The sequence below is a fragment of the Bactrocera tryoni genome, chromosome 2, assembly GCF_016617805.1.
Source record: "Bactrocera tryoni isolate S06 chromosome 2, CSIRO_BtryS06_freeze2, whole genome shotgun sequence".
In the NCBI taxonomy this organism is placed as follows: Eukaryota; Metazoa; Arthropoda; class Insecta; order Diptera; family Tephritidae; genus Bactrocera; species Bactrocera tryoni.
The window spans coordinates 38,160,401-38,232,489 of record NC_052500.1 but is presented as its reverse complement, the minus strand read 5'-3'; the positions used below and the strand labels follow the sequence as shown (position 1 = coordinate 38,232,489).

Below are 72,089 nucleotides of genomic sequence, written 5' to 3'. Positions count from 1 at the left end.
TGAACGGCGGCAACAAATTCCTCCTCTCACATATGTATATTTTTGGTATAATTTCGATCTGGCCGTTCCAGTCACGCCATCGCAAAACGTCAAAACCTACTAGATCCAGTCAATTGTCTAAGTAAGCGGTTCTCACATTTCCAGTGACAGGAGAGTTGGGCATCTCTTTATCTCTGACAGTAACTAGGACTGTGTATGCTACACTATCCGATAGCCCTTATATGTATACTAAATCGTTAACAAAACATTCTGACGTCTACGAATATCGCTATTCTCGCATCTATGCGTGTTCGTCACACAAATGTGTATGCACAAACACAGACAAGATATAAACATTTCTATCTTTCGCGAATAAAACGTCGAACACGAAATGTGGACATGAACACTACCTCCAACGACGAAAATTTCGTCGAACCGAACACGGTCAAACCAATTCGTTCCTGAATGGCCTGCTTGAGACTGATCGTCCCGATTTGATATATTTGCGGTACAAAACGCAGAGCATTGATGACTCTCTTCTAGTCTTCTAAGATGCTGATGACTTCCTTAACCGTCCTTATCTTATCAGAGTTAATTCTATCCGTTTCCCGAATATCCAGTTTCTGGTGCATCCCTTAACTTAATGTTGACTAGATATTCAATACTTGGTCTGAACGTAATGAAATTGGAACACCGAATCTCGTAACCCACCTGTTGATGAATACGTTGGCTACTGGTCATCCTCTTGATTAGGAATTGGGTATACTTATGGCATTTCGCTGAAACGTTTCTCGACTACCTGTTTCTCGATTTATTTGTGGGAGATGGACCATTTACATCTACGTCAATTCGTTCAAATGTAGCCTAATTGTACTCTTGGACTTCAAACCATTACTGGCAATACTCTCAGAATATTGGCAATTCTCTGCGCAGCTGATTGACGACATCCATTCCAACAAATTCTTTGTTCTAATTTCTTGAAGGTTTTCGAGATTCTAAAGTGCCGTCCACTTGAACTGTTATGCAATTTTATGAGAACTTCCGAATTTTGTAAATGTCGGAACAATCATTACTGCTCAGGAGCTTTACCCGTCTTCGTTATTCCATACACGATGCAAGTAACCACACACCAACTTTAAACTGTTTCGCTCTGTCCAATATGCTTTTGCGATTGGGCTTCCTGCAGTTATTTCTTTACGCGATGTAGATTTGTTTAACTCCACTTTATTCTTGCTCTTTGCAAATCCAGATCTTTTGGATCTTTATTTTATATCTATCTCATTCACTTCACCCTTAATTTTTTTCCTGTTCTTCGGACTGTGAGGAGTCCTGCCATGATATACGCGTCTCATGCTGTTCCGACTGTGAGAACACTTGTTCTTCTGACTTTGAGTTGATGTATGCGTCCCTCGCGTCACCAATTGTGTTGTCATACGCTCCCCAATCGCTTCAAATCGTGATGACAACCGCGCTTCTAACTGCGAGTAGATTTGGGATTGTAGTGCCAACAATTTTGATGAAATCAATGACATTTCCGTCGATATTGCTGCAACAATCATGTGAGCCTCTTCTATTTCCATAGTGTCTTCATCTAATTCCAATTAAAATACATATTTCTCAATATTAGCGTTTTATGCAACAATGACTGTAATTCCGATTTTGTTCCATTTGTCGCCACATCGCGTTGCTCCAGCTCCTTTTTGAGCTGTGGAATTTTCAGATCGTTAAGCTTTGGCTTTTTAAACAAATTTTCTTCTTGAGAATTTATTTGACAATTCCACTTATGACACCAATTGTAAGGTCGTCACTCTTGAGGTCGACACTTTTGAGTCAGACAGTTACACTTAACAAATATGTATTACTCGTTATTAGAGTTAACAACTTATTATTGTATTGCTCTTTACTAAGCAGCACTCTAAATAGAACTGTTCAGCTGCACAATCCGGCAGCTCTTATATAGTAGATTATTACCGAAACATCGTCACTGGAACATTCTGTCGATTCTATTTTGTTCTGACATTCGTGCTCGTCACACTGCCCTCCACCTAAGTCTGATCCTACCGATTATACATATTGCCAGTACCAAACGCTACAAGCCGTTCCAAATGAACTATTTTCGTTTTATTCTTAAGTCTTCATATGATCTAAATGCGATACACTCCATTATTGAGTCGTTTAATAACCTGGTATGCTCCTTCCCAACTAAACTATAATTTGAGATACAGCCCTTTCTTTCATTGTGGGTTATGAACAATACCTAATCTATTGATTTCCTTAGCACTCCTTTCTCCGGTGGCGTTAATTCCAAACTTCAAATCAATCTGTAACCATTATCGAAACTTCCCTTGCCCGTTATGTCATATACAGTGGGTCAATAAGCCATCAGGAACAAGGATGTGTGGGTATCCCAATCTTTTACTTTTGAAGAACTTTCCGCAAACTTTTTTACAAAGTTCGATTGAATCCATGCCGTTGGCCTGCGAATGTAGTGCAGTTGTACGGGTTTTGCGGATATCCAGTTTCTGGCACATCTCCTGAATTAAAGCTGACCAAAATTTCCTATCTTAGTGGAAATGTAATTTTATTGAAATATCTTGATACTAATTGTTAATGAATTCGTCCGCTACTCTTCCTTTCTCTTGGTTAGGAATTGTGTATACCTCTGCCCATTTGCTGAAACAGTCCATGACTACAAAAACTTATTTTCTAAATTACTGGTACAAAACAGAACTGGTGACTCCTGGAATTCGACCGTTAAGCTCACGGTAGAGGAGGAGTAGAGTAACTATCAGCTGATGTTATGTAAACCATGGTGCAAGGGAGTAGGGAAAGTGCCCATTCACCATAGTAAAAGAGCGATTTTCAGTCCTTAACCTACCCCCAAGTGTACGTTCACAATAAAAACATCATGGCCACCTCTGGTGAATAAGGATGGCGGGTGGTTAAAATGGGTTGCGTAAAGCAAAAATGCTTTAATATTAAATTATAAATTTACAGAATTATATTTATACATTTATTAATACTATTTTCAATTTTGCTTATAGAATGAAGTTTAATGCTGTTATCAAAAGATTTGATTATATCTTCTTGATATAAATAAATATGCTATATATGTATTTTTAAGCATATTAGTTAACTTATTCATGGAGAAAGTGGAAATTATTTTTGATAATGAGTGTACCAAAAGAGAATTATTGTGGAAAAATTTGGTATTACACATCATAATAATTCGTCTGAACAGTAAAACACAATTTTTTACTGTAAGATTAATCAAGAGATAATTATAATAGTCATTTTCTCTATATTTTAAGTATACATTTTTGTAATCACAAACTAAATACACGTTTTATGTCAGAATTTAGCTATACGCCGGCGATCAGGAATCCTACTCGTTCCCAAATGGAGTGTTTGACCATCCTAATAGATTTACTATATTATTTTTTAGTTCTAAGCAAAGTTTTTAAATATAGGTGGGTTTCCAGCTCTCAAGAAAAGCAAAAACTTCATATAAAAAAACGCTTAAGGAATGATCAAGAAGTTTTCTGGTGTTAAATTTTCTTGTGGCAACATCCAGCTTTCAAGAGATTCAGTAAGTAATGTATATCGCTATCACGACAAAGTGGCCCGCAAGCACAAAAATGGTAGCGCTGGTGGAGAAACGATGGAGGAGCCTTTTTTCAGACACGATTGATTGGGAGTTTGCTGAAGAAATGGTATTTTTGCCAATTACATACATATATAACACAAAAGAAATATTATTTTAAAATTTCATGAATTTTTGTTGTGCTTTCGGAGAACTTTCACAAGTAGAACATTTGAAGATTTTGATTCATCTTCCCCCATAAATAGAGCGAATGTGGAGGTGTCAAGTGTTCCGCAATATTATTATGTAAGTGTATATAATGTGCATGTAAATGGATGTATATAATGTGCATGTTTTATTTTTTGTTTGTGTATTTTGCAGAATTCAACACACACCACAAGTAGTCGGAAGTTTAGCGGAAGCCAAAATGACGAGGCATGCAATCGATTCAACAACATTTTAAAGAAGCAAGAAGATTTTGTAGCAGCAAAGAACAACTCACCATATGCACAAGTCCTTGCTAGTTTTGACTGGTTGTTGAATAAGCTTCCACGGCCAGTTGGTGATGATATGTGTATGGAATTTTACAGTATGCTGTTACAGAAAGTTAATGAACTTAAACCAAAAAATTAAAACAAATACCTTTTTATACTCACTTATCTTCTGATTAGTTATGAAATAAATAAACACGAAATTTGGAAACATTAAACTTCTTTTTATAAAACACACTAGCTGACCCCGCAGTCGTTGTCCTGCGTGAAATTATGTTTAGAAATGAAAAAGTTGAATTTATCATTTCACTTTTTTTTCAATGTATCGCAGCTTGATAAACAACATTTTTTGGTTTCTGTTCCGGTGTATAGAAAAGATGGTTTTCCAACTCGTGAGCAGGCCACGTATATCTGGCCGAGTGAAAAACATAGCATTTCCAAATGTATACCATACACTATGCGACTATCCTTGTGTCTCAAATGCAATTTTCACCGGAAACTGAAAACGTTTGAACTGAAATGGCAAATCGTTAGAACTCAGAGGAATTCGTAGAATCAAGCATTCTGCCCCTTTGTATTCGATAGCTGCGTCACAATCAGTCAAGTTCCACTACACAGTTTCGGCGCCTGAAGATTGTGGAACATAATAACGACAGATCCAACTTTGAGACGCAAATGATGCGGTGGCATACCAAGCCTATTCAAAGAATTTAGAAATTCCACGATCGATCAATTTGTATGAGCGCAAGTCTCCCGGAATTTGACTTTGAATCTTCCAGTTTAAGTCAACAGCAGCGGTATTTTTGGCAGCTAACATTGCGCGTGCACTGAAGGAATTGTAGTTACGATAATTTGTCCAATGTCCGAATATTCGTGATGAGTTCATCTTTAGTGAATTGGTAAAGGGAAGATGGAATTGATATCAAACCACCGGAAGTATCAACCGGAATTTACCCATTTCCAATTCTTAGCGAATACGATTTAAAATGTCTTCGGCAATGTCATTTTTGTTCGTATTCCATAATTGACGCTAATTTGATGGCTGATCATCGCGAAAAGTGTGCGAACTTCATTCCAGTGATTATCATGTTCCAGCAATTGTAATTGTAATTGTATGTATAATATCAAGATATTTCCGAATAGAGCAAGTTCTCGCAAACTGTTCACTGACGAAAGTTGAGAAAAAACTCGTAAATGTTAATTTTGTTGCGGGGGGTGTTTTCTATGGCTGTACTGTATTCTCTGTGTTGAAATAGACAATATGGTCATTCTCCAAATCAACTGCGAGACGCACAACAGTCGGAAAACGTTAATGAATCGCAAAAGTAAATATCATACAATGCGCTTTATTGCAGTTCACGTATCGACCGTATCGTTCAAGATCAGTAACCGCCATGTTGCTTCTTTGGTGACGTATTTACACACGTATTTTATCGATTACACCGAACTGCAATACGCAACATTGACATGACTTTTGAATGTGAATTAGACAACAGTGGCGAATATGGTACGATCCATATGTTGTCGACTTCGATGTGTTGTTGACTTCGATATTCACGCATCTAATTGAATGCTAAATGTTCTGCCATTGTCATCTGGTGAGCGACGCTGATATATTGGATATCCACCACTTCTAGTTTGTGTTTCCGAAAGAAAAGCACCTGGATAGTGTTTCGTACATTTATTGTCAGACATACAAACCGAAGTGGTATTGTGATGTCCGTAAGGTACATGAACCATATTGGTTTCGTATAACTCTGCTTCTATCTCTGGATCAGGAATTTCCGCAGAAATGATTTCATCAATTTGATTTGGTGTAACCACCATCCAAAGAAGAATATGTGCGTGCGGCAAACCTCTCTTTTGCCACTCAACAGAGTACATCCAGCATCTAACAGCACCACATATACGTTGCTTTAAGATAAAGTTTACAAAACATCGCAACTGTTGTTTGAAAAGTTGTCCTCTGACATCGTGACGATCGCTTGCAGATTGCCCGCAATCCATAATTTCATTCGTATGTCATCGCATCCTGGGAATACTCGGTCATGTGCCTTGGGCTGTCAATATACATACTTATGTTGATGCAAAAACGAACGCGACCTCTTCGTGGCATCGTAACAAATTTCAATCTGTAATTGAGCACTTTGTGTGAAACGCACATAACGTTTTCACGGAATAAATTTCAATAATTTTTTTTTGGATAACCGGAATAAAGAAAGCAAACGACAAATTTGACAATTGAAAAACAAAAGGAAAAAAGTTGAAAAAAAAAATTTTGTATGTAAAAAAGTTATTTTTTTTAGAATTGTCCAACTTTTCGACTTTTCCTCACGAAAAGCATACGGTTTTTTTATTGCTATTTTACCTCGATCCATAGCGAACAATCTCTGAAAATTTCATCAAGATTGGTTCAGCTGTTCTCGAGCATTAGCGTTACTAACAGCATTCATTCGTTTGTATGGGAAAAAGAAAAGGGCCCTTTTTAGGGGTTTTCCGGCAATTATTCGAATTTTTTTCGCCATAAAAACCAACCTTGGTTCAGGCGTTTTTGAGTTATGCGCCAGCATTTAAAATCATTTTCGTTTTTATTTCCTTTTTAAAATCGTATTTGAAAATTTATTTTCTTCATAATTTTTTTTTTTTCGGAAAATTTTCCAGAATTTTCTTAAGTATTCTCCTTGTTTGGGCGGAGACCTGCCCGAATTGGTGGTAATCACCGAAATCGGTCCAGGCGTTCTCCAGTTATAAGCGTAGTAACTAACGTCACTTTCTTTTATATGTATATATAGATATACATATGTATGTATATGTACATGGTATACATAAAATAAATAGTAATTATTGTTTTTATAAATAAACATATATATTGAAAAATTTGCTGCATTATTTTGCCATGGAATAGATCACAGATCAAATTCTTCATAATATTGGAGTCTCCTACGCTTCCGTAAGCACCAACATCCACGTACCTACATACATATGTATGTGAATTTATAATTGGCATCACATGTGGCCATCAACACAATGGGATAATATCCCTATATTGAAACCATATTAATAAAAATTATTAACTATGTATGTATACCCGAGCGTATGAGGATATTATAATCTATATGTATACGTATTCACTTACTTTGTAATTATAAAATATGCTTCCAGATTTTGGCGGGGCTTTGATGGTTACTAACCAGGGCACAATTCCGATTTCTTTCGCGCCGCTATTTGAAGGTACCGTTGGAAAGTAGAAGTCCTCCTGATTAAAAAATATAGTTATAGGTACCGCAAACGCTTAGTTTACGAGATATTAGACCTTAAAGTTCAAAAATTCCCAAAATTCGAACATTTCAACAAGCTATTTTACCACATTAAACACACTTTACTCACATTTTTCACTTCAAATTAATTAAATTAAACTATAAACTTTTAAATCAATCCATATTTTACACTTTTAACTGTTTTTTACCGAAGAAATCTTTATTTTGAAAATTACATTTTACACTCGTAGTGAACATCATGTGTGTGCTAAAAATTACGACGAAGTGGAGCGCTGTGATAATAAGGAAATTCGCTGAAATGTTCTTTATTTAATTTAATAAACAAATAAGTAATATTATATAATAATATATATGTATATATAGAAATATTATATAATAATATTATATATATTGTCACCTAATATACAAAACAACGTATTATCAAAAATAAATGGAAAGCGCTGACAGATTTAATAACCAAAATTTAACCATTTTATAACGAAAACTCAAATTTTGTTTCAATATCAGTGCAAGATAACCAAAAAATATAACCACTTTGAAACGAAACTCAATATATTTTTTTTATTTTAACGCAGAAAGGAGTACTACGCGAAATTACTTCAGTCACCCCGGGTATTCGCTCGACCAGGGTTTTTTTTTTTAAACGTAAGTAGTACTACGCGAAAGTACTTCAGTATAGTCAGGGAACGTATATTTATAGAGAAGGTTCACGATGTCGAGCTTTTAGGGATATTTCAATTTTGGGATATTTACTGTTTTGGATGAGTGCACTTCACCACAGAAAATTATTAGCGCATTTCACCGCTTAATATCAGGGGACACGAAAATAGCAGAATTGAGCATTTTCAGTGTTAAATGGGAAAATAATCATAATTCCAATGTTAAGGAATGCACGCTTACAGATTCCCTTTTTTACTATGCGCAAACGATGCTGCATATAATTTATAGATCGGTATACATATGAACACATATTTGTTATAAAAGCACATAAGTATGCACATACATAAGTATGTATGTATATATTTTAAGATTAAGCTATTTTATGATGAATTCCATAAAATCTTTGCAAATGCACATATGTATAATTCAATAAGATTTGTATTACTACCTAAATATGCATTTTATATAGGTTTGGTACGACATACATATGTATATTTATATACTTAAATAAATACCCAGTAAAAAATCGCGTTTGTAAATAAATTTAAAATAAACTTACACTGGTAAACCTTTTCGTTACAAAAAGTTTACGTTTTTCATTACAAAACAATTACAAAAGACTTGTAAAGAACCAAAACTTCATATACTTGTAAAATCGCTTATTTTTAAACTTAAAAGTAAGCATTTATTAAATTAATATTCAACCGCTTGTAAGTTTATTTTCAAATGTATTTGTAAACGTGTTGTAATGATTTTATGTAATGGTAGTAAAATAAATCGCATGATATATTTTTAAAGATATATAATTGTTTTCTTTATTAGTTTTAATTCATTTAATATTATTTATTATATATACATATATACTTATACTAAAAATTAAAATTTAAAAAACATTCTTTAAAAATGAAATGATAGAAAAATAGTTAGGTAAAATAATTAATTTGCTGCATTTTGGTGCTTCCGTTTTTGTCTATTTTTGGCAAACTGAAAAGTCGTCTTGGTGCCACTTATATGTTCAGTGTCATTGCCCTTCACTTCATGTAAGAAGACATCTGAAATTTAAATTAAAACAAGTAAGGAAGGGCTAAGTTCGGGTGTCACCGAACATTTTATACTCTCGCATGATAAAGTGATAATCGAGATTTCATTATACGTCATTTATATCGGGTGATTTTTTAAGAGCTTGATAACTTTTTTTTAAAAAAAAACGCATAAAATTTGCAAAATCTCATCGGTTCTTTATTTGAAACGTTAGATTGATTCATGACATTTACTTTTTGAAGATAATTTCATTTAAATGTTGACCGCGGCTGCGTCTTAGGTGGTCCATTCGGAAAGTCCAATGAGTTTGGGCAACTTTTTCGAGCATTTCGGCCGGAATAAGCCCGAATTTCTTCGGAAATGTTGTCTTCCAAAGCTGGAATAGTTGCTGGCTTATTTCTGTAGACTTTAGACTTGACGTAGCCCCACAAAAATAGTCTAAAGGCGTTAAATCGCATGATCTTGGTGGCCAACTTACGGGTCCATTTCTTGAGATGAATTGTTCTCCGAAGTTTTCCCTCAAAATGGCTATAGAATCGCGAGCTGTGTGGCATGTAGCGCCATCTTGTTGAAACCACATGTCAACCAAGTTCAGTTCTTCCATTTTTGGCAACAAAAAGTTTGTTAGCATCTTGGTTGACATGTGGTTTCAACAAGATGGCGCTACATGCCACACAGCTCGCGATTCTATAGCCATTTTGAGGGAAAACTTCGGAGAACAATTCATCTCAAGAAATGGACCCGTAAGTTGGCCACCAAGATCATGCGATTTAACGCCTTTAGACTATTTTTTGTGGGGCTACGTCAAGTCTAAAGTCTACAGAAATAAGCCAGCAACTATTCCAGCTTTGGAAGACAACATTTCCGAAGAAATTCGGGCTATTCCGGCCGAAATGCTCGAAAAAGTTGCCCAAAATTGGACTCTTCCGAATGGACCACCTAAGACGCAGCCGCGGTCAACATTTAAATGAAATTATCTTCAAAAAGTAAATGTCATGAACCAATCTAACGTTTCAAATAAAGAACCGATGAGATTTTGCAAATTTTATGCGATTTTTTTTTTTTAAAAAGTTATCAAGCTCTTAAAAAATCACCCGATATATTTTTCAAATACCGTATTTTTGTAAAGTTTTATTCCGCTATCATCATTGGTTCCTAATGTATATACTCGTATTATACAGAAAAGCATCAGATGGAATTCAAAATAGCGTTATATTGGAAGAAGGCGTGGTTGTGAACCGATTTCACCCATATTTCGTACATGTCATCAGGGTGTTAAGAAAATATTATATACCGAATTTCATTGAAATCGGTATAGTAGTTCCTGAGATATGGTTTTTGGTCCATAACTGGGCGAGGCCACGCCCATTTTCAATTTTTAAAAAAAGCCTGGGTGCAGCTTTCTTCTGCAATTTCTTCCGTAAAATTTAGTGTTTCTGACGTTTTTTGTTAGTCCGTTAACACACTTTTAGTGATTTTCAACATAACCTTTGTATGGGAGGTGGGCGTGGTTATTATCCGATTTCTTCCATTTTTAAACTGTATATAGAAATGCCTGAAGAAAACGACTCTGTAGAGTTTGGTTGACATAGCTATAGTAGTTTCCGAGATATGTACAAAAAACTTATTAGGGGGCGGCGCCACGCCCACTTTTCCAAAAAAACTGCGTCCAAATATGCCCCTCTCTAATGCGATCCTTTGTGCCAAATTTCACTTTAATATCTTTATTTATGGCTTAGTTATAACACTATATAAGTTTTCGGTTTCCGCCATTTTGTGGGCGTGGCAGTGGGCCGATTTTGCCCATCTTCGAACTTAACCTTCTTATGGAGCCAAGGAATACGTGTACCAAGTTTCATCATGATATCTCAATTTTTACTCAAGTTACAGCTTGCACGGACGGACGGACAGACAGACATCCGGATTTCGACTCTACTCGTCACCCTGATCACTTTGGTATATATAACCCTATATCTGACTCTTTTAGTTTTAGGACTTACAAACAACCGTTATGTGAACAAAACTATAATACTCTCCTTAGCAACATTGTTGCGAGAGTATAAATATATATAAGTATATAAGTACACATGTAAATATAAAGTTTATTAAGTTTTATTATTAAGTACCTTGGATAGCCATAGATACTTTTAAGACGCGGACAAGTTTTTTGTCTGACGTTCCACTCCAAGCAAAAACATATAAAACAACAATAAGAAATAATAAATGAAAATACCATATATTATTTACTTTTTATGTTTTGGAAGCACCTCATTTCCAGTATTCCTGCAAAAAACAAACTTAGTTAGAATGCGTGGCAAATTTTCCGCGAATAGCAGTTAAAAAAATTATAACAACGCCTTAAAATACAACATGCAACTTACCCTTTTATATTGTAAAGGAATTTTTTATTTTATTTTATTTATAACACTTCTAAATAATACTCATATGTAAGTAATTTTTCAATTAATTATTTTTAGTTATTAACTTTTCCACTGTTTTATTTAAAACGCACGTCTTTAAATCTCACAAATTCGTTAATTATGAACTGCGATCACTCAAAAAAGGAAAAACAGTCGTCAGAGAGTCGGCGAAAAAACTAACGGGAAATGGTAAACGGTTGGTATACTTTTTGTGTTTACATGTAAACTGATTTGCAATGTCGCATCATAAATTTAAATTAATGTTTGTAAGTAAACGTTTTTTCAACGCATTTATTTTAAACTTACAAATATAAGATAAGTAAACTTATAATTAAACTTATTTCTCACATTTGTAAGTAAGTTTACTCAAATGTTTGTAGATAAGTTTATTTTAGCGCAGATTTACGAAACATTTACGCAATTGTTTATTGGGTATTTGCTTTGGTCATTATATATCATTATATGTATATCATGTTAAAAGACCAAGCGGTCGCACATTTGTCCATATATCATTATGTGTGCATGTAGACAAATATAAAAGAACCATACGCATAATGTTTGTAAATTTGTCTACATGCAACAAATGTATGTAAATATGTACATTCAATGCTTCATGCGAAATTTCCGTTAACACGGACAACCATCATCGGTGCTATCGTCATAGCAGCGGTATGTGCCACTTGCAGGTCACTAAAAACCCCCCCTATAAGGAACCGTCGCCCACCCTGGGACCGCGTTTGCATTACTTCAGGGTGGCGTTCCATTTTTCTCATTGAGAGATTTACATCTGCGCACCTGCGTCCAGGTCCCGCTTTTTGCTGCGTAGCAAGAGTGCAGCGAATTTCTTGATGATCCCCCAGTTTTCTTCACTTTCCAACATAACGCTGACTAAATTGTCCGCGTTTATTGGGCCAACCAGGTCCTCTACAGCGGTGCGTTCTCCTTGCCAGCGCGCACATTCGAAGAATGTATGTTCAGCGTCGTCTTCTGTTGCGTCGTTATATAGGCATGACGATTCTTCGACTTTTCCCATTCTGTGGAGGTACTTTTTGAAGTACCCGTTTCCGGATAACGGCTGGGTTGTGTAAAAATCTACCTCTCCGAATTTTCGGCCTGTCCATGAGTTCAGATCTTTTATAAGCCTGGCCGTCCATCTGCCGCGACTTTCGGTGTCCCACCTTTAGTGCCATGTTATTAATGTTTCTTTCTTTATTTGTTCTATTGCGCTTTTGTTGTTATTAGATGACTGCTTTAGCTCCCACAGCTTTTTCCTTTCGTGTGCCAATTGGGGCATTTCCGCTTATAACTAATATTGCCTCGCCGGACACTGTTCGGTAGGCTGATGCAACTCTGAGGGCTGCTGAGCGGTGCACTCTGGCCGCTACCTTACGCCGGTTTTCCTTTTTAAGTACATCTGCCCATATCTCAGCTCCGTATAATAAAACGCTGATTGTTGTCGACATTAGGAGCTTTATTTTTTCTTGACTGGGGCCTCCTATGTTGGTCATTAGTCGGCTCAGTTGAGAGGTGATCTTCGCTGCCTTTCCTGCGGTGTGCTGGATTTGTACCCAGAAGGTTAGTCTGGGGTCCAGTCTTACGCCTAGGTATTTAACTGCTTTTTTTGTCCTAAGAATATCCGTAGTCGTGTGCATGGTTATTTCGAGAGGTATGTGCTTATTTGTTAGCAGCAGTAGCTCTGTTTTCTCCGTAGCGAGCTGGAGGCTGTGTGAGTCGAGCCATGCTTGGGTCCGTATCATGACCTGGTTCAGCTTTCTTCGCGCTTCTTCTGCTCCTCCTTGCTGTGAATACTGCTGTAATGTCGTCCGCGTAGCCTATTAAATACGATTTATCTGTCATTTTTAGTTTTAATATAGCGTCATAGCTAATGTTCCATAAGTCTGGTCCGAGGATGGATCCTTGTGCTGCTCCTGACGTGACCGCTATCTGTCGTGATCCCTCTTTATTTTCGTACAGCAGTTTCCTGTTGCCAAGGTAGCTCCGCACCACGGCCCTGAGGTAGTCGAGTACCTTAAAGCTTTTCTCGAGAGCGTCGATCATATCTACCCATCTAGCGCTGTTGAAGGCGTTTCGGACATCTAGAGTCGCCAGCAACACTATTCTTTTGTATTTATGCCTTCTATGCTGTGCGGCTTCTACGCTTTCAATGACGCATTTTATTGCTCCTATGGTTGATCTGCCTCGTCTAAAGCCATATTGTGTAGGGAAAAGTCCTCCAGCTTCGTTGATAGCCGCTTCAAGTCTGGGTTTAAGCAGGGTTTCGTATAGCTTTCCCGCTGTGTCAAGCATACATAGTGGGCGGTATGCTGATGGCGACTTGGGGTCTCCTTTTCTCTTACTGATTAGAACCAGCCATTGCTTTTTCCAGGGTTCAGGGAATATTCCGGCTTCAAGGCAGGCGTTGTACATGTTCAGTAGTACTCCTGGGCGCTTTGCATCGATTATTTTGAGAATTACTGATGGGATCCCGTCCGGTCCGGGTGATTTGTTGGCCTTGAGCTTTGCAGTGGCTAGTTGCAGCTCCTCAAGGGTAAACCGGGGGATTTGCGTCGGTCTTAGGACGTGTTCTGGGTCCCTAGTCCTTGTTTCGTGTGTGGGGAATAGTGCGTTCACAATGTTATCCAATTTGGCAGCGGTTAGATCAGGTGGCTTTGCTCGAGCGCCGAGTTTCTTCATCACTATTTTATACCCGAGTCCCCAGGGGTTTCTATTTATATCCTCGCGTAGTTCCTCCCATTTTTTCTTTTTGCTGTCGTCGATATTATATTTTCAGGTTTGTCATATTCAATTAAAAAACGTTTATTATTAAAAGAAGAAATAGTCTCTAAGACAGTAATTCTTTCTTCGATTTATATTTTCAGGTTTGTCATATTCAATTAAAAATTATTAAAAGAATAAATAGTCTCTAAGACAGTAATTCTTGCTCCACTATCGATTACTACATATCTGTTGCTTAAAATGATTCAAAGGTTTTTTTGTTTCAAGAATTTGGTACTCATCGCTACTTTCTGCGGAATGTTGGGTTTCTATTAGTGAATCACTTGAGTCACTCGACTCACATGAACTAGTTAAATTATTTAATACTTGTCTTGATAATGCGTCAGCAACTACATTTGTTGTTCCCGGTTTATAAATTATTTTTGGAGAAAACTCCTCAATAAAAGCTCGCCATCTTTTCATTTTAACATTTGGATTTTTTTCGGACATTGCAAATGCTAATGGTTGATGATCCGTATGAATTTCTAAATTTTTTACTGCATAAAGATAATGGCGTAATGTCTTTAATGCCCAAACTATGGCGAATAATTCTATTTCGTTTGTTGCGTAATTTTGTTCGGTAGAGTTTAGTGTCTTTGAAATAAATGTTATTGGTCTTCCTTCTTGGGATAAAACTGCACCTACAGCAACATTAGATGCGTCAGTAGTCAAAATAAATTTTTTATCAAAGTTTGGTTGAGCTAATTCAACTTGTTCTTGTAACGCTCTTTTTAAGGTTTCACAAACAACAATTCCTTCTTGATCAAGATTAATAATTGTTTTTTTGGACATATACTGCGATATTTTACCATTTTCTCTTTTTAAGTGTTTTGTTAGTGGTTTAGCTATTGTTGCATAATTTCCTATAAATTTCCTATAGTATCCCGTTAATCCTAAAAATACTCTAAGTTGTCGTAACGTCTTGGGATATGGGTAAATTTTTATTGTTTCTACTTTTTGGGATCAGTTTTTATAACTTTATGGGATACAACGTATCCAAAAAATTCAACCTCAGTTTCTATAAATTTTGATTTTTCTATAGATATTTTCATATGGGCTTCTTCGAGGGTTTGTACTATATATTTCAAGTGAGATATATGTATGTTCCTTTAAAGTTTTTGAATATACTATTATGTCGTCAACATATACGTGACAAAATTTTCCTATAAATTCATGTAAAATATTATTCATTGCTCTCTGAAATATACTTGAAGCATTTTTAAGTCCAAATGGCATTCTTAGGTATTCATATTTTCCGTTATTTACAGAAAATGCTGTTTTTTCTATATCGTTTTCTTCCATCAATATCTGATGAAATCCAGACTCTAAATCTATTGTGGAAAAGTATTTTGATTATCCCAAATTAAAAAGTATTACCTCGGGATTAGGCATTGGCATTATTGTTTTTTCATTAATTTTTTTAAAGTCGATGACCAGTCTTAATTTCGGACTACCATCTTCATTTATTCCTTTTTTCGAAACGACCCAAACAGGAGAATTGTACGGGCTTTTACTATGTCGTATAATCTTTTTTGCGAGTAAACTTTCCATTTCCTTATTAACAAAGTTATTTGCAGATATAGAATAAGGATATTGTTTGGACCATATAGGTTTGTCATCCTCAGTTCTAATTTCTGCGTTAATATCTGTTCTAAACGGTAAATCCATGTTCACGTTTTGATGGGCTTTATTTATTATTTTAATAACATCCTCTCTTAGCAATGGAATGTTGATATCTTTCGTTTCATTATTATTATAGTTATACGTATCAGCAACTTCGTTAGAAATTTCAACATTATTTATTTTTAAAATGTTGTGAGCATTTGCTTCATTAATTTTTCTATCCTTAGTATCATTTTTGCTAATATTATCATTGACGGGTGCCTCAGGACTTTTCTGTCCCAAGGGGTTTAGTATAATTAAATCATTGAGAAAATTTATTTTCTCTGTTTTATTATTCCCATAAATCAATTTTCTATGCGGAATATCAATTGTCGCTCCGATTTTATTTAGGAAATTAATTCCAATTAAAAGATCGCTCTCTAAATTGTTAATTTCATAAAAACGTTCCTGTATACCAAACAGATTGATACTATGAAAATGTCTTATTATGGTCGAACCATGAATGGTTCTAACCTTCTTCTTAATTACTAAAATGTTTTTTTATTATAAATTCCAGCCCGTATATATGAGCTAGTTGCCCCCGTATCTATGAGAATTCTAAAGATTTGCCCAGTTCTTGTATCGGTTTTAATAACATACGGCAAATCGGAGTTTACCCTAAAAAATGGTTCTCACCAATATTATTAATTCGTTGAATTTTTGGTTGAGGTTGTGTGCTTATTTGTGCACTTTCAATTGACCTTTTTGGTATATTTGTTGGCTGATAATTGGTTTGCCAATTATACCTGTTACTCCTAACATGTTGTTGGTTTCTTTGCACATGATTGGTTTTATTTGTTACTTGGATTGATTGATCCACTTCCATAGGTTCTGGGTGATTGGCATACATTTGGTATGAATTATTATTTGTTTGGTACCTTAAGTTATTCTGAAAGTTCGAATATCTTCGGTTAGCTTGAAGCTGGTTTCGTGAACCAATTTCATGGTTGTTTTTAGTAAATTGCAAAGCAAATTGCGATCGTATTTGATTTGAATGAAGTTCTTGTGCTGTAGCAAGTGCATTTGGCAAATCGGTAGGTGTTAATGTAAATAGTATTTGGTTTAGAGGGTAATTTAAACCAGTTATAAAAGTTCTTAACGCGGTTTCTCGATTCTTGATATTTAATTGTTTTGTAGTATCTGAATTGGTGCCGTGCGTCATTATAGTTTTATTTATTAGTAATGTCAATTTCTGATTGACTTCATTATAATAATCAATTAAGGATGTCGATCCTTGTCTTATAACGCTCATCTCTTGAACACTTGCGTGAATTGGTCGTCTGTCGGCGTAAGCAAAATCTAATCTTGCAAATATTGCTTCTAAATTCAAAACTGTGCCATGATTAGTTAACATATCATTGGCATTACCTACAATCTTATTTCGGAGGATAGTTAGTGCTCCAAAAAACCTTCTACTACCTTCAATATATAGGCTCATCGAATTCTTTGCAGCTTCTCTCCAGCTGACATAAGATTTTCCGGAGAATTCTGGTAAAGACTTTATTATGTCTAAATTTTCGTCACATGTTATGGAATCATTACTTCCTTGAGTTTCATACTCAGTTACATGTGCCGCATCTGTTAGAGTTTTAATTCTATTACTCAACTGAGCTATCTCAGTTCTTAAATTTGCGGTTTGTGTAGCTATTAATCTAGCTATGTATATCGTCTACAATAAAATTATTGACTGCCATTTTGAAAAATTGTAAAATTATCTTGTTGGCTTAAAAATTCTTTATTCCTATCGCTTCTTTTTTATAATCGTTATTTTTCGGGTTTGCCTTTTTTTTATATATTTCGGAGTTTCATGAAGTAGCATATATAGTAATACTCACAAAAATATGTATATAATAGTTAAATTTCTTTTGGCATAAATCTATTGTAATAACTTCCTTTTAAAAATATTTAAATGGCATATATTTTGTCGCCTGTCTGTATTTAAATATTTGTTTTGATCTTTTCTGGGAAAAGATACTCTTTTATTCTGGAGGGTCTGGAGTTCAGATTCGCAGAATTGAGTACGATGTTTTTGGCGAAATTTCTGATTTACAGAAATTTTTTTGATTATTTTGTTTTTATGAGGGGCTTTCAGCGTTTTTTATGTCGATGTCTTATGGTCTTTCAGTTTTTTTTCAATTCCAACTTTGAAATCACTTTATATTTGCTGTTGTAGTCTGTAGTATGGATCACACTTTCTTTTATTTTATTTTTTTTTTTAATTTTCACAAATGTTCACTTTCAGTTTTTTTTTCAATTCAAACTTTGAAATCACTTTATATTTGCTGTTGTAGTTTTTTGTTTTAAAATTTTTATGTTTTTTTTTTGTAACGCGTACGTTTCCTTATTATTTGCCCGTAATCTTAGACAAGGCGGCGTTCGATTGGCAATTGGTGACACAAACATACACTCGAAATTTTTTCAATATTTTTCTAAGTGGCGCTGAGATTTTTTTGCTTCTGTGTCTCTTTTTGGACTTAATGTTTTCTTTAACCTTTTTTACTTTGCCGTTAATTGCTTAGCGCGTTTCTAATTGCTACCGTACGCTTTGAGTAACACACTAGTAATTTTTGTATTTCTTTTCTCGCGAGTTCGCGATACTTGTTTGCGTTTTTCTTTTTTTTGGTTTTGGTCCAACAGGAATTTCACGATTCTCCTGGCAGGATCGCCAATTAAAAACTCCGTTTAGTTCTCGTGGCCAACTACGGGCAACTGCCTCGTTTTCTTTATTATCTTTTCTTAAATACAATATTTTGCTTAAGCCTAGATACAAATATTAATCTAACATTCTAGGAACTATTTCTACAATCCACTTGAGATAGGACATATGTTACAAGTGAAAAAATTCATCTTACAATCTATGAATTACATTTTGGGACCACCTAAGGCGGATAGTATAAGGAAAGTACATATAATGTTTTAATACGGACCATATGGGTCGTAAGTGTCATGTTACATATTTATGACAGATAAAGAATATGTTCATGTAATATGAACTGGTGGTATTAACTTACATGTCGACTCAGATTTTTGCAAGCCGCGTAACAATATTTTGTACATTCCTTGACAAATACAGTCAATCCCGGTTATGTGCCACAATCAAAATACAGATTTTTGTGGTTTGTTAAAAAAAATTAATATAGCACATAAGCGAGTGCGGATACTTAATCGAGTGGTACTTAACACAATAATTTCCATGTATATAAAAAAAACAACCGTGAGATGCAGCACGATATGGGCGGTTAAGAGGGCTGATTTTCATTTAAGCGGAATACTACTTAACCGGGATTCACCGTAAACATAAATCGGAGGAATATTGAATATTTTCTTTGGCACATTTCTTGACTTGAAAATCGACAAATAAATTATGTTGTCAATTTTATTCTATACTTATATTTGCGGGGTTGTCGCTTTTTCCTTCTCATACAAATATCAGAAATTGTTCAATTTATGATTTTTAGCTTTTGCCATCGTTGCGAAAAGACGCTTGTTGGCAAAGGCATGCTCGGGGAGATGTAATGGTATTTGTTTTTATGAGTGAAGCAAGTTTGACTGTTGAAAGCGCGCTTGCGTTCATGCATGAAAATATTGTTGTTGTGTGTTTTTCTACAAATTTGGGCATCGACTTGGCTGCCATATTGTCTTGTGACGCTGCTGATGCTATGTTATAAAGAATACTATTTTCAAAGAATACGAATATTTATTAATTGAGTTTTCCAAAGAATTGTTTGTCCAAGTGCATTTTCGGTAACGAAAATGCAACAGTTAATAAAATGTACCACTAATTCCACTAACGAAAATGCAACAGTCAACAACTCCGAAGAATTTTAATAATTTGTATATATTGTTCATTCAAGTGCATTTCCGCTAACGAAAATGCAACAGTTAACAAAATGTATAATAACTTTATTAACTGTATTACTTTGCAAAATGCACAAGACACATTTCCTAAGAATTTTTACGCAAGCATTTATTTTGAAGTTATTGCAAGAAAGAAAAATATTAGTATTTCAGAAAGCACAAAATAAAACGGAAGGCTGATTATCGATTAAACCTTCAACTCAGTTGTTTAATTTGTTGTTGTTCATCACTTCGGTGAAAAAAGTATGCTACTTGAAACCATTGTTGTTTTTGTTGAACAATATTCGTAGTTTCTGCGGGTGACATATCTACATGTGAACGTATGTATAAGTATGTACATATGTTGTGTATGCATTATTTGTGTGGGAATGTCATGCGCACATATTTACATGTGTACTCATTTTTGTATGTTGGTTGGCAATGTCGTACACACATGCATGTATGTACATATAGAGCAGTGCGCACACACTTTTTACTGATAAATGATATTACGATTTGAATTTAAATTGTACTTACATACATACATATATATGTGCATATGTAATTATGAGCTGATATGTAGATGCGTATGAAAATTAAATGACATATTATTGTAATATGTATATTAAGTTTTTATGATATTATGATAGTATCTCATATACATATATTTACAAACATATTCATATATGTACATAAGAAATTATAATACATACATTTATTTTCAAACATAAGAAATATTTTAATAAATAACTCTTAATTGCACATTAACTACAAATATTGTTTTGAAAATAGCATAATTTAATTAGAATGATATAAATTATGCATATATTCATAGAAATACGAAAAATGATAATCACTTCAATTAACATGATGGCATGTGAGCATATAAAAATATACGCAAAAGGCCCAACATACGTTTGTAATAGCAATGCATGTTTCTGAGCATAATTTTCATTGAATGTTCTGCTCTGTTCATGCGCCACTGTTAAAGTTTCTCCTTCTTAAGTGGTAAACACATAGAGCGCGACAGACTGCAAACTACAACTACTGGAATTCCTGAGCCAAACCAACCTCACAATAATGAACAGTGACACAAAAAATACTTACCAAAAAGGAAATAAAGGCTCTGTAATAGACCTGATGTTTGCAAATGACGCACTAAGCAGACACATTAAGTGGAAGGTGTTCACAAATAGTGACCATATGGCATTCATCGCAGAAGTCTTATTCTCTGGGGACCAGGAACCCCCACGCAGTAACACTACACATAAACGAAGCTGGAAGCAAACGGATTTTGACACTGACGTTTTTGAGACAGTCTGGAGTGCAGCAATAGCACCAGGCGAAGGCGGCGTCCACTTAGTAACCGCATTGCAAAAGGAACTGATAGCAGCATGCGACGCCACAATGTGAAGGACAAAATGTCACAATAAGCGAAGACCTGTATACTGATGGAATGAAGAAATTGCCACGCTGAGAAAGCTCTATCACTCAGCCTGACGTCGCCTACAACGCAATCAAAGTGGCAAAAACGAAAACCGTCTCAAAGAAGCTTTTAAAAACCATAAGAAGCTTCTAAAGTCAGCTATAATCCGTAGAAAGAGAAAATGTTTTGAAAAGATCTGTAAAGAAGCGAATATAGACCCCTGGGGGGCGGCTTATAAAATCTCTATGTCCAAATTCCAAAATAAGCGGCAGCAACCCAAATGCGCTCCGTTTATGAAGAAAGTCGTCGAGGCATTATTTCCGACGCACGCCCGATTACTAGCGCTGTGCGGCGAAACCATGCTGCTGAGTCATCCCCACTGGTTACGGAAGAAGAACTATTGGCCATAGCTAAAAGAATCAAAAACAACAAAGCGCCTGGTATCGATGGCATACCAAACAGAGCTCTAAAGGTAGCCATAATCTCAAAGCCCACTCTTTTCGCAAAAATGTACAACGCATGTATAAAAGAAGGGATGTTCCCCGATCCCTGGAAAATCCAGCGCCTGGTTTTAATCCCAAAACCAAAAAAACCACCAGATGAACCTTCTTCGTATCGACCTCTGTGTATGCTAGACACAATGGGCAAAGTGTACGAAAGCATAATAAGAAACCGCTTGGAGATTGCAATCCAGGAGTCCGGCGGACTATCAAAAAGACAATACAGCTTCAGAAAACAGAGGTCTACTATCGATGCACTGAAAGAAGTTGTCGACACGACGAAAAGAGCAGCAAGTGGCAAAAGATGGAAAGGTGGTACAAAAAAATATTGTGCGCTGATCACCCTGGATGTGAAGAATGCATTCAACTCTTCTAAATGGGAAAATATATTCGAAGCCTTATATGGAATACGCGCCCCTCAGTACCTCATAAATACCATTATGAGTTATTTTCAAAATAGAAGGCCTAAGAAAAGCCTAAAGACGTTAAGCTAATCGCATACGCGGACGACCTTATAGTGGTAGCAGTAGGTAAACAACTTGAAGACCTACAAAATAAATGTAATGAATGCATAAATGGTATACGCCAATGGTTTTCTTCAAAGAGTTTGGAACTGGCTGAGCACAAAACAGAGGTACTGCTCATAAGCACCAGAAAAATTGAGGAAAAAATAACTCTCACTATAGGAGAGTGTATGATTACTTCACAACCACAGTAATTATATTATAGTACATATATTGGACTCCAAACTGAAATTCAAGCAGCACTTGGCAAACATAGCAAATAAAGCAACGCGTTATCAAGAATGATGGCAAATAGAGGCTGTGTGCGCTCCAGCCGCCGACTTCTAATCGCAAAAGCTATGAGCTCAGTTATACTATATGCAGCTCCAGTATGGATACAGGCGCTAAACATAAAAGCGTATGCCAAACCAATAAATGCGGTGCACAGACTCACAGCAATAAGAGTAACAAGTGCTTTCCGAACTATTTCCAGCGAGGCATCTGAAGTACTAGCTGGTATGCCGCCCATAGACATCCAGGGTGACGAACTCGCGAGATTATTTGAGCTATCAGCGCCAATTACAGAAATCCAAAAGAGAGAAGAGAGAAAGAAGAGCATAAATATGTGGCAGCAACGGTGGCAAACCTCAACTAAAGGACGGTGGACCCACAGACTTATACTTGACATCCATACGTGGATAAGTAGAAAACATGGGGACCTGGATTTCCACCTGACCCAAATATTAAGCGGGCATGGGTGCTTCAGAGGCTATCTATATAAATTTCAAAACGACGTCAGTCCGTATTCTATGATGTGTACGGAGTCAATAGAAGACCCTCAGCACGTGTTCTTCCATTGTTCTCGGTTTCTAAACATAAGGGAAAAGTTTGAAACAGCACTAGGTGGTAGTTTAAAGGTGGAAAGTTTGACTGCACTTATGTGTCAGTCCTCTGAGAAGTGGAAAGCTGTTCGCGAAGCGGCAACTTCCATCATGACAATATTAAGACAGATACAGCAGAATAGGCGTCAGTCCGTCTGTGCTATAGAGGAGACGTAAAATGTCTTGTCACTCCCATGAAGTAATACCTTATCTGGTGGTTCCGAGGGAGAGTCTTGAGTTGGGAGTAGGTTAGGTTTAGCGGATTAAAGTCCCGCACTCCGGCTTTCGATGCTTCCTCCTACTATAAGAAAAAAATATTCTGTCAAATATTAAAATACACACGTTCTTATGGGCAGTGTTATTTTGACAGCTGCACGACCACACGACTGCAGGCCGACAGTTGTCGTTCTCCCTAACTTCGATATCCTCCTATTTTTGCCAACCACAGTAGAGTTGACAGTAGAATGGAAGATAGAAAGAGAAGGTAGAGTGGTGAAGCCACTAATATATAAAATGTAAAATTATTCACAGCTCTAACAAACTTGACGTTATTTTACAAATAAAAGCATAAAATAGCTATATTATAGCTCTATTATATCATTTGTAATAACAATTGATAATTTAAAGCAAAAATAATTATCTATTTACTTATTTTTTGCATAAAAAAATTCATTTTGAACAAAATATTAAAATTTCATTGAAGAGAAAGGAATTAGTATGGCCACAACGAAATTGTGTACATACAAAATGGACAACTGCGTTGTTTTGTGTACATGCCGGCCATTGTGTTGTTGTTGCTTCTCAAAATGTACATGTAGTAAGATGAACAACGACGTTTTCTGTTCACTGTCGTGCTGCTGCAGTCTGTCGCGCTCTGTGTGTTCACCACTTTAGCCTGCTGTGGTGAAATGCACTCATCGCATTTTGTTAGCTTTTGACAGTTTACACAGAGAACTTAAAACATAGAGAAGGTGCAGGAACATTTGAAAAATTTGCGACACGGAATCTCACGACACAAATACAGAATTCACGCTGTGAAATGTTAACATTTTTAACGTTCTCCACATATTCAACAAAGAATATGAAGAGAAATAATATATGTACGTACGGCTTATGATGCCATAGCATGTATGCGCAATCAGGGAATATTGAAGAAAAATAGGTTCTTTGATATTCCATTTTTAACAGCGAAAAATGTGTACAAATACAGCTCTCTCACATACTCAAGAATATGAAGAGACATAAATATGTATGCATGCTCCTTATGATACTCCCAACAACAGCATTGTGACATTTTCATGGTTCAATTTTTGCTTTCGCAATGTATGCAAATATGTATGTATGCTCTTGCGTTTTGCCGTCGGCATTTACATATTGGCATGTAATAAATATGATATGAGTATAATTTTGTATGAATGCATGTATAGTACTATTTACAGTCAATTTAGTATATATTACTTGTATATTTAATAACTTAATTTGATTTTTACATAATATACTATACTAATAAATATGTTTGTATTATGTTTCTTAGTAATAGAAATTGAATTTATCACAACAATGCATATATATATATAAATATATTGTCTATCATATTAATCTTATTATCTGCACATATGATTGCATGTATACGCATGTGCGCATTCAGAAATTCAAATCATGATTTTATCACTTATCAATACACATATTACATGTGCGCGGATTGATCTGCATGTTCATATACATATGTACATACATTCATTTATGCTTAAACTTACATACATATGTACATATGTATATTTGTATACACTTCCGAACAAATAATGCACAAGCATACAAACATACATATGCGTACACATATGAATATGTCACCAACAAAAATTTAAGCATTGTTCTACAAAAAAAACAATTGCCTAAATAGCATAAGCATGGCAAGTCAATATGGCAGCCGAATTGGCGAAGCTTAAATGTAGTAAATTTTACAACAAAAACGATTTCATTCATAAACGCAGGCGCAAATTCCACAAGCGACCTTGCTTCATTCATAAAAACAGACAACGTAACATCTCCCCGGGCATGCCTTCGCATACAAGCGTCTTTTCGCGACGATGGCAAAAGCTAAAAATCATAAATTGAACAACTTTCTGATGATTCTTCACAGAAAGAAGTGACAAAAGTGGCAATAAAGCCGTTGTCGATTTACAATATTCGTCTAAAATATTTTTCCGTGACTCGCAAAAATCTGCGTCGATATGTATGCACGCGCATACATCTTCATACATATTTACGCTGGTTTGTAGGCGACGCTGTTCGAGCAGCAAGGAAAGCGGTAACAATCGGCGATCGTTTGTTAGTTTCTTTCGGCACAGCTCGGATTTTCTACCAACAAAAAAATGTTGTGGCGCTTTACCGTCGCGTCAGTGTTTCGACACATAGAAGTACTGAACACAATGAGCGCGACCGACTGCAAACGAATATATTAGAATACACACGTTCTTAGAGACACAGTTATTGAGCCAGCTGCACAACTACATAACTGTGTCCATAAGAACGTGTGTATTTGACAGATGTCGCTTGCAGTCTGTCGTGCTCAATTTGTTCAGCACTTGACTCTTTGACAAAACGCAAGTTTCGGCCATTGGTTGACTGTGACAATGGAGATGCGAAAGAAGCTTGAAACTTGTTACTATGAATGTATGTACATATGTATGTACACTGGCCAAAAAAAGTATTCGACATATGCATATTTTTATGTATTTTTAAAATATTCCATAATATAAAGAAATAAAAACCCGATTAACAGTGTTTTTGAAAGCAATAATTTATTTATTTTGTAAATTGATGAGTTTTGTGATAATAAAAATTACAAAACTAAACAAAAAAGCACAAAAACTTAATTACTCCAAAAATAGAAGCAAAAAAAATATTCGACAATTCATGTAAAATCCAAGTTTGAAAACAAAAAAATACTTTTTAATACCGCGTAGCTCTTCCTTTACTTCGGACTACTTCTTTTAAACGTCTTGGTATTGATTCGACCAACTTTCTTGTTATGGATGGGTCTATATTGTACCACTCTTCCATTAGTATCTGTTCCATTTGGGTTTTGTTCGTAAAATGGCGCTGCCTCAGCCTTCTTTCTAAATGATCCCATAGATGCTCTATGGGATTTAAATCTGGACTTTGAGCAGGAGTTTTAATTACTCCAGGGCAATTGTATAAAAGCCAAAGCTTTGTATTTAGTGCGGAATGCTTTGGGTCGTTATCTTGGTAAAACTGAAAAATCGCTCCGATTCCGAGATTTTCTGCACTAGTTCGTAAGTTTCTCTTCAAAATGTCAATGTATTGCATGTGGTCCATGATTTGGCGAATTGGCTCCATATTTCCAACTCCTGCTGCCGACATACACCCCCAAATCATAACTCCTCCACCTACGTGTTTCACAGTTGCCACAGTATTTCGCTCTTCCAATTCTGTATTGGGCTTCCTGTAACTTTACCATTACATCCAAAAAGATTGAATTTGCTCTCATCTGCAAATATCACCTTATTCCAAAATTCGGCGGGCTTATTTGTGTACGTTTTTGCAAACCTTAATCTTTCTTATCTATTTTTTTTAGAGATATATGGCTTTTTGCGCGCAACTCTTCCTGTGTAGTCATTGATTTTCAAATAATTGCGAATGGTTTGGGGTGTCACATCTATATTTAGGTTTTCTTGAACAGTTTTGGAGAAAACCGTGGCATTTGTTTTTGGTTATTTCTTGACCTGGCGAACCAACCAACGTTCGTCTGCTTTAGTTAAGGCTTTTGGGCGACCACACCTTGGATGATTTTCAACCGACTTTTTATCTTTCCATTTTTTTATAATATAATGGACAGTTGTTCGCGGCCTATCAACTAGTTCGGCTATTTTAGTTTCGGTTATTCCACTTTTAAAATGTATAACGATCAGATTTTTGATTTCCTCAGACACTTCTTTTTTTTTGCGACCCATGTTTACCATTTCACTTATTTACTTTAAATACCGCTTCTAAATTGAATGCTGCATAACAATGTTAAAGAAAATATTCAAACCGATCGTAACTTTCACCGTTAATCATTGGAATTCGCTCTTCTACGTAACTGTCAAATATTTTTTTTGCTTTCATTTTCAGGATAATTTAGTTTTGGTGCGTTTCTGTTTAATTTTGTTGTTGTGATTATCACAAAACTCATCAACTTACAGACTATATAAATGTTTGCTTTAAAAAACACTGTTTTTTGGTTCTTTATGTGTTTATATTAAGAAATATTTCAAAAATAAATAAATGTATTTTTTGAATACTTTCTTTGGCCAGTGTATATGGCTCGCATTTGCTTTCGTAAACATACAGACAAATGTGCCAAAAAAATAATAATATATGAATGTACATATGCACATATGCATGTGTCATAGAAATTCTATTGGTACAAATATGGAAATGATAACGAAATAATGCGAATATGCATATTTCATGAAGGTCATTCATTTTTTTTAAGAAATGAAGTTCTTTTGACACATCTCCGCTTTGTAATAGACAAAATAAATATAACTTTTTTAAAATAATTAAAAAATTAAAAAATAAAATTAATTATTTTGTATCTAATTTTTTACGATTTTGTAAAAAACTGAAATTTTTACAATTTTTCTGATAAAAATGGTTCATATGATACAAGATCACACATATGTGTCTTAGAGAATGCTTCTTTACATTCTTTATGTGACTTTGCATATTTTTCTTCAAAGCATTTCTCTTTATTCATTCTTGCATGAATTCAGTCGTTTTACATATATTTCTGCCACTGCACGTGCTCAATTCTGCTAAATAGCAGCGAGAATGGTGAAATTCCATCATACAGAATTCAATTTGCACCTTCTCTATGTTTTAAGTTCTCTGGTTAACACGCCTGTCCGTTTTTGGACCTTCTCTATAAATATACGTTCTCTGGTATAGTTAATATAGAAAAAAGAATCACGCGAAAAAACAAACAAAGAAAAATTGTTAAAAATCCTACATATTTGCTGTTTAAGATGTGGCAAGGCTCGTTTTCCTCATAATTGTGAACAATCTAACATTTTCAACAATGAGTGTGCTAAGTGATTTTTAAATTAATAAATTAAGTAAAATATAGCAAAATAAAAGTGAAATGTGAACTTATTTCAATGTTTAGAGTGTATATTTAAATATACAGAGTGAAAAACGTGAAAAACATTAGTGAAACATAGAGAAATTCCATGTGTTATTAGTGCAAATTTATGAACTTTAATCGTGAATATTTTAAAAAATAAAAGTTATTTTTATATTATTTTTGGATATTTCTTCTCTGAAGAAGCTCCCCTACCTGCACATACCCCATTTATACGGAAATTCGGTTTTTACCCCTTCTTCCACTTTTTAACATTCACGGTGCGATATGAAATGTTAAAATTTCTTGCTAACTACTTTTTCACACAAGAGAAATAATATCAATATATATCAATATCAATTTCTTGAGCATTTACTTTAGAGCTGGAACCTAACCTTTAATAGGATCTTAAAAAAATTATTTTTTGAATTCGCAATATCTATATAGTAATGAAAAGTAATTTAATTTAGCTTACACAACACTATTTTGCCATACTCAATAGCAATACTGGATTTAGCTGCATGCATGAATATTGTCGGGACAACTTTTTGAGACAACTTTTCCATAAATTTTAAGAAAATAACACAATGCAACCATTTTCCGGTTAAAAGTCGGCCAACTTGGATTCCAATAGAAACTCAACCCCGGACTCCTCTTCACGTTTCTACAGTGTCACCTCTCAGCTGTGCCTTTGTTTACATAACATCAGCTGATAGTTACTCTACTCCTCCTCTACCGTGGTGGCCATGATGTTTTTATTGTGAACGTACACTTGGGGGTAGCTTCAGAGCTGTGAATTGCTCTTTTACTATGGTGAATGGGACGGGAAACGGTCAAATTCTAAAATCAAAATTCTGAAGTCAAAATTCCGGAATCAAGATTCTGGGTCGACAAAATTCTGGAAATCGGAATTCCGCAATTCCTTTGCTTTTTTTTGGCTGCATTTCAAAATTCTGGTTTTTCATAATTCCGGAATTTACGTTTTCCAGAATTAATTCTGGAAATTTTTTCCCCAAAATTTGAGCCAAATCGTGTATCTTATATAAATTTGCTTATACATACATAATAATATAACATAAACAAAACATAACCTCCAAAATGATTCCAAAATTCAAACATGTTTATCGGAAAGACAAAAAACAACATTATTAACAAATAAAGACCAAATAGATTCATTTCTTTTTTTTCGTATAACATGTTCACAGCCATCGAATTGTGTGACAATACGCACGGTACATTTGTTTTTAATTCGTTCAGAACAAGTCCAGTTAAATGTTTTCTTATTTTTTCGTTCCAAATACATAGAAGAAGTAGCCGTCGACGTTTAACATGTCTTTTCCTTTATTAGACTTCACCACAGTTATATTTTCCATCATTTCACAAAAATATTTAGCACGTTTTTATTAATGAAATGGCAGTAACACATTGCTTAGACAGTACATATATGTATGTATATGTAGGTACATAGTAAACTAAATCATTATGGTAGTACAAAAAAATAAATGAACAACAACAAACAAAGGAATAACAATAACAAATACAATCATGCAATTGTAAAAAACTACTTACTAGGCAATAAAACATATGATTACAGAATGGCAAAATTCTGTAATTAATGATTAAAAATGCGTGTTGATAAAAAAAAGTGCGCACTTTTTGTTATCAACACGCATTTTTAAAAAGTGCGCACTTTTTTTTATCAACACGCATTTTTAATCACTAATTACAGAATTTTGCCATTCAGAATTTTGCAATTCAGAATTTTGCAATTTAGAATTTCGTTATCCAGAATTTTGAATTCCAGAATATTGACTTCCATAACTTTGATTCCCGGTGTTCCAACTTCCGGAATTATGAATGCAGAATTTCCAAAAAAGCAGAATTTTGACCCCAACCCGAATGAGACTTTCCCTACTCCCTTGTACCATGCTGTGAAGTACTCAAATGTAGTTATCAACTTAGTTGGTCGTGAATTCGAGACAAAATTTTAAATTGAACGACGTGTTCATGGAAGGTGCACGTCGTATTGCTAGGTAAGCTTAAATTAAACTTTATTTCAAAAGATTTACCATGTATTTTTTAATTTTTTTTTATAGAATCAGCAAAGAAGCTGGTGTAGAACGTTTGATTATTTGTCTGCTTTAAACGCTAGTCCTAAACCAATGACCATTGTGCTTGAGGGTGGAAGCAACTTTTTGAAGAGCAAATACTACGGTGAGCACATTCGGATGTTGTACAAGCTATTGTTAATTGTGCTTAGGATCCCGATACAGCTGGTCAGGTTTATCAAGCTGTTGGGTGAGTTTTGAGCAAAATTCTAATATGCTAAACACTCAACACCCACCTTGCAGACCAAAGCGTTACCAGTTGAGCGAATTAATTGACTGGTTCCATCGTGTTATGCGCAAAGATGAAAAATGGTGGCGATACCGCCGTTAAGACATTCGTTACGATCCTACCTTCCTATTGAAAGCCAAGTTCACTGAGCTTATCTGTCCTGGGCAACCTATTGGTGAGCTACATATGGAACGTATCGATCGCGAATGTATTACTGATGTCGTTTGGATGTACAATTGACCTCCATGGAAGAGCAAGTACCATGAAAATTGCGACCATATCGTGTTGCGCAATATTATGATGCCGAATTGGGAGAATGGGAGGAACCAGCTCCACCAAAACCGATAGAACATTGGGAAGAACTATGTATGCTTGCATAAAACTACTATAATGGCATAAAACTACTAACAACAGCCAAGCAAATAATAAACAACACTCATCAAATGAAATTTTGGTAGCGTTGGTGGCCAAGCAGCGATTTGAAAAAGAAACATTTGCATCTACGCGAATTACAATTCGTCTTTACATCTAGTGAATTATGGTCGATTATGAATGGTGTGGAAGTTGATATTTAAACTTTAAAAAACAAATAAATGTAATTTGGCTAATAATGAACCGCTATTAAAAATTAAGCAATTTGAGTTGTATTTTTATTTGGGCCATTTAGTTTTTTAAATATTATGCAAGTATTGCTATTGAGCATGGCAAAATAGTATTGCGTAACCTGATTTAAACTACTTTTTACTACTATATAGATATTGCTAATTCAAAAAAATTATTTCTTTAGGAATCCTTTTTATTTAAAAACTTAGCTTAGAACTAAAAAATAATATGATAAATCTGTTAGGATGGTCAAAAACTCCATTTGGGAACGAGTAGGATTCCTTATCGCCGGCGTATAGCTAAATTCTGACATAAAACGTGTATGTAGTTTGTGATTACAAAAAAATGTACTTAAAATATAGAAAACATGGCTATTATAATTATCTCTTGATCAATCTTACAGTAAAAAATTGTGTTTTACTGTTCCGACGAATTATTATGATATGTAATACCAAATTTTTCCACAATAGTTCTCTTTTGGTACACTCATTATCAAAAAAATTTCCACTTTGTCCATGAATAAGTTAACTAAAATGCTTAAAAATACATATATAGCATATTTATTTATATCAAGAAGATATAATCAAATCTTTTGATAACAGCATTAAACTTCATTCTATAAGCAAAATTGAAAATAGTATTAATAAATGTATAAATATAATTCTGTAAATTTATAATTTAATATTAAAGCATTTTGCTTTACGGAACCCATTTTAACCTCTCGCCATCCTTATTCACCAGAGGTGGTCATGATGTTTTTATTGTGAACGTACACTTGGGGGGTAGGTTAAGGACTGAGAATGGCTCTTTTACTATGGTGAATGGGCACTTTTTCTACTCCCTTGCACCATGGTTTACATAACATCAGCTGATAGTTACTCTACTCCTCCTCTACCGTGAGCTTAACGGTCGAATTCCAGGAGTCACCAGTTCTGTTTTGTACCAGTAATTTAGAAAATAAGTTTTTGTAGTCATGGACTGTTTCAGCAAATGGGCAGAGGTATACACAATTCCTAACCAAGAGAAAGGAAGAGTAGCGGACGTATTTATCAACAATTAGTATCAAGATATTTCAATAAAATTACATTTCCACTAAGATAGGAAATTTTGGTCAGCTTTAATTCAGGAGATGTGCCAGAAACTGGATATCCGCAAAACCCGTACAACAGCACTACATTCGCAGGCCAACGGCATGGATTCAATCGAACTTTGTAAGAAAGTTTGCGGAAAGTTCTTCAAAAGTAAAATATTGGGATACCCACATATCCTTGTTCTTGATGGCTTATTGGCCCACTGTATATGACAAAACGGGGCAAGGGAAGTTTTGATAATGGTTACAGATTGATTTGCAGTTTGGAATTAACGCCACCGGAGAAAGGAGTGCTAAGGAAATCAATAGATTAGGTATTGTTCATAACCCACAATGAAAGAAAGTGTATCTCAAATTATAGTTTAGTTGGGAAGGAGCATACCAGGTTATTAAACGACTCAACAATGGAGTGTATCGCATTTAGATTATATGAAGACTTAAGAATAAAACGAAAATAGTTCATTTGGAACGGCTTGTAGCGTTTGGCACTGGCAATATGTATAATCGGTAGGATCAGACTTAGGTGGAGGGCAGTGTGACGAGCACGAATGTCAGAACAAAATAGAATCGACTATAAATTGCTAGAACCAACCTGACAGCGAAATTCGTAGTTGCCAGAATGTTCCAGTGACGATGTTTTGGTAATAATCTACTATATAAGAGCTGCCGGATTGTGCAGCTGAACAGTTCTATTTAGAGTGCTGCTTAGTAAAGAGCAATACAATAATAAGTTGTTAACTCTAATAACGAGTAATACATATTTGTTAAGTGGAACTGTCTGACTCAAGAGTGTCGACCTCAAGAGTGACGACCTTACAATTGGTGTCATAAGTGGAATTGTCAAATAAATTCTCAAGAAGAAAATTTGTTTAAAAAGCCAAAGCTTAACGATCTGAAAATTCCACAGCTCAAAAAGGATCTGGAGCAACGCGGTGTGGCGACAAATGGAACAAAATCCGAATTACAATCATTGATGCATAAAACGTTAATATTGAGAAATATGTATTTCAATTGGAATTAGATGAAGACACTATGGAAATAGAAGAGGCTCACATGATTGTTGCAGCAATATCGACGGAAATGTCATAGATTTCATCAAAATTGTTGGCACTACAATCCCGCGAAGCCTGCGAATTCCCTCAACTACCGGGCTGGGCCATCGCGAGCACTGGCATCACCCGGCGGTGATGCCTTTTCTGCGCGAGGCCTGCGAATTCCCCCCTCCTACTGTATAGGGCAGAGTCATCGCGAGCACTGGCATGATGCCTTTTCTGCGCGATGTCTACCCCATACTGTTTACTTCTACTTTTATATACAATGCTACCTATTTCTACTATTGTTACACTTACCCCTGCCTGTTGCTGCCGATGGCGACCGTCCTCGCCGGAGTGCTGGAAGAAAATGATCGCACTGGAAGTGAAGTGCTTGCTTATATAGCAGCACAGCGCAGCTTTCGTCAGTGTAGTGGGGCGAGTTGTGTGCGTAGCTTTGGTCAGTGCGGTGAGGTGAAGTTTAGGATAGTTCTGGTATGGTGGAAAGCTCTACGTTGAGGTCGGGTGTAGTGGTGTTGACGTAAATTATTGTAAGGTGGTGAAAGCCACGTTACAGTCCCCCCCTCACTTCGGACAACGATACTTCGCTGGTAACAGGTGGAAGGAGTGGTCTCGATCTCCCACGATGGGTTGGCTGGAGGCTGTCTTGCTGTCTTGGTTGGCATGTGCCGTGAACGGGGAGCGGGTGTGGAAACCTTTATTTAATAGTTGTTTCTTAACCTATAGTACAAAGGCGTCTTAGGTCTTATAGCTATGCGTACTTACAACTAGTGACACCCATTTAATGTAATTGTATAAATGCATAAATAACTATTGTAACTGGTAAACAACTAGTTTTAATTTCTGGCCTACGGGTTGGGTTGTACAGATCAATGTAGAGCAAATGCATACTTAAAACTAGTAACTTAATTGTAATGGCTGCTCTGAGGTATTCACTCATATAAATGAAGCACGCATCTTTCTCTGCCGTATCGCACCAGAACCCGGTCGCCTTCTAGCTTCTGTAGGGCTAGACGTCGACCCAGGAAGAATAGCGTTCGCTTGGAGCGCTTGATAAAGTGCTGTCGTGTCATTACCAGCCTTTCCAGGAACCCTGGAATTTCGGTCACCGGTGTCACTTCTTGGTGCGATGTGGCAGGCGTGACCGGTCGTGCGCTGATCTCGGCAATTGGAGGTCGGGTCGTCGTCGGGGTTGGTGTCGCTTTTGGGTGAGGCGGCGTCGTCTCGACGTTGGTCGTGGCAGTTGCTGGGGCAGACGCCCCATCGTCGTCCGAGCACGCCGGCGTTGTTGTGGCCGGTGCTTTTTGCGCCTTCTCTGCGAGTGTCTTCGCGGTACTGGCTTCCGCCGTGACGGTACTCGTTGCAATGCCTCGCTGGACGAGTCGGATCGAAGCTGCAGTCGTCAGGTCGCTTCGATTGGCGGAGAGCGTTACCTGGGCCCTTGCTTGGACTACTGGATGCGTCGAGGTTTGGGCGCCGCGCGGCTCTGTCGTAGCACAGGCTTCGCGGTCTGCTTCCCGTGGCGTTGGGGCTCGCCTGGTGGTCGGGAGCTTCCGAGCGTTCGTGCTGAGCGGCGTCTGTCGCGGCAATACTTCTATTTCGGCTGGTTTGGTGCCCGGCCGACTTCGGGTGGTGGCCGAAATGGTTGTGGCTTTTGAGGCTCATCTGGTGGTTGTGGTTGGCGCTTGGTATGGCGGCCCGATGCGTGTGGCATTCCGCTGATTACGTGTTTCATTTCGTTTATCTGGAAAGAGATGAGCAAACGGTCTAGGATCGTGCTTATCTGAGGAAGTGGGTATGCGTCTGGTATGCTTGGTGCGTTAAGTTGCCTCTCGGTTAGCATAGCAAGAAGATCGGTGGGTGCCGGTGTGCTTAGGCGTGTAGCGGTTAGAGGTTGGCCATCGATGGTGATAGTCAGGTCTCGCTTCCTTAAGAAATCCATGCCTAAGATGACATGTTCCGAAAGCGTCGGTAGAGCTGATACAAGTAGTCGCGTAGACTTGTTACCCAGCTCTATTGTAACAGGATACATTTTCGTGCTAGGTATATATGTCTGGTTAGCTAGCTGAATGCGACGGGTTTGGCGTCTGGCTTTAATTTGGTGTTTATCTAGATGATGTTGAAGTTCTTTACCGATATATGTGAGTGTGGCTCCGGTGTCCACCAGAGCTTCTATCTGCATGCCTGCGACAGTAATGGGCAAATAATAACGGCCATCTTGTTTCCCTTCTGGGTACGGAATCGTTGCGTTGAGTGCTATTGTACTGGGTTTGGACGGAGTAGCTCGCATCGTCGCATGTGTAGGACAATTGCAGTCTCGAGACATGATTCCGTCGCATCCACAGCGAGAGCAAAATATTCGCTGCTGGTTGCGACATTGGTGCCTTCGGTGTCCCGGCTGCTTACATCGCCAACAAACTTTCTCGCAGCAATACTTAGTACTTACCGCCGTCAAACAGTTATTGGTGTTTCCTGCTTGCCTGGCCTCCTCGCTTCTTAACAATTCGTAGTCTTCCGTTAATTCGAGTTCGTCTACGCTGTTGAAATCGCTCCGACGGACATATAAGCGATATTCCACCGTTAGACCGTCGTATATACGCTCGGTGTGATCTTCATCGCGAAGTTTCGGGTGTTGGCGAATAAGCGTTTGGATAGCCAGCACATAATCCTTTGCCTTCTCTCTGGGAAATTGCTTGCGCTGATGGATGGTTTCTTCGAGATGTGCGAGGTAACGTTTCGGTAAAAATAACCGTCCAGCCTCGTAACGAAAGTCGTCCCACGTGTTGATGGCGTTGCGTTTTACACGAAACCATTGCAGCGCTTTGTCCTGCAAAATTTCCGGCATAGTAGCAAGAAGCTGGTTATTTGCTATAGAGTAGCATTCGGCGAGTTCCTCGCAACGCTATAAAAAGTCGTGTAAATTTTCGCTCAACTACCGGGCAGGGCCATCGCGAGCACTGGCATCACCCGGCGGTGATGCCTTTTCTCTGCGAGGCCTGCGAATTCCCCCCTCCTACTGTATAGGGCAGAGTCATCGCGTGCATTGGCATGATGGCTTTTCTGTGCGATGTCTACCCCATACTGTTTACTTCTACTTTTACATACAATGCTACCTATTTCTACTATTGTTACACTTACCCCTGCCTGTTGCTGCCGATGGCGACCGTCCTCGCCGGAGTGCTGGAAGAAAATGATCGCACTGGAAGTGAAGTGCTTGCTTATATAGCAGCACAGCGCAGCTTTCGTCAGTGTAGTGGGGCGAGTTGTGTGCGTAGCTTTGGTCAGTGCGGTGAGGTGAAGTTTAGGATAATTCTGGTATTGTGGAAAGCTCTACGTTGAGGTCGGGTGTAGTGGTGTTGACGTAAATTATTGTAAGGTGGTGAAAGCCACGTTACAAATATTAGTAAATAGTAAATACAAAATTTATCAATTCTCATCCATAATTTCAACAACTCTTACATCTATCATTATCAGCATTTTCATCATTATTATCAGGATTTTCTTCAAATTCTAAAACTGAAACAATAGGTCTGTGGTAACTAAAGTATGAAATGAACAATTTTGATTTAAATCTATTTATATATCTCGTGAATACTGCATTAATAGTAGTTTTGTATTTTGTTGTGCTAAGATTGCGATCATTGGTAAGTTCTTTGATATTCCACTTTTAACAGCGAAAAATGCGTACAAAACACACCTCTCACACAGAGAACATAAAGACATTTTTTTTTGTGTTCTCTGTCTCACATACCCAAGAAAATGAAGACATAAATATGTATATGTATGCATGCCCATGATGATAATCCCAACCAAGAATGAGAGAATACAAGATTACGACGACCGCCATTACGAAACGTCATAGTTCCGTGTTGAGAAGAACAAGAGTGAAAAACTGTCAAATGGCTTGCAAATTGTAAACAGAAAAGTAAACACTTTTGTAAATTCGCAAAATATTATTAATTCTTTCGATTTTAATAAAAAGTTTTAGTGAAGCGATTGAATATTGTTGAGTGTAAAGATTTGAATCATTGCTAAAGAAATTTATCGGCCTATTGATAATAAAATTGTCTATTAAGTTGTGATTCAAATGGAGAAGACGTTTCTTGTGTTGTATATAAATTCAGATGTATGAAATTATGATAAAAAAATTGTGAAATTATTAATTTATTACTAAATATATCATTTCTTTTGCAAAATAGCACCCATTTTTCGGCAACTTTTAAATCGGCCGGAAAACTGAAAAAACTCGTTTTCGATCCTTTAATTGCATAATAATTATTACAACAAGCCACTGCACATTTGATTTTAAAAAATTAATAAATTTATGCTTAGAAATTTAAATAAATACAACAGTACACTTTCACTGGTTTTCTTCATTTGAACAATTCCCACACATGCTACTCTATTTATTGTGGATGTGCCTAAAACTAATTATATACATATTTTCTCGCAACAATATTCTAAATATTCCACTGAAATTTTTCCTGCAAAGACGAATGAATTAATATTATTTTGGGAATTTCAAAAAGTGTTTACTTTTCTGTTTACAATTTGTATGCATTTCTATGCTTGTTCTTCTCAACGCAAAACTGTTACGTCACGAAATTGTTGAACAATGTATTTGTTTTTGTAAGAATTGTCAAGAGCTAAACCGAAAAAAACTAACTGTAAACTAGTGTCGTAATCTTATATTCTATCATTCTTGCTCCCAACCACAGCATTGTGATATTTTCAAGCTTCAATTTTTGCTTTGAAGCAGGCAATCGCAATGTATGCAAATATGTATACTTTTGCGTTTGCCGTCGTCATTTCCATATTGGCATGTAAACATATGTAATTATGATATGAGTACAATTTTGTATGAATGCATGAATAGTAATATTTATAGCCAATTTGGACTTGCATATTTAAAAATTTTATTTAATTTTTACATAATATACTATACTAATAAATGTTTTTGTATTATGTTTCTTAGTAATAGAAATTGAATTTATCACAACAATATATGTATAAATATATCGTCTATCATATTAATCTTATTATTTGCTCATATGATTGCACGGATACGCATGTGCGCATTCAAAAATTCAAATCATGATTTTATCACTTATCAATATACTACATGTGCGCGGATTGATTTGCATGTTCATATACATTCATTTATATGTACATATATTTGTATACACTTCCGAACAAATAATGCATAAGCATACAAACATACATATGCGTACACATGTGAATATGTCACCAACAAAAAATTTTAACATTGTTCTACAATAACAGAATCAAATAACAGAAGTATCACAAGTCAATATGGCAGCCAAATTGGCGAAATGAGAAAAGTGGCAATAACGCAGTTGTCGATTTATAATATTTATCCATTCCAAAATATTTTTCCGTGACTCGCAAAAATTTGCGTCAATATGTATTCACGCTCATACGTATCTTCTTCTTCTTCTTAATTGGCGTAGACACCGCTTACGCGATTATAGCCGAGTTAACAACAGCGCGCCAGTCGTTTCTTCTTTTCGCTGCGTGGCGCCAATTGGATATTCCAAGCGAAGCCAGGTCCTTCTCCACTTGGTCCTTCCAACGGGTGGAGGTCTTCCTCTTCCTCTGCTTCCCCGGCGGGTACTGCTTCGAATACTTTCAGAGCTGGAGTGTTTTCATCCATCCGGACAACATGACCCTAGCCAGCGTAGCCGCTGTCTTTTAATTCGCTGAACTATGTCAATGTCGTCATATATCTCGTACAGCTCATCGTTCCATCGGATGCGATATTCGCCGTGGCCAATGCGCAAAGGACCATAAATCTTTCGCAGAATTTTTCTCTCGAAAACTCGTAACGTCGACTCATCGGTTGATGTCATCGCCCAAGCCTCTGCACCATATAGCAGGACGGGAATTATGAGCGACTTATAGAGTTTTGCTTTTGTTCGTCGAGAGAGGACTTTACTTTTCAATTGCCTACTTAGTCCGAAGTAGCACCTGTTGGCAAGAGCAATCCTGCGTTGGATTTCCAGGCTGACATTATTAGTGGTGTTGATGCTGGTTCCTAAATAGACGAAATTATCTACAACTTCAAAGTTATGACTGTCAACAGTGACGTGAGAGCCAAGTCGCGAGTGCGACGACTGTTTGTTTGATGACAGGAGATATTTCGTTTTGCCCTCGTTCACTACCAGACCCATTTTCTGTGCTTCCTTGTCCAGCCAGAAAGCAGAACTAACGGCGCGGGTGTTGAGGCCGATGATATCAATATCGTCGGCATACGCCAACAGCTGTACACTCTTATAGAAGATGGTACCTTCTCTGTTTAGTTCTGCAGCTCGAACTATTTTCTCCAGGAGCAGGATGAAGAAGTCGCACGATAGGGAGTCGCCTTGTCTGAAACCTCGTTTGGTATCGAACGGCTCGGAGAGGTCCTTCCCGATCCTGACGGAGCTTTTCGTGTTGTTCAACGTCAGTTTACACAGCCGTATTAGTTTTGCGGGGATACCAAATTCAGACATCGCGGCATAAAGGCAGCTCCTTTTCGTGCTGTCGAAAGCAGCCTTGAAATCGACGAAGAGGTGGTGTGTGTCGATTCTCCTTTCACGGGTCTTTTTCAAGATTTGGCGCATGGTTTGGCGCAAATTTTCCAGGCATGGTGCTATAGAGTAGCATTCGGCGAGTTCCTCGCAACGCTATAAAAAGTCGTGTAAATTTTCGCTCAACTACCGGGCAGGGCCATCGCGAGCACTGGCATCACCCGGCGGTGATGCCTTTTTCTGCGAGAATTCCCCCCTCCTACTGTATAGCTGGCTGAAGAGTCATCGCGTGCATTGGCATGATGGCTTTTCTGTGCGATGTCTACCCCATACTGTTTACTTCTACTTTTATATACAATGCTACCTATTTCTACTATTGTTACACTTACCCCTGCCTGTTGCTGCCGATGGCGACCGTCCTCGCCGGAGTGCTGGAAGAAAATGATCGCACTGGAAGTGAAGTGCTTGCTTATATAGCAGCACAGCGCAGCTTTCGTCAGTGTAGTGGGGCGAGTTGTGTGCGTAGCTTTGCTCAGTGCGGTGAGGTGAAGTTTAGGATAATTCTGGTATGGTGGAAAGCTCTACGTTGAGGTCGGGTGTAGTGGTGTTGACGTAAATTATTGTAAGGTGGTGAAAGCCACGTTACAAATATTAGTAAATAGTAAATACAAAATTTATCAATTCTCATCCATAATTTCAACAACTCTTACATCTATCATTATGAGCATTTTCATCATTATTATCAGGATTTTCTTCAAATTCTAAAACTGAAACAATAGGTCTGTGGTAACTAAAGTATGAAATGAACAATTTTGATTTAAATCTATTTATATATCTCGTGAATACTGCATTAATAGTAGTTTTGTATTTTGTTGTGCTAAGATTGCGATCATTGGTAAGTTCTTTGATATTCCACTTTTAACAGCGAAAAATGCGTACAAAACACACCTCTCACACAGAGAACATAAAGACATTTTTTTGTGTTCTCTGTCTCACATACCCAAGAAAATGAAGACATAAATATGTATATGTATGCATGCCCATGATGATAATCCCAACCAAGAATGATAGAATACAAGATTACGACGACCGCCATTACGAAACGTCATAGTTCCGTGTTGAGAAGAACAAGAGTGAAAAACTGTCAAACGGTTGTTTGTAAGTCCTAAAACTAAAAGAGTCAGATATAGGGTTATATATACCAAAGTGATCAGGGCGACGAGTAGAGTCGAAATCCGGATGTCTGTCTGTCCGTCCGTCTGTCCGTCCGTCCGTCCGTCGTCGTCCGTCCGTCGTCCGTCCGTCTGTCCGTCCGTCTGTCCGTCCGTCCGTGCAAGCTGTAACTTGAGTAAAAATAGAGATATCATGATGAAACTTGGTACACGTATTTCTTGGCTCCATAAGAAGGTTAAGTTCGAAGATGGGCCGAATCGACCCACTGCCACGCCCACAAAATGGCGGAAACCGAAAACCTATAAAGTGTCATAACTAAGCCATAAATAAAGATATTAAAAGTGAAATTTGGCACAAAGGATCGCATTAGGGAGGGGCATATTTGGACCCAATTGTTTTGGAAAAGTGGGCGTGGCCCGCCCCCTACTAAGTTTTTTGTACATATCTCGGAAACTATTATAGCTATGTCAACCAAACTCTACAGAGCCGTTTTTTAAGGCATTTCCATATACAGTTCAAAATGGAAGAAATCGGATAATAACCACGCCCACCTCCCATACAAAGGTTATGTTGAAAATCACTAAAAGTGCGTTAACCGACTCATAAAAAACGTCAGAAACACTAAATTTTACGGAAGAAGTGGCAGAAGGAAGCTGCATCCAGGCTTTTTTTAAAAATTGAAAATAGGCGTGGCGCCGCCCACTTATGGACCAAGAACCATATCTCAGGAACTACTCAACCGATTTCAATGAAACCATTGGTTTTCGGAAAGCGCTCATACGTATACTTACATATATATTTAGGCACGTTTGTTGCCAAAGCTGTTACAGCGGCAAGGGAAGCGTTGACAATCGGCGGCCATTCGTTTGTTTTGTTCGGCACAGCTTGTATTTTCTATCACACAAGTGCTGAACACAATGAGCGCGACAGACTGCAAACGACATCTGTCAAATATTGGAATACACAAGTTCTTAGGGACACAGTTATTGAGGCAGCTGCACAACTACATAACTGTGTCCCTAAGAACGTGTGTATTTTATTATTTGACAGATGTCGCTTGCAGTCTGTCGTGCTCAAAGTGTTCAGCACTTGACTCTTTGACAAAACGCCAGTTTCAGCCATTGGTTGACCGAAAACGGAGATCCGAAAGTTTCGTGCGATACTTTTTATTGTGAATGTATGTATGTACATACATATGTATGTGGCTCGCGTTTGCTTTCGTAAACGTACGGACAAATGTGCCAAAGAAATACATAATATATGTACATGGCCAAATGAGCTTCAACGTACTACACCCGCATACAACCCTACATAGAGCCGCAACATCGACACCCCGCATTCATCATTTCACCACACAAATTCCACAACATTTCCACACATAACATCCACAATGTCACCGCTACAGCAGATCTAGCAGCTGACCGGCACCCACGCCAAAAAGCTGAAAAAGGAATAACGGGCGGCGAGCCGGCCCCTTTTTTCAACGTCACGCTCAAGCAAGTAACAACGCGCGCTCGACCTCATTTGTTTCTTCGCTCAACCTCATTTTTTTCATCGTTCGACCGCAGTTTTTTCATCGCTCGACCTCATTGGTTTCATCGCTCGACCTCAGTTTGTTTCATAAAGAAATCGTATCAAAATTGTATTTATCATAAAAAACCAAAAGCCTTGAATTGAAGTTGTGATTTCTGATTTTTCTCAATAAATACTCCCGGTTTATTCCTTCGTTGGAAAACAAGAAAAAAAGGTAGTTTTACGGTTTAAGGTATTGAGCTAGTATGTGACGTGACTAGTACATATTTATATGCCATAGAAATTCTATTGGTGCTAATATGGAAATGATAACGAAATAATGCGAATATGCGTATTTCATGAAGGTCATCAATTTTCTTTGAAGAAATTATATACATATAAATATAACTTTATTGAAATAATAAAAAAATAAAATTAAATAATTTTTTTCCTAATTTTAAATTAAATTAAAATTTCTATAATTTTTCTGAAAAAAGTGGTTCATATGATACAAGATAAATCACGCATATGTGACTCAGAGAATGCTTCTTTACATTCTCATCAAGCGCTAACGCAAGACGAAGTGCTTTTGATACCCGAGATCTTCTTAAATATTATCTCTTCTTTAATAAATAAGTAAATAATTCAATAAATGTATTATAAAATAAATATGTCGGTTCTACGTAACCTGTATGGATTTGTATTCCTCAAAATTGTTTGCGCTGAAATAACAAAAACAACAACTACAAAATAAATAAATAACTTTGTACTTTTTTATATATTTGAAATGAATGTGCTTTTATTTAAAATGATAAATATTATAATGAAAAATATTTCTACGATTCACCAAAAATTGGTGGAATGTTTGAGAAATTTGGAGTTGTAACTCCGACATTTCCAGGCTATTTAAATTAGCTCCCTCCGCCTGCTTGACAAGGCTTTCAAAAAATAATTGAATTGCGGATCTCTCCGTGTCACCGACCAATATTTCCGCGGCTAGCGACGTCACTCTTTGAAAGTCTCTATTCGAGCTTTCAAGTAATTCCTCAATTTTACGTTTCCGTCCAGTCTGTGTCTGCGTCTGCGGTGATTGAGAAAAGATATTTAAATTGACACTGCTACAGGCGGATTCACCAAAGTCGCTGAGGAAAGAGTCGTCACCTTCTGTCGTTACGGTGCCATAATTGCCTTGTGTGCTGAAAATGCATATATAATAAATAATACAATTATACAAATAAAACAAGATTATACAAAACCTACTTCAAGTTGTCCATTTCAACGTCCTTTAAAAACTTTAGGCTCTCCATCCACTTCCACTTTTTGTCTGGCGAATACACGCCGCTTCCTGATGGTCTCTTTTTTAAGTCTTTGTAAAATTTATCTCGTAGGGTCCTCCAACGGGCCTTTAGCTTCTCATCTAAAAACATTCAAAACATGAATAAATATAAATTTTCTGTTAGGTTATAAAATTAAAGATTTACCTGGAATATGCAATTTCTCCGATAGCTCCTGAAATTTGGCGTCCCTCAGGTAGCTATTTTTTATAATTCCTATCACTTTTGTCATATAGGAACCGGTTTTCGCTAACAAATTCAATCAATTTTTCTTCCATTTTTTTATATCTTTTGTTTATTTTCACTGAACAGCTGAGCGCAATTTAAAATGTTGCCGGACTATGCTCAAAAATTAATTATTTGAATGTTGTCAGCACTGCCTCTGCGCAGAGAAATTCAAATTGCACATGCCGTGCAGATCTGCATTGAGGTGCAGAATTTGAACTGTCAAATCAGTACAAATTTTTTTTCTGCACGCAGAATTCTGCACATGTAATTCCGGCATTTGCGTGACTTTGTATATTTTTCTTCAAAGCATTTCTCTTTATTCATTCTCGCATAAATTCAGTGGTTTTACATATATTTCTGCCAGAGAACGTGCTCATTTCTGCTAAATTCACAATAGCCATGCACTATAGCCGTTCATATGTCACTAGATTCTGCAATGGGTGCTCTCGTGCCTTGAATATTTCGGTATAGGAATCTGCAATCTTGCAAGAGCAAGAGAATCACCCTTTTGTAACATCGTATTTTGTATAAAGGTCATCTTGTTTTAAATATTTTCTATTTAATGGATATAATGGACGTATTTTTTAATTTGGGAAGTCGATTTCCCGGAGAATTGAGATGCATTGTTTATAATTCATTCTTTTTTGTTTACATATTTCTCTCTTTTTAGTCTCTAATTTTGCTGTGATAATAATGTCAAAACCACAAACATGTAGCTATATATATAAAAATAAAATAAAAAAGATTTTATTCAGTATGGCATTTGTAATTTGCTTGATTTTATGGATGATTCAAAATAAACTTTATTTTTTACAGTGAAAATAATGGGCTAAGAGTATTTGGCAACACTTCCATCCCCACGTGTGTTATTCTGACAGTTCCAACTTGTGTGTTTATTTTCGTCATAGTATGGTACTTCAGATTTAAGACAAATTTTTTTTGAATATGAGTCGAAAATCATATAATTTTCGCCGAGGTGGAGGTAGTGGTAGTAAGAGTCAACGACGTTTTGGTGGTACAGGATCCCTAGGTAACTATAAAAGAAGCGGGAATCGAAATGATGGACATGCAGAAAACCGTAGCTGGGGTGGCGACAATTTTAATCGGTCTTACAATGGCAGTAACAACCACAGCAACAATAATAATAGTTTTGGGTCGATTAGTAATTCAAAACTTAATAATCAAGAAGTTGGCTTTCAAAAGTTTCGTGATCCAAATGCGTTAGAACAACATAATGGTAATTCCAGGTATCACCATAATTCACAAGGTCGTAATGGACGTGGCCGTGGTCAAGATATGCATGGTGGAAAGGCACATTTTGGAAATGAGACTTATAAAAATGAATTAAATTGGTATGAAGATCAGAGAAATGCTCACTTAATACAAGCCGATGAACAAAATCAAAATTATTCATCGTCACCGGCGATGCAAGTATCTTCCACAAGTAGTATGCCTCAAACCATATCATCAGTTACTCCATCTTCCATAACTTTAACAACACCAAAAAACCCTCCTCATGATGAAGAGTGTAATTTGGAAAGTAAGAAGCATATATTAAAAAACATAAAACAAGAAAAAACCGAGGTAGAAGAGGCTAATCGTATTTCAAAACAAACACATAAACCTGCAAGCTCTTCTAGTTCCTCTTCAGAATCTTCTGAAAGTGAAGATGAGGCGCTAACAAGCAAGCAGCCTCAAAATATAGCTAAAAGTAACACCATTAAAGTAAAACAAGAAGCACTGGGTAACCAAATACATAAAATAAGCACAGAACAGTCAACTTCTTCTGATTCTTCCTCTTCGTCCTCTTCTTCGGAGGAAGATAATAAAATAAGTGATAAAGTAAGTACAAAGCCCAATATTATCATGGAAAAAGGATTGAAAATTGCAAAAAAACAATCGAAGAAAAAGCAATCATCCGAAGAGGACTTAATATGTCTTGGCAAATTAGAAAGAAATTTTGTAATTGAAGATGATGTATCAGAGGATACTGAAATATCATCACATAATAAGTCCGGAACGATCAAGAACCAATGTTTGATATGTGATATGCAGGTAAAACATTGTTTTTTAATATTTTGAAAATTTTACTGTATTTTATATTTATTCTTTTTAAACATAATATATTTTCGCCTAGGGTCACACTGCATTCGAATGTCAAATGATTTGCAAAAACTGCTCTGCGCCATATCACAATATGAAAAATTGCCCCAAACCAGCAAACCTCAGCACTATGCTTCAATCTTACATGGAATTCTGCATTGGTCAAATGAGTCAGTTCAATCCCGAAAAAAAATTCATGATGCCCTCCAATATTTGTATTAGTGAAAACTCCTTGACGAAAAGCAATGAACAAAGTACTGTACAAAATAAAAAGGTCAAAAGGCTGCGGACAAAATCGGAGGATTCGCTAAAAAGAATAACAAAACGCAAACACAGATACGCTTCTAAATCTAGTGATGACGAAGAAGATGAAAAGGATGACGCAAAGAATAAAACAAGAACAGAAACATCTGAATCAGAATCAGAAAGTGATTCAAGTGAAGAATTAATATCTACAAAAGTGAAAAAGAGGCGCACAAAGATGTCTAGTCCGATGAAAACCCCTAAATTCCACAATACATTTGTACCACCATTTTCATCGTTTCCCGCTTTTGGTGCAGCTGCTGCTACTTACAATCCACTACTCTTAAGTCAACTTATGAACAGCGGTGGTTTTGGTGCCGCCGACAAACTGATTTTTCAATAAATTATAAATAATTAAGTTCTAACAATATTCTCACTTTGTAATATACATATTTGACGAACAGAATGTGCGGTGAATATTTACTAAACTTTGTAATGTATGTACATACATTTTTTTTAGAGGAATTTTTTAAATGCCAACTTTATATGTTTATGAAGTAAATCCTTCTAAATTTGAGTATAAGAACTTTTCAATATGTAATTTATATTTTGAAATAGGATATTGCACATACAAATGTGAACATAAGTTGTATCCGGCTTGAAAGATCAGAAGTAAAGAGCTACAATTATTATTATTGTGATATACAATAATCCACAAAAATAAAATAATACATTTTCAGTAAGAAAAATGCTTTTTGTTTTCAAATTCAATATCACTAATAATGTAGTTATTAATATTTCATACATCTCAAATGAACTTCAATTAGCACATTTAATCATAGTTTATGTTAAATAAACTTAAAAACTAGTTCTACATTAAAATAGAAGGAGTCTATATAATATTAAAAGTTTTAAAAAATTAAATTAGAACGGTTTCGAACCTTTCCAGAATAATAAAATTATTCTTATTTCATTGAATAATTAACATAGCATTACACTTCTTTGAAATAGGGAATATTAGCCATTGTATTTCTACAATGATATGAGCTCCTGAGAACGCTCAAACAGTAATCGTTTCAAAACCTTTTTCATTCTCCTTGTTCCTTAGAGCCTTATCACACGAGGCAACTTTTGTTGCGGCAACTCTTGGTTTATAGGCGAGGGGGCGACGAGGAGAGGGGAATCGCGCCGAGTTTCCAGTGTTGAGCAACTCGCTTTGTGTTCTTATTCGTAGCAGTTCGCTGCGACGTTTTTCGGCATTCGTGTTCTTTTTTTCGTAGTACATAGTTGCATTTGCGTATATTTTTTTGAAATTAATATTTTGAATATATTTAAAAAATTTAATTTCATCTTTTGGTAAGTAATTTGCAAATATGTATACAAATATACATAATATAATATAAATATTTTAGAAAATGGAGTATGACAAAAAAATCTAATTAATTAAAGATATTGTGAAATGTATGGAGGAAGCCATACAAATTGACTTAGACGATAGTAAAAAGGGTGATATATATTTGTTTTAATAAATAAAATGTATTTCTTAATTGACAGAGCTGATTAATATATGTGATACCTATAAGGAAAAAGAAGCGACAATGGGTTAAAGTAAAGAGTAGACAATGGGTTAAAGTAAAGTGAAAGAGAATGAGAAAAAAACTCGAGCAGAGTTGCGCAACACAAGTTGCTCGTGTGAAGGTAATGGGCGACAGTAAAAGAGAATCGCCCGAGAATTAGCAACTAAAGTTGCCCCATGTAATCGCAAACTTATTGGCGCAGGCACTGCAGAGAACGTCTATCATAGAGAAGGTTCACGGCGCGAAGAACGTAAAAATATTTTTCGCTAACTCGGTCGAGATGGAGGTGTTTCACCACAGCCAGCTCTGCAGCAGAAATTTTAACATTTTGCTTGAACAGAGCAGCGCGTGGAATAAAAATTATGCTCAAAACTATATATTGCTCTAACAGACGTACATATGTATGTACATATGTATGTTCGCTCTTTTGCTTATATTTTTATACGTTTATATGCAAACATGTGTATTCGTATGAATTCTTTTTGTGTACATACATATTTATGAATACACTAGCCGACCCCGCAGACGTAGTCCTGCGCGAAATTATTGCCCCAATTGCGGTTTTCAACCCAACTGCATTTCAGTCGAAGTTTAAAAATTCGGTATTGCCAACTTCCACTCAATCCGTCAAAAAAATGGCGGTTGAAGTATGATCTAACTTCAACTTTTTTTGGTATTGCGGTTTTCAACTCTGTACAAGTGGGGTTGACTAGTATATAAACAAACAAGCTTAATAGCAGTTGAATTTCAACATTCCTGCAGTGAAATACAAAAAAATATTAAAGAAAAATGGAGGACGGGTAAAATAACTATTTTAATTAATGTTAAATTAATTTTAATTAATATTTTTTATAAATTTTTAGAAGAAATAAAGTTGCAACAAAAAAGCCATTCGAAAAATTGGTGGAGTTAATGGAGAAGTTTCCAGAAGTAGGAAGAGGAAAGCCACAATTTGGAAACAATAAATTCAAATTGAGGTGCAGCGCCTCAAAATTGGTAAATTAAAATCTTCGCAAAGATTTTATTTTTTTTTTGGTTATTTAAGACACAAAGTAATATTTTTTAAATTTTATTTTATTTTTAATAATTCTGGAATGAAGTGATATTTTATATTTTTGTACCATAGTTTAAGTTTACCCTAAAAAATGAAGTGATATTGTTATTTAATGAATTTATTTAAATAAAATTTAAATATATGCCTGAATAAATAGCACATTAGAAATAATAAATGAATATTTGAATGAATTATTGCGAATTATTCGAGCCGTATCCTCTTCTTCTCTTTCTATGTCCAAAATATCATTGGTCATTGTAGTATGTGAAGTAGATGGTATTTCTTCCGGAGATTCCACTTGAAAGTGTTGGCAAATATTGTGCAATGCGCAACAAGCATTCACAATTTGCGTAGCCTTTTCGGGAGTGTAATGTAAACCTCGTACAGATAAAAGACATCGAAATCTACTCTTGAGTACACCAATTGTCCGCTCTACAATATTCCGGGCCTTTGAGTGTGCTGTATTGTAGCGTGCTTGGCAGGAATAAGGGGATGTTAAACTTATTCCAGTGTGAGAGCGCCTCAAAATAAGCGTTTTTTATTAATTGTAAAACACCCAATTCGCATTTTCCACACCACCTATGAGGTATGCAAAATGGCGCGTTACCGAAGTTATTTTTGGGTGCTCGGTTCCCCAGTAGGCCTATATCACCCATTAAAAATTTATTTACATAAAAAAAATGAAAAAAAACATAACGATAACACTTCATATACGAGTATAATAGTATAAAAAAAGTAACAAAAACAATATCACTTCATATCATATAATAATACTATACGAGTATAATACCTAAAACTATAAAAATAAACGTACTATATATACAAATGCCAATATTTAAGCCCCAAATTCTAATTTGTAATTAAAAACTTTCTATTCTTTATCGTTCTAACTTTAGAGGCTCTTAATGCGAATCTGCTTAAAAAGTATTATTTTAGTATAAAATATTTAGCTCATTGCAACCACTAGAAAAGGAAGATAAAAACTACAAATGAGAAACACACAAAATTTTATTCTTAAAATTGGGTAATGATAAATATTTATTTAAAAATCTAATTCTAATAAATAGAGCAATAACTACCTTTGGGTCACAGTCTTCACAACACAAGAAGGGCCTAATATCTTTTAATTTAGTAAAAAGAATTTCTCCTAATCCTATTTTATGACAATTTCTGTCAAATTCCTCAACAAATTTTATTTCTAAATTATTAATAAATGCAACAAATTCTTGAGGCGGCTTCACTAAGTTGCATTTATCAATCTGGTTTTGGTGTATGAAGATGAATTCATCAGAAGGAATTTCATCTCCTAAATAAGGTAATGGCAGGATGCATGTGTGTATTTTAAAAATTTTCAAATAAAGGTAGCCGCAAAAATAGTTAAAAGCATTTTCCTTTAAAAAGTTAATTTCTAAACTACTATCTAAAGTAATGGATCTAACAATGGAGTGTTCGGGCAGTGGTAAACCCTGGAAATCCTGCCAAGAAAGGTCACTTAAAACGGAATCATTGCACACATTAAGAAGAACATTATGGCTATGTTCTGAAATAACTGTGGCTTCGGGTTCTAAAGGCAGCTCACAGTTACCTTTTGTTACGATATTTACGTAACGTAAACCCCACGACTTCCTAAATAAACTAGAGAACATAAAAGGTGTAACTCTAGTACCTCCCCTACTTCTAATCTGACCAAAAAAATGCTCTAACCTGTCCTGACATAGTCGTTTTGTCTTTAGGTAAGGAAATCCTGAGTGTGACAGCAATCGCCACAATCGTCTTAAACTATTAATATTAATTAACCACCCCTTAATAAAATTGAAATTATTTGTTGTGTTGTTTCCTAACTCATCTACGACCCGAATTGTTTTTAAAACTTTTTCTGCCTCATCTAAAAACTGGTTTTGCTCTGGGGAACTTATAAAAACTTTTTTTGTGGGTACAATGGCCTCAGTGAAACTACTATTAAAGATATCGAATAATTTATTGAAAAAAGAAACGAAATCCGCGGTATTAATAAAGCTCATACTATTTGAGCTTAAGGCTCCCAAGCTGTAAAGAGAAAGCATAACTGAAGCGACCGTATTACTTAACACTTGAGACGCGAATTTAACTTTTATTTTTTGAAAGGTATTGGGGTAAATATGAGCAGCGGTTAATTTATGCGCACACCGATAACTCGACTTAGAGTCCTGTTTATAGAAATGGACTATATCTGACCAACATACGCGACTATTTTTATAATCAACTTTATTTTTCATATTTTGTAAACAGTTTCGACTACATTTTAATAAATGGGGGCTATCGTAAAAAAAACATATTTCCTTACCATTAACATTGAAAAAAGGCCGTGACATTGAAACACCTAACAAATTGGCTAAATTTTGAAAATTGGTACCCTGGTCAAAAACAAAATGGCAAGGAACTAGCCCTATATTTTGAAGTTGGGTAATGGCTTCAAGAATATATTTCTTGAGGACATCCCCTTTACATGAGCCTCTAATAAAGAAATAAGCTAACGGGTGGGACCAAGGTTCCCCACCTATACCTTGCACCATTATGGTCATTGCAGTTGTGGCTATTCTAGATGTGCGATTTTCATCGCCATAATCTTCCAGACCTATCACCCTATCAAATTTCCTATCATACTGCAAATGACATTTCAGTGACATTTCATCACAAGAAACTGATATGAACTTTTGTTCGAAAGAAAATCCCTTACTCCTAATTTGTAAAGACTTTATGCTGCTTTGGGTGCAACCTGGGAAACGAGGCCAATCTGCGACAAAATTATGTAACGTAATTTCCGAGGGAAAACTAAGTTGGTGCTTTAGGTAACGGTAAGCGATTGGCGACAAAAAAAATACACCCAAAGCTAAAGTTTTAAGAAAACTATCATATCGCCGACCTTGACTTTGGCGATTACTATTCACAAAACTACTCCTAATACAAGCACCTAACTGAGGAGGAACTTTGCTGCAAACTATCTCAAGAGGATCTGACTTTTCCCTAAATGAACTACTTCTTAACATTTCCCTACATCTTTCTAATTCAGTTGCCATTTGGACCAACTGAGCTTTTAAACTCATATTCTCCTGTTCTTTTTCATCTAATTTTATTTTTAAAATCCTGTTCTCTTCCCTTAATTTTTTTTTTTCTATCTGTCCCTGCTGTCAGACCCCTACCTGTTTGCGCGGCTTTTTCATTACTATTTAGTAGTTCCTCCTCAAGAAGTGGCAGAGGCTCTAAAATATTATCGCGGTCTTCCCTTTCGGAAGCAGCTGCCTCGATGCACCGTTTGCATTTGAGGCAGATCCTTCCATTTGGGGAAAAAAATCTTCAACGCCCATTTCAATAGGGTTTTCAAAAAAAGAATTTGGGGCGTTAAACATTGGCTCAATAACTAAATTTATATCCGGAACGGCTCTCGGACGCAATTTTTTTGCGTTACGCATTTCTTCAGAAAAATGCCGCTCACACACAAAAATATGTTTAGGTGTTTTTTCATTTTGATCTTCAAAAACATCTAAACGTTTGAGCCAACATTTACGCCTATTAAAAGAAAATACGAAATGTTATATATAATCATAAAATATGTATAATAATAATAATAATAGTGCAAAAAGTGCATATTTAATGAATATTTAAAAGTACGATTTGTTTTTATAAATATTCTAAATATTCAAAGATAAATCGTTACTTTAAAATAATTTATTTAGTTAATTAACGGCAATGGAAACAAATTGACAATTAAGCTCTTAATACGTAGAGCGCGACAGACTGCAGGCGACATTTGTCAAATATTAAAATACACACGTTCTTAAAGACATAGTTATTGAGGCAGCTGCACGACTACATAACTGTGTCCATAAGAACGTGTGTATTTTAATATTTGACAAATGTCGCTTGCAGTCTGTCGCGATCTACATGTTAAGCATATCACACTTAAAAATACCCGGGATTTCAAATTCATTATCCAATCTATTTTACTTGCACAATTGAAACACTTATTTCATGGAAATCAAAGTCACAAACACTTTTTGCACTATGTAGCGTTTTTTACTCACCGTTCGAGATCCGTTCCACTGTTCGGAAAACTGAATATTCTGCCTCCCTCGCTGCAGCCAGCAACACATTTCTTCCAACTGCTGGTTGTTTTCGGAATTTTGTCTGTAAAATAAAATAAACAAGTATTAAATAAATGCAAATTTATTTAATAAAAATTAAAATGTACTTACAGCTTTCAATCTGCGTGCTTTTTCGCATTCGGTATTCTTCGAAATAATGGCCGTTAGAAATGGAGACAAAAAAATGAAAAATGTCTCCATTCGAATAATAATTTTGCAGGATTTTAATATGGTCGTCCCTCTTTTCCAATTGCTAAACGTTAAAACCTACTGAACTCGATTAGCTGTCAAAGTTCAGTAGGTTTTGACGTTTAGCAATTGCTCTCTCACTTCCAGTGAGAGAGGAGTTAAAGATCTCTTTATCTCTGGTGCTTGGGGTGAAGAAGCTTCCGCCAAGCGATAAGGCGCCATTAAAAATTTGTGCAGAGGATAGCCAGCGTCGCCTAAGAAATTACATTACTCTAATTATTTATCAATAAATACGATAAAGTCTTACCCAAGATCCAAGTGTTATTCTGTATGTTGTTCTGTAAATGCACTTTCAAATCGCTAACATTGAAAACAAAAGAGTCATGATTTGCGCCTGAATGCCTAGCATCCACATACCGAATAGACATTTTATAATCCCAAAGCTAAAAATTTTAAGAAATTATACCATTTTGTTTCTAATATAATTCAGATTTTATTTATACAATCATCACATTTAAACGGTAGTAGCCCTTTCTGTTATGATAAAGATGTTGCACTTCTTTTCTTAGTGAAATAATGCGAACATGAGTTCCGTCGATGCAACCAACTACTCCCGGAAAGCACTTTTTGAATAAAATGAAACTTTTGAAGCGTTTTGCTCCTCCTCAGTCATTTGAATTTTAATACATTGGGCACAAATACGTTGTTCAATTATATTTAGAACCTCTTTAATTACTAAAGATATCGTAGGTTGCGCCAACCCAATGTTAAAATCATTTCCACTGCATTTTTGATAACCACCGTCAGCAAGGAAACGCAGAGTTGCGCATAATTTTAATATAGAAGGTATGGCCGTTCCTCGCACACGTTTGTGGAAATGTTCCTTCATCTCATTCAGTAAAAAACAAAATGCTTCTTTATTTAATCGAAAATAACTTATGAATCTGCAACAAACATTATTAAAAAGCAATTCAATTGTGAAAAAACTATGGCTTACTTTGCGTTTGGAAGCTCCAATGGATTTGAGTGATCACGTTTGCCCACAAGCGGCTTTTCGCGACGATGGTAAACGCTAAAAATCATAAATTGAACAACTTTCTGATGCTTCTTCACACAAAGAAGTGAGAAAAGCGGCAACATTGCTGTTGTCGATTTATATTTGTCTAAAATATTTTTCCGTGCTCGCAAAAATCTGTGTTGATATGTATGCACGCTCATACATCTTCATACATATTTACGCAACTTCGTGGTCATGCCACATATGTATGCAAATATGTACACTCATGTCTACATACCACATTGCAAACGCATGCTCGGGGAGATGTGAACGTTGTCGCTTTTATGAATGAAGCGAGTTTGCTTGTTGACAGTGCGCTTGCGTTCATGAATGAAATTGTTCTTGCTGTAAGATTTACTACATTTGGGGGCCATATTGACTTGGGACGCCGCTGATGCTATTTCAGACATTTGTTGTTTTTGTAGAACAATATTTGTAATTTTTGCGGATGACATATCTATGTACATGTGAAAGCATATACATAAGTATGTATGATGCCATTTCAAACGATTGTTGTTTTTGTAAAGCAATGTTTGTGGTTTTTGGGGGTGACATATTTGCATGTGTACGCATATGTATGCAAGTATGTAGGTTTGTGTATGCTTTATGTGTGTACCAATGTCATACGCACATATTTATGTATATATGTACAGATGAGCAGCGCGCACATGTTATTATTGATAAGTGATAATATGATTTGAATTCGCGAAAGCGAACATTAACACATTTGTACGTATGTATGGTCATGACACATGTGAATATAAGTTTTGAATGATAAAATATATGTACGATTAATGTTTATCACTATTGTAATATATTTCAACTTTTAAATAATATTATGATAATTCGTTATATAAATATGTATGTAAGTATGAATATGTATATCTAAGACAAAAAATAATAAAAAAGGCTTTATTTTTACATTAACTACGAATATTGCTCTGAAAAAGTTATTTAATTTAACCCTCTCATGCCCGACGCTGCCTATAGGCAACATTGTACTTATGCTCTTATAACTCCCGCTATTCGTAATATTTTTGATAACGGATTTTTTTGTGCAGTAGATTAAGGTTTTGTGCATGCATATACCAAGTATCAACGAAAACATCTTGTTATTGTTCCATTGCGAGCTTATTGTCTCTGTGTCTACACGTGATCACAAATTAAAAAAAAAATTGCCTTTGCAAAATAATAAAATAAAATGTTGAATAAAACAGTTCTTGTGTTATAAGTGATTTTTTTAACTAAATACAGGTAAGAGATTACAATGAAACAAAAATAGGAAACAAATTAATTCAAGTTTGAACTCAGTATTTTGTCAAACACGACATTGCCTATAGGCAACATTGGTCTATTATATGCTAATTCTATGTAAGTGTATTTTCTTTACCAGCAATGACGTCTAAAAGTTTGAATGTAAAAGAGATTGAAAAATTTCTCAATTTTGACTGGGATGATTCTGAAACGGACAGCGAAAATGAAGATATCGATGAGGGCGATTTTTTGGAAAATGTAATACAGCAGACACTGCATAAAATGGATGAAAATGACATTGATATTGAGTTGATTGAGAAGGTTGTTGGAGATGGGATAGAAGTAAGTAGCGAAACTATAAACGAAGAAACAGCACAGGTAGTTGAAAAAATTAACTTAGATAGTTTGAGATGGAGAAGTATTGGTATGAATGATTGCGATACTTCTTGGAAAAACGAAGTCATCTGCGGTGAAAGTAAAGATCCACTAGCATATTTTGTCGACTTTTTTGATGATGAAATTATTCAAAAGATCTGTGCTGAGACGAATATCTACGCGATGCAATCAAGTGGACTTGAACTGAAATGTGAACTTTACGAAATAAAGAGATTTATCGGTGTATTACTGTACCTAGGTGCAGTGAAAATACCTCAAATGAGAATGGCATGGGCGAAAAATTTCCGACTTACAGCGATAACAGAATCATTTGTAAGAAATCGTTTTGAAAAAAAAAGCAATATTTCCACATCAATGATAATTCTACACAACCTCAAAAAGGAGATAGTAATTACGACAAACTACATAAAGTACGTCCACTATTAGATAAACTCAAAGAAAAGTACAATCAAATACCCCAAGAGGAATATCAAAGTATTGATGAGCAAATTATTGCTTATAAGGGTAATATCAACAGTACATAAATAGATTGTGCATTTTATATTTTATCATTTTTTTTATTATTTGCAAGGTCACAATAGTATGAAGCAGTATTTGCCAAAAAAGCCGCACAAGTGGGGCTTCAAAATGTTTACTCGCGCTGGAGCTTCGGGAATTATGTATGATTTTGCGCTCTATGTTGGCGAGGGAACTTGCCCCTCATATGGATTAGGGATATCATCGGACATAGTACTTTTTTGTCTTCAAAAATTCCTAATAATGAAAATTTCAAATTGTTTTTCGACAATTGGTTCACCTCGGTTAGTTTGATGATTACTTTGAAAGAGGAATTTTAGCAGTTGGAACATTGAGAGCAAACCGGATAAAAAATTGCGAACTGAAATCCGAAAAAGATTTGAAGAAAAGCGGACGAGGATCAAGTGACTTCAAATTTGAGATTCCTCACAATTTAATTATTTGTCGGTGGTACGATAACAAGATTGTACAACTTCTTTCGAACTACATAGGTGAGAGTCCGATTAGTGAATGTAAACGATGGTGCCGAAAAGAAAAAAAAATATGTGACTATCCCTCGTCCAGGTATTGATTGCTATAATAGACATATGGGAGGAGTTGACCTTGCTGACATGTTACTAGAACTATATAAAATCAACCACCGTTCAAAAAAGTGGTATATGCGAATTGTCTACTGGTGCATAAACTCTGCGGTAGTCAACAGCTGGCTTTTGTACCGAAGAGACATAGCAAATAATACAGGTGAAAAGAAATTCATGTCACTGCTCGATTTTCAGCTTGATATCGCAAATGAGCTAATGCACACAACAACAAATATAACGTTTATATCACGCAAAAAGGTCGCCCATCGTTACTTTCCTTGAGTTCGCCAGCTCCAACTTCACCAGCTAGATCATCATCAGCTATATCCTCATCTAGATCATCATCAGCTGCCTCTACAAGCTCCGGTAAAAGAGCATATGTTCCAAACCCGGTAAAAAGTATAACCAACCGGACATTGGGTCGAATGGGGTTCAAAAGGACACTGCAGACTATGTCAAACTGGATGTCCTCGATCAAGGTGCAGCAAATGTAAGGTGTATTTATGTTGCAACCCGCAAAAAAATTGTTTTGTATCTTTTCATACCTAAATGTACAAAAATTTTCAAATAAAAACATATATACTATTCAAAATTTATCTGTATTTCAAAATTGTTCACTATTGCTCAATGTTGCCTATAGGCAACATCCTGTAACTCCCAAACCAGGACTCCTAGGACTTTGAAACTTTGGTCAGTTCATATTCAGGTCGCGATTAAAGCATATCTGTACTCAAATATTTTTTAGCCTCGCCAATTTTCGGTCAGGAGAGGGTTAAATGTATTCAATTGTACATGTATTCATAAATATATGTACACAAAAAGTATTCATACGATTACACATGTTTGCATATAAACGTATAAAATATAAGCAAAGGAGCGAACATACATATGTACATACATATGTACGTCTGTTAGAGCAATATATAGTTTTGAGCATAATTTTTATTCCACGCGCTGCTCTGTTCAAGCAAAATGTTAAAATTTCTGCTGCAGAGCTGGCTGCCTCCATCTCGACCGAGTTAGCCAAAAATATTTTTACGTTCTTCGCGCCGTGAACCTTCTCTATGATAAACGTTCTCTGGGCACTGCCTACGCGATAAGAGCAGAGTTAATCAGCAGTCAGGGTTGCCGATTTGGTAAAATTTTACCAAATCTGGTAAATTATTTTCCTCTTGGTAAAATGTGAAATTTTTATTAATTTTGGTAAATTTTCAAAATTTAAGTCCATTTCGATTGAATTGTATTATCTTTAATTTTTTTTTCAAATTGTTTTGTAGAAACATTTTAAAAACGTACTATAAAATTCTTCCCTGGTTAGTAGTCTTATAGCACGTTCACATATGTTTATTTCCGGAGTTTATTTGGATATTCAAATCCCACTTACACCCGCGAAGAAAATTGCAAATGAAAAATACGCGGGTAATTAGTTGTACTATTTACTTTAATTTGTTTTATATTTAAAATACAATATAATTTAAATATATTTAAATGTTATCGGTTGGGCGAGCTTAATTAATCGCACTGCGAAATTGTTGCTAAGTCGAGTTGATCGCTCACAGGAACCGGGTTGAGACGAAATCTGGCGAAGATTCAATTGTATGGTGCGTTGACGCGGCGCAGTATAGAGCGTACCGTGTTGATGATCGAATTGTGAGTCGGAAGGTGTCGACGCGGCGCAGTGTGTAAACGTACGTGTGTATGCCCATCCTTTTTGTTGAGTGGGTTGGCGTACAGATGTGTTGAGTAGTGCAGTAGTGCCATCAGCTGTGGTGAATTACACTGTAGCATTAGGATGCGCCAGTTTTACCGGGTAGAGGGGATGTATGCTTAACTCATTTAAACAACATATAAGCATATGGTTAACAAAAATTAACCTCGAAGCTAACCTTGTTGCATTCACATATAGCAAAGATAACCTAATTAAATGAGAGAAATTGACAGCTGTATCCATTTGTGTTTTTTTTTGTTTACATATTTTCTTCTTGTTAATAAATGAGTGATGGATTCAAAATTGAAAAAAAGTTTACTTTTGTTTGCTACAAACCAAGAAGAAAGCAATAAATATCTAGCTGCATTAAATTCCTGTAGCTGTGAATATAAAGTTGCTATCTAACAAAGTGAGCAGGAATTACAACAGCCACAGTAAAAACACCAATGTGGTTGCGGTTATTTGGTTATTTTTTTGTTTATGGCAACGCTGCACTGTTCTTCTGCTTTCCACGTGTCAAGTGGTGTTGGATATTGCGCGTTTAAGTTTTTTTAAATAAACTTAATAAATAGTAACAAATCATGGATAGGTAAGTGAAAATGTGCTCATAGTTGTTTAATTTTGATTCCAATAAGAAAATCATCATATGCTTTATTCATTTAGATTTGTTATACGAAAAAGACCTGCACCTCCAGAAGAGGAGCATGAAACCAGCAGTGACAGTGGCCGCAGGTAAGTTAGTTTGCTAAATATATGACCAAATGTATCATGTCTTTATTATTGTGTGCAGTGAAACACATCCCGTAAAACAAACTTGGAGAAAATTCCGAAATGACTGGCTATCGAGATTTTCTTGGTTGCGGAATAAAGATGGATGTAGCTATTGCATAGCTTGTGATAAGAAGCTGTCAAACCATTTATCATTTATAAAAAAACATAATGTTTTCCCAATCCACAAACAAAACGAACAGAAAAAAAAACATCAAATCCAAATGGACAAGTTTTTGGATGAAGAACATCAACAAATGTCTAAGCAAGTACATCATGCGGAGTTATAGCTATTGAGGAGATGTGGTGATCTCTTTGATTGTTGATGAATTTTTGAACTTTGCTAAAATTCGTATGTCCTTCAAGCTCATTTAACGATTGTTAATAACTAAATTTATTTCATTCAAAGAAACAAGAAGTTATTTTATGACCAATTTTTTGTCATTAATGTTAAGAGAAACACGAAGTGATATTTGTTATATCTTTTTTTCTATATTAATTTTAAGAGAAACAAGAACTGAAGTTTATTTGAAATGCTTTTAAATTTTTTAATTATTTCTTTTGTAAATAAAAAACGCTTAAAAAAAGAAGTAAATGTATTTCTTTTATTTTTTATAAATAAAATTTGTAAAAAAAAGTTTGGTAATTTCTTTTTTAATTTGGTAAATTTTTTCAAGGGATTTGGTAAAATAAAAATGTGATTCGCGGAAACCCTGTCAGGGGTGTTGCGGAGTCTGATACTTGTCGGAATCAGAATTGAAACCGATAAAAAAAGCAGTAGGTGTCATGAATTCAGACATTATTGGTTTGATATTCGAAACAAAATTTGTATCGGTTTTGGATGTCACTGAAACCAATTTTATCGGTTTTACTGTCAGAAACAAAGCAAGAAGTTAGTCGCTCAAAGATTTGAAATGTAAGTTAAGAAAGCGAAATTTCAAGGGTTTATAGTTATATAACATATTTAAACATCACCCGAAAATTTTTTGGATACGAATTCTTTGATATTGTGCTTTAAAGTGCCCATACACGAGCACAAGAGTGCGTTCGATCGGTATGCGTGCGCTTGCGGTATATCGTGTATGGGCTTGTTCGTGTACCGATCCATGTTCGCGAAAATGTTTGATTTTTTACGATCGGTGCGCGAACATGTGTATCGTGTAAGGCGTTGTCTGCGCACAAAATCTCATTTATCTCGTGTCGCCGAACAGTGAAGATCGCGGACAATGGCAAGTGTTAAGGGGAGAGCCTACTTTCGAGGCTTCAAAAAATCGATTTGTTGAGGATTTTTTTGGGAGGAAAGAAATAATTGATTTAAGCCAAATTTCTAGGTTTTATATTTGAACATCTTTCACAAATTTTTTTTATACGAAATCTTTGATATTCTGCCTTTGGGAAGCAATTGCCCGATGCATCTCGCATGTGCATTTTTCGAACGGCGGGCAGAATGCAATTTCTATTGGAAACAAAAAGTTCAAAGAGATTCATATTTTTAATGAATTTATCTTCTATGTAGTTAAACTAAGAAAATTCCAAAACAAGTGTAAAATTTTAAAATTAAAAAAAAAAATGAATAAATAGTGGCTTTTGACCAAAAAAATGTTACTTTATGCTGTTTAGAAGTATGTTAAGACTTGACTTTTCTTAATTTTTTTTAGTTTAAATAGAAGTTAATTTTATGCCAATGATAATAAACTTTGCCCTAATTCCATACGACGTTTAGTTTTTTTTCTATCATGCCCGCCAATTAAGAATAATCGTAAAAATGAAGAACCGAGAAATCACGCTTCAAAGTTTTCGCTTTTTGCCCAAGCGCTCATACATACATACATATATCTGCAAGACGCTCGGTCACTTCCCTTCTAGCTTCGATAATATTTCGAATTCCCATCTATAACTTTGGGACATATTCTAACTTTTAAAAAAATTTAAGGTTTATTTTTTAGTTTAAATAGAAGATAATTTAATGCCAAAGATAATAAACTTTGCCCCATTTCCATACGTTTAGTTTTTTTCAATCCTGCCCGCCAATTAAGAAAAATCGTAAAAATGAAAAACCGAGTCAAAGTTTTCGCTTTCTGCCTAGCTTCGACATATTTCGAATTCCCATCTATAAATGTTGTCTCTTAAAATCTTTCTTTAATTCGGAACTCATTCAGACATCGCGGCATAAAGGCAGCTCCTTCTCGTGCTGTCAAAATCAGCATTGAAATCGACGATGAGGTGGTGAGTATCGATTCTCTTCTTAAGGGTTGTTTCCAAGATTTGGCGTATGGTGAACATTTGGTCGGTTGTTGATCTTCCAGGTCTAAAGCCACACTGATAAGGTACAATCAGTTTGTTGACGGTGGGATTTAATCTTTCACACAATACGCTCGATAGTTAGGCATGCTTTCGTCAGACCATATTTTACAAAGAAGGTGATGCGTGTTTACATAGTTTGATCGGCAATTCATCGGTCCCCGCCGCTTTGTATTTCTTCAGACAGATAATTGCTATTCGAATTTCTCCATGGTCGGGCAATGGAACGTCTGCTCCATCGTCATCGATTGGGAAATCGGGTTCGCCTTCTCCTGAGGTTATGCTGTCACTGCCATTCAGTGGGCGGGAGAAGTGTTTCATCCACGGATGTTTTCTGGCTACCCAGTGGATACTTGGTCAAAGAACGGAAGTCGTGAGCTGCTTGAGCTATATGTAAAAGAATCGTTTCTGGCCACTCCCAAGTGAATGGCAATCAGTGAACTTTCCTTACCTGCGTGAACTTCTACACATGACGTCATCATCCTCCTCTTTCATTAGCTTTCACAAATCCCTTGAATTAAAAAAATTTCATTTAGTAACCTAACCCATATCGACCTTAAGGCAACTGACTGAGGCATAACATTGTTGATATACCCATATGAATGTCAAATTTCCTCAAACAAATGACGCAATTAAGAGAATTTTACCGACTGGCGAAATGAGCCTCAACTCACCAGAATAGCACACGACATTATTCAGACGCACAGCACTGACACACCGTATTCACCATCCCACAACACACGTTCCACAACACTACATCTCGCATCAACACACACACATACACAATACTATAACATCCACGATGATATCATACCTGGTCAATAACCCACACCAACATTAAAAAGAGGATGGACGGCGAACGGTCCGGCCTCTTTTTCGAAACATTGATCGGAGATAATGTTTTGGAGTTGCGCCCCCTTTTTCTTCGGTTGCCCGCATTTACCTTTTTTATAAGATCTACAAGTATATTTTAGATTTTTTATATTATTATACTCATGTTGTGATTCTAAGCAATTATAAGTAATTTAATATATAATTTTAGCGGAAATACAGTGCGTAATTTTTCCTTTTTCCTAACTTTAAGCCCATTGAATTTTTTTAATCTAGTAAAGGAGGTGAGAATAAATCTAAGTTACAACTGTGAACATGGGCTTTAAAGCCTAAAATAAATTCACTATCTTTTTATATAAAAATCACGTGTCACGTTGTTTGTCCGCGATGGACGCCTAAACTACTGAACCGATTTTAAATTTTGATTGCACACCGTATGCAATTTGATCCAACTTGAGAGACAGGATAGCTTACATCTCAATTTATAATCGCAATATTATATTATTGCAAATTATTTGTATATTATTTAACAGTCACAATTATTTGTTAGCCATAGCGCCATCTATTGAACACTTACTCAATCCAGCCAACCATCATCTGTTCGAATATTTTCGAGCTAACGGATAATTGTGACTGTCAAATAATAGACAAAGAATTTGTAATAAAATAATATTGCGATTATAAATTTAGATGTTAGCATAACCGGCCACGTATTAAGATTGAATTATATGTAGAACATTATATTTTTGACACAAATACATTAATACATAAAAATACACAAGTAAGCAATAAATTAAATAATAAGTATATACATAACACTAATATTACTATACAAAACATACATACATACTCCAAATATTAATGCACACAAGCAACAGATAAGAAAGTATCAAGCGTATGTACGTATGTGTATAAGTGCGTTAGATGCACTAATCTAAATAGCTGTAAAATATCAAGTGTTGAACACATAGGGCGCGACAGACTGCAGCAGCACGACAGTGAACTGAAAACGTCGTTGTGCATCTTACTACATGTACATTTTGAGAAGCAACAACAACACAATGGCCCGCATGTACACAAAACAACGCAGTTGTCCATTTTGTATTTACACAATTTCGTTGTGGCCATACTATTTCCTTTCACTTCAATGAAATTTTAGTATTTTGTTCAAAGTGAAATTTTTATGCAAAAAATAAGTAAATAGGTACATATTTTTGCTTTTAATTATCAATTGTTATTACAAATGATATAATAGAGCTATAATATAGCTATTTTATGCTTTTATTTGTAAAATAACGTCAAGTTTGTTAGAGCTGTAAATAATTTTACATTTTACATATTAGTGGCTTCACCACTCTACCTCCTCTTTCTATCTTCCATTCTACTGTCAACTCTACTGTGGTTGGCAAAAATAGGAGGATATTGAAGTTAGCGAGAACGACAACTGTCGGCCTGCAGTCGTGTAGTCGTGCAGCTGTCAAAAAACCTGTGTCCATAAGAACGTGTGTATTTTTAATATTTGACAGATGTCGTTTGCAGTATGTCGCGTTATATGTGTTCAGCACTTTACTTTCATTCTCCAGTTGCTTCAACAGGAGACTGGCTTGACGACAATAGAGTAGTGTCGACAGCATATGTAGCAATTAATACATTTTCAGTTTCAGGTATGTCCGAGGTAAAAATGGTGTAAAGTACAGGACCAAGCACACTACCCTGTGGTACTCCAGCGTTTATGAATCTTATGTCAGACGTTTCGTCATTTATTTTAACATAAAATGATCTTCCAGTTAAATAAGACTTAAGAATTAGATATATCTGAGAGGAGAATATGTTTTTTAATTTATATAGTAGACCATGATGCCAAACTTTATCAAATGCTTGCTGAATGTCCAAAAACGCTGCTGAACAGTATTCTTTACGTTCTAAAGGTTGGTACGCAGCTCCCAAGTAATTGCTCAAGAAAAAAAATACATTATTTCTCAAGTAATTTGACAGCTGGTTACGCATTGTGAATGATATACATTAGAAGAGCAAGAGAGAATAAACAAAGAAAACAAACTGTGGCGAATGAAACACCACATTTATATAATTACTGATTATTTATTAAGATAACTCAAAAGACTTCTTCACTTGTTGGCGTCTGTACAAAAAGTGACACTTCTTAAAAACTAAAAGCTTAGAATTCAGTTGAAACTATAAATTTCCAAGAAGAATATAAAGAGAATGAAGTAATAGAATAACTGACAAACAGTGCTGCCAGATGTGGTACGACTTGTCTGAGTGCCCACAGTACTCCCCCTCAAATAAAGTCCTGCTGGACTTATTTAAGGTTGAGTTCCTTTACTAGGTCCTAGTCCGGGTGCTTGGTGCAGTTAGGCTGGTTGATGTATGTAGCGAATTCATTTGCTTGGTGAGAGTACGGCTGTGCGGCGTACTATTGTCACTGGCCAATTGGTATGGTTAAGTGGTTGTTGTGCAGTTCTCGGTTGGGGCTATGACGGTTGCATAGGAGCCTACACGTGCGAGACTGGGTTAGGGTCTACGAGCGACCGATTGGATATTTGTGCAGTTCTCGGTTAGGGCTATGACGGTTGCATAGGAACCTAAACGTGCGAGACTGAGTTGAGCGCCTTAACTCCGTAGGTTCCGACTTTGCTACCGTTTGCAGCTTGCAGTCGAAAAGAAGTTACTATTTTTAGTTTACGAGAAAGCGGAGTTGCCGAAATCCGTGCCATTGTCGACGAGGAAATTCGTACTCGATGTGCGGTCGTAAATGAATAGTTGGCGATGGGTTACCATTGTTGGTAGTGCGAAATGTAGGGTGCCGAAGCGTAACGTGGCGGCCGGTTGGCAACCTGGGCGGGGGCTGATTGTGGCGTTGTGCACTTGATAGTGTTGCATGTAGCGTGGAGGCGGCGACTGATGCAAAGTGCGTTGAGCCGGATTCACGTTGACATGTGCTGCAGTGTTTGTAGCGTCATTTTTGGTTGTGCGTGTTGCATGATGACGGCTTGTAGTGCCTGCGACAATTGGTATGTGGTATTGGTTGATGATGAGGTCAGAAGTTGGGTAGTTCGTACATCAGGATATGGAGGAACTGTTGCTAGCAAGATGATGATGATGATTGCTGTTGGTAGATAAGCGGTACTGTACTTATGTGCGCTGCTCCAGCGACAGGTCCTGTTGAAAAGATAGTGATTTAAGTTTAATATAGGTGATGTTGAAATGGCAACTGCAGTTGTAGCGTCCGTTGTTGCTGTTACTGCGCTGTTGCTGTTGCACCTGCGATTGCAGTTGCATTTGTACGTGCTGATTTTGCTGTTGTTGTTGTTGATGGTTGTGGCCATGTTTTTGCGCTGTACCAGCCGAATGCGCCGATATACCGGTGGTGCTGGCAATCAACTTGGGCTGATACAAATTGCTGGCGCTAACGTAGTAGGTTGTGGTACCATCGCCGGCGGCTGGCGCCTGGGTGATGGCAGGCGCTTCGATAATGGCTGGGGAGAGGCCCGTAAGATCGGTGCTGGACGCCCGTTGGATATCTTGTCCGCTGCCGAGGCCGTAGGCGTACAGGTGGCGTATTGCGTTGGCCGTTTGCGCCAGTTACAGTTGCGCGGCCTCGTAGGCGCAACTGGGCGGCTAGGTGATGTAGTGTTGTTACACTGTAGTTGTACCAATTATGGTGTGCTGTTCAATTGTAGGGGTCACCAATTATGTGGCGACTTATGCACCACATTTATTATAAAATTACAGATTATTTATTAAGATAACTCAAAAGACTTCTTCACTTGTTTGACGTCTGTACAAAAAGTGACGCTTCTTAAAAACTAAAAGCTTAGAATTCAGTTGAAACTGTAAATTTCCAAGAAGAATATAAAGAGAATGAAATAATAGAATAACTGACAAACAGTGCTGCCAGATGTGGTACGACTTGTCTGAGTGCCCACAAAACTTTGTGCGTAATATGTATGGTAACATAAATATTTTTATTGAGATTTAAGAAATGTGGTTGATGAATGGTAGGTTTTATACAACATTTCAAAATGGGGTATACTTCATAATAATGATTTCAACTAATTCAGGATGAATTTGACGATTACTTCGAATTTCCTTTAAGAAACAATTGTTGATTTGATGTTTCTTCGCAAAACCAGGTTTGCCATATTCACATTTTGCTGAAAAAAGTATCAAAAATTAGTACTAGATTTCTTGAAAGCTGCGTATTAGCACAAGTAAATTTTTCGCAGGAAAGTTTCTTGACCGTTTCTTAAGCGTTTTTTTATATGAAGTTTTTACATTTCTTGAGAGCTGCGTACTAAGCTTAAAGTGTCAGTAATGTAGTTAACTACATGGTGACATTGTTCGGGTATACCGTGATAACGGCGAAATCCAAATTGATGTTCAGGTATTACCTTATTCTCCTTCAGTAGTGGCAATATTCTACGCAAAAATATTTTTTTCAAATATTTTGGAGAATAAAGATAACAAACTGATTGGTCTATATGAAGTGATTTCATTCTCAGCTTTACCAGGTTGAGAACCATCACAATTTCTGCACACTTCCACGGAGTAGGGAATTGGTTCAGCCTTAAGGTTAGGTTCCAGCTCTAAAGTAAATGCTGAAGAAATTATTGATATTATTTCTTTTGTGTGAAATAGTAGTTAGCAAGAAATTTTGACATTTCATATCGCACCGTGAATTTTAAAAAGTAAAAGAAGATGAGTGTGAAAAGTAATCAAACGTAAAAGATATTTGAGGAAAGCAATTGGTAAGTTTCCTGTTATGTATATTTAATTTATTTAAAAATGTCATGATTAATGATTATTATTTATTTTACAGGTGGTCAAGTGAAAAACTAATCGAACGGAATAGAAATTTGAGCAGGAGTAATTGTGTATGTGTATAAAAAAGCAAAGAGTTATTCAAACGTAAAAGATATTAGAGCAAAGCAATTGGTAAGTTTCCTTTTATGTATATTTAATTTATTTAAAAATATCATGATTAATGATTATTCTTTATTTTACTTTTTTAGTATTCATAATGGAAGACGAGGAGTAGATTTTATATAATATTATACCAAATTATAGTGTCTATACAAATGTATTTCTTATATTTTAGGTTAAATCTTATGATGTTGTTGAACTGTGGCGCATTCATGACCATCATAGAGTCTGGAAAAACCTAATTAAGACGCAGGTGACCCTGTCATTGGGTGAGCCCTTATTTCAAGGCGAGGAATGAGAAGGGGAGGTTTTTCACCGACTTCAAAAACTTACGGAACGATCCAACTCGTTTCATCGAAAATTTTCGTATGCCACAGAGTGTATTTGATGAGCTTTGGGAAATACTGGAACCACATCGGATTTCAAAGCGGAATACTAGACCGAACGATTTCATTCCTACTAAAGCTAAGTTAGCAATTGTACTAGAGTATGTTATAAAAAAAGGTACTATATTAGCACAAATAGGATTTAACCGCTATGATTTTTCTTTTTTTCAGGTACCTGGCTTCTGGAGATATACAACGCCATATTGCCTCCTGCTATCGTATTAGCAAGCAGCACTTTGGTAGAATCGTGTCCGATGTGTGTAAGGGAATATGCAGCGTATTGAAAAATGAAATTCCAGATTGGACAGAACACTCGTTGTTGGAGATATCGAATTGCTTTCGAACACAATGGAATTTTCCGAACTGCGTCGGGACTATCGATGGCAAACACATAGCTATCAAAGCCCCACCAAAATCTGGAAGCATATTTTATAATTACAACGTAAGTGAATACGTACATATACATATATGTAGATTATAATACCCTAATTCACATACGTGGATGTTGGTGCTTACGGAAGCGAAGGAGACTCCAATATTATGAAGAATTCGAGATTTGGTATCAGCATACTTAATGACAGCTGCCAATTTCCGGCCGACGGCTTTATTGATGGCAAAAAAGTACCATACTTCATTGTAGGACGACGCATTTCCACTGCGTAAACGTATTATAAAGCCTTACAACAGCAAAAACCTTTCCAAAGAGGAACAAATTTTCAATTACCGTTTAAGTAGAGCAAGACGGTGTACTGAAAACGCGTTTAGAATTTTGAGTGCAAAATGGCTTTGCCTCAGAAAGGTATTATTTTGTCATCCGGACCGGGCACGATCGATTGTTTCAGCATGCTGCCTGCTTCATAACTTCCTCATCAATAAATGTGGACAAACTTATAATCCTCCTATCTTCTGTGGACTCGAGGGCATCGATGGATTTTGGGAATCAGGATAATGGGAGACTATACAACAACAAGAAGGCCTTTTAAATGATTTAGGTACCTACCGGGGAAGAGCATCAGATTATGGAAAATATGTACGAAATGTCTTAAAAGATTATGTAAATTCTACATCTGGATCTGTTCCATGGCAAAATAATGCAACATTTCTTTGAGTTTTTAAATATTTATGTTTATTTATAAAAACAATAACTGCTATCTATTTTATGTAAACCATGTATATATGTTTTTTATAAAAAGAAGTTTGATGTTTCCAAATTTCGTGTTTATTTATTTCATAACTAATCAGAAGATAAGTGAGTATAAAAAGATATTTATTTTAATTTTTTGATTTAAGTTCATTAACATTCTGTAACAGCATACTGTAAAATTCCATACACATATCATCACCAACTGACCGTGGAAGTTTATTCAACAACCACTCAAAACTAGCAAGAACTTGTGCATATGATGAGTTGTTCTTTGCTGCTACCAAATCTTCTTGCTTCTTTAAAATGTTGTTGAACCGATTCCATGCCTCGTCATTTTGGCTTCCGCGAAACGTACGACTACTTGTGGTGGGTGTTGGATTCTGCAAAATACACAAACAAAAATTAAAACATGCACATTATATACATCCATTTACATGCACATTATATACACTTATATAATCATATTGCGGAACACTTAACACCTCCTCATTCGCTCTATTTATCGGGGAAGCTGAATCAAAATCTTCAAACGTTGGTCTGCGAAAGCACAACAAAAATTTATGAAATTTTAAAATAATATATATAATATTTAATAGACTTACGTTCTTTTGTGTGATGTATTTGGTAAAAATGCCATTTCTTCAGCAAAATCCCAATCAATCGCGTCTGAAAAAAAAGGCTCCTCCAGCGTTTCTCCACCTGCGCTACCACTTTTATACTTGCGGGCCACTTTGGCGTGATAGCGACAGCTCTCCTGTAAGCTAATCCATCCAGCTTTGCACTCATTAACTATATAAACATAACAAATAAAATGAAATTAAGAGATTCATAAATTGAAAATTTAATTTATATACACTTACCAGTTTTGCCAACGGAATTGCTTATGTGCACCCAGGCCTGCTCCACAGCATTTTTATTTGAATGCATAACGTTTGTTATGTCCCATATTCGGGGCCATTCTTCCACTGCTTTAATTAGTTCTCGTTTTTCACCCGCTGTGAAATTTTTTATCCTCTTTTGCCGCTTTGCAACAGGTGTTAAGTCATCCATTTCTAAGGAATAAACGGAATAACATACAAAATTCAAATAAAACCACCAACTTACTTCTTCTACCCACTCAATTTGCGTCAGAAATATATAGAAACTGTTATGTTTCTTCGCAAAACCAGTGTTGCCTATCCACAATTTATAAAATAAGAGTAGTAAATATACTTACTGAATTTCTTGAGATCTGGATGTTGCCACAAGAAAATTTAACATCAGAAAACTTCTTGATCATTTCATAAGCGTTTTTTTATATGAAGTTTTTGCTTTTCTTGAGAGCTGGAAACCCACCTTTAATATTGAATTATAGATAAGTGTAGGAAACATAATTCCTGTTTTAGGTAAGCACTAAGGTACTCTGACATCAATTTTGTCATATCCTGGAGATTTTTTGTTGTTCAGTTTCTCGATTTCAGAACGTATTTCGGCGGGCGTAATATGTTTCATTGGTAGAGATAGTTGACAGGGTGTATAAAGAAATTCTAATATTGCAGCATCATTGTTGCTACCACTACAACCAAAAGCAGTGAACGTAGCTTCAAGGTATTTACTGTACGCATTTGCTTTGCTTTTGTCTGATCTACACCAAACGTTATTACCGTCTTTGATAAGTACATTTCTTTTTTTACGTCTTTTTAGATATTTTGTAGGATTCCAAATCTTATAATCTTCATTATTTCTATAATTTAAGCTCGCAACATAATCAGAAATCGATTTATTTTTGAAGTCTTTTAATTTTTCTTTTAGCTCTTTTGTTGCTTTATTTAGATTAGTTTTGTCAATTGGATTTCTACTGATTTGCCACTTTTTTCGTAAACGTCTTTTACTTTGAATTAATGATCTAATCTCTGCAGATATGTGGGCACACTAACAAGATGCATCATATCTGGCAGCACTGTTTGTCAGTTATTCTATTATTTTTCTATGTATATTCTTGGAAATTTACAGTTTCCAACTAAATTCCTATTCTTAGTTTACAGTTTTAAGAAGCGTCACTTTTTGTACAGACGCCGTCAAGAGTACAAGTGTTTAAGATCTCTTTAATAAATAATCGTTTTAATATTAAATGTGGTGTCGTAATATTTCCACAGATGCATGAACCAGTTTATGAGAGGAAAATTCATTCCTTTTTTGGGGAGTGGCAGCAAAAGCTGCTTCGTGAATTAGGTTTGAAAAACCTTCAACTGCATCATTCAATTCAACTTGAGATTTAATAAAAGTGTTAGGTATTATATTTTGCGATATCCAATCTTGAAAAACTCCAATTTCACTTTTATTGCTTAAAGCAAAATATTTTCTTTGCTTAACATTAACTGAAGTGTTGTAACTCACTATGATAGGCGAGTGATCAGAGCTTAGTTCATCAAAGCTAACAGCATCTAACAGTTGAGTTGGAATACCTTTGTATACAGCAAAATCTAGAAGGTCAGGAATTTTTAATGGATCACTCGGCCAGTATGTACGCTCACCGCTTGACAGAGTTCGTAAATTATTCTTTATAATACATTTATAAAGCTCTCTACCCTTTGGATTTGTAGGACTTGAGTCCCACCAGGGATGCTTAGCGTTGTAATCACCTCCTACAAAAAATCTTTGACCGAGAGAGCTGAAGAAACTGTGATATTCTGTGGTTGTTATACTAAGCCTTGGTGGTGAGTACAAAGCATAAATGTGTAAATCATTATTGTTAGATTTAATTTTTATTCCGGCAGCTTGCATAGATGGCGTTTGAATTGGTTCAAGTGCGTCATATTTGATACAAGACTTAATTAAAATTGCACAGCCAGCATGAGCCCTGTTACTTGGCGACTATATCATAATTTTTTATATACCATTATCAGAAAGAGGATTC

General features: G+C 36.0%; 4 protein-coding genes, 1 long non-coding RNA gene and 1 pseudogene across 8 annotated transcripts; 4 read left to right on the top strand and 2 right to left on the bottom strand.

Moving 5' to 3' along the window:
- The first annotated feature begins 3,797 nt into the window (after positions 1-3,797).
- On the top strand, positions 3,798-4,264 carry LOC120769555. Its single transcript, XR_005704853.1, has 2 exons — positions 3,798-3,868; positions 3,944-4,264. It is a non-coding gene; the product is annotated as an uncharacterized LOC120769555 (long non-coding RNA).
- A 25,750-nt stretch (positions 4,265-30,014) lies between these two features.
- Positions 30,015-30,878, top strand: LOC120767831 (annotated as a pseudogene).
- Positions 30,879-43,237: 12,359 nt separating this feature from the next.
- LOC120769321 lies at positions 43,238-44,088 on the bottom strand. The gene is made up of 3 exons (XM_040096272.1): positions 43,940-44,088; positions 43,719-43,875; positions 43,238-43,654 (listed from the first exon to the last, which is right to left on the bottom strand). The coding sequence occupies exons 1-3, from the start codon at positions 44,022-44,024 to the stop codon at positions 43,258-43,260; spliced, it is 639 nt and encodes a 212-aa protein (XP_039952206.1). The 5' UTR covers positions 44,025-44,088; the 3' UTR covers positions 43,238-43,257.
- An 810-nt stretch (positions 44,089-44,898) lies between these two features.
- LOC120769040 (protein mushroom body miniature) lies at positions 44,899-46,832 on the top strand. Its single transcript, XM_040095884.1, has 2 exons — positions 44,899-46,075; positions 46,158-46,832. Exons 1-2 carry the CDS (start codon positions 44,966-44,968, stop codon positions 46,767-46,769), a joined length of 1,722 nt encoding a protein of 573 aa, XP_039951818.1. The 5' UTR covers positions 44,899-44,965; the 3' UTR covers positions 46,770-46,832.
- A 12,502-nt stretch (positions 46,833-59,334) lies between these two features.
- LOC120768261 lies at positions 59,335-60,068 on the top strand. The gene is made up of 3 exons (XM_040094858.1): positions 59,335-59,408; positions 59,483-59,551; positions 59,610-60,068. Exons 1-3 carry the CDS (start codon positions 59,401-59,403, stop codon positions 59,875-59,877), a joined length of 345 nt encoding a protein of 114 aa, XP_039950792.1. The 5' UTR covers positions 59,335-59,400; the 3' UTR covers positions 59,878-60,068.
- A 9,194-nt stretch (positions 60,069-69,262) lies between these two features.
- Positions 69,263-70,330, bottom strand: LOC120768543. Of its 4 annotated transcripts, none has more exons than XM_040095282.1 (5): positions 70,298-70,330; positions 70,054-70,245; positions 69,796-69,982; positions 69,634-69,730; positions 69,263-69,573 (listed from the first exon to the last, which is right to left on the bottom strand). In XM_040095282.1, exons 2-5 carry the CDS (start codon positions 70,241-70,243, stop codon positions 69,322-69,324), a joined length of 726 nt encoding a protein of 241 aa, XP_039951216.1. In that variant the 5' UTR covers positions 70,244-70,245; positions 70,298-70,330; the 3' UTR covers positions 69,263-69,321. The 4 variants fall into 4 exon arrangements, with proteins under 4 accessions (XP_039951216.1, XP_039951217.1, XP_039951218.1 ...); XM_040095283.1 differs by having other exon boundaries at positions 69,643-69,730; XM_040095284.1 differs by having other exon boundaries at positions 69,649-69,730.
- Between the last annotated feature and the right edge of the window lie 1,759 nt (positions 70,331-72,089).

Bases quoted from the DNA above. Each gene is read 5' to 3' on its own strand.
- LOC120769321 (XM_040096272.1), bottom strand. From the start codon at position 44,024: ATGACAAAAGTGATAGGAATTATAAAAAATAGCTACCTGAGGGACGCC. The intron at 43,876-43,939 runs GTAAATCTTTAA...GAATGTTTTTAG, and splicing joins GGAGAAATTGCATATTCCAG to ATGAGAAGCTAAAGGCCCGT. The intron at 43,655-43,718 runs GTAGGTTTTGTA...ATGCATTTTCAG, and splicing joins GTTGAAATGGACAACTTGAA to CACACAAGGCAATTATGGCA.
- LOC120768261 (XM_040094858.1), top strand. The intron at 59,552-59,609 runs GTAAGTTAGTTT...TATTGTGTGCAG, and splicing joins AGCAGTGACAGTGGCCGCAG to TGAAACACATCCCGTAAAAC.
- LOC120769040 (XM_040095884.1), top strand. From the start codon at position 44,966: ATGAGTCGAAAATCATATAATTTTCGCCGAGGTGGAGGTAGTGGTAGT. The intron at 46,076-46,157 runs GTAAAACATTGT...ATTTTCGCCTAG, and splicing joins GTTTGATATGTGATATGCAG to GGTCACACTGCATTCGAATG.
- LOC120768543 (XM_040095282.1), bottom strand. From the start codon at position 70,243: ATGGATGACTTAACACCTGTTGCAAAGCGGCAAAAGAGGATAAAAAAT. The intron at 69,731-69,795 runs GTAAGTCTATTA...GTGCTTTCGCAG, and splicing joins AATACATCACACAAAAGAAC to ACCAACGTTTGAAGATTTTG. The intron at 69,574-69,633 runs GTGCATGTAAAT...TGTATTTTGCAG, and splicing joins ATTATATAAGTGTATATAAT to AATCCAACACCCACCACAAG.